A 72,089-nucleotide genomic window follows, 5' to 3' on the forward strand; every position below is an offset into this window, starting at 1 on the left:
GTAGTACAAACAATCTACATTCATTTGCCCAAACTGCGGTTGATGATGATGATGATGATGAAGATGAAGGTGACTGTTAGTGTTGTATTATGTACCATAATAATTAATTGCATTTATTAGGCCAATCTATTCGGCAACTGGAATCAACTGGAAATGATTCGTTTTTAATACGATATGATTCATTAAACTGCATGGACTGTAATCTGAATTGAGATCAGGGATGAGTGTGTTATCCATGTGTCCACGATCCTTAAGAAAAGTTAACAAACATGCCTCCCATGCGTAAAATAATGATCCACTTGAGAATCTTACATAAAATTTGTCCCAGCTTCACCATACAGCCCCTGACAGCGCTATGTTACAATCCTGCTGCACCAGGCGCATAGCATTTTCAACAGCAAGTTGAAATAGTCTGCATGAAAGAAAAGAAAAGAAAAAAAAGGTGCAGGTGTAAATGAGCTTTTTATATTTTGCAACCCAATGACTCAGACTGGAACGTCTGAGAGAGGAAAGACCAAGTGTGTGGCTAGATTTAATGTGAGGTATAGCTTATTAACGCTGCCACACTGCAGATGCAAGTGTTTATATCGTGTATTAAATAAAAATAATTGTATTGAAATCCCATCTATATATGATAGAAACAACAAGCGCTATTTTAGAAAGTGAGTAGTGAGATAAAAAAAGAAATATAGAAGCAAACAAATCAAAGGGAAAGCTATGAAAATGTAAAAGTTATAATTGCCAACAGTTGTGTTGCTAACAGCGATTGAAGCTTGTGATCTCAGAGATATTTTTTCCTGGTTACATAAATAACTATTATATTTTCTTGCGCTTTTTAAAAAACTATTTTAGAGCTTTTTTTTAACCATGAAGGTTATGCCGCTTTCTGAAAGGAAAGGAAAGGAAAGGAAAGGCTTAGTGCTGTTTCTTTGCCACTTTGCATATTTCCTAATGGAAAACCCCCACATACACACACAACCCTTTCTCACTCCCGACGAGTCAAATACTGAATCACTGGCAGAAGCCTTTAGCGTCACTGCGCGCACACAGAGGGGCGTCTTTGGCTTCACTTTTACTGAAACGCTCACTAATCCTGTGGTCATCAGTGAAAGCACATTGGCTTCACCTCTCCAGTGCAAAAAGTAAGCGTATTTACTGGCTTTGTAGATTAACATTGTGCTTCAGGGTTCTGACACAAAAAGATGTGACTAAATGGACACAGAAGAGCACAGTCCAAAATAAAGTTTAATACATTCAGTGTTGTCCCCGTTTTTTAGTGCTATCTGTATATGTTTATAGCATATTAATTACGATATTTATCAGTGGGGAATGACTGAAGTCATGTTTGTTGACGTACCTTCATTAACATTTCCTTCTAATATCTTATTTTTAAACTTATATATTTTATTCTGCGGTGTTATACTGCGATGTTATAATATAGTGTTAACTACAGCATTTTCCCACCAAACCAACGATTGTACCAGAAGTAGCTGAAGTTTTTCAGGCAATTTTTGTTATCGAGTTTTGCTACCCGAGCCAATAACCGTTAACAGAAAAAATACTTTTAGCAATAAATTTGTATTTTTCTCATAAAGATGCATATTTTCATGTTCCGGATTCATATTTTTATTTGCATGGCTGCAGTTATAAGAATTTCAAATTATATACATTTAACTTGTACATAAATATGCTTGTATGTTATATGCTATATGAATACGATAGCTAATTTATCTAAAAAGACAAGAGGAGGAAAGAAAAGGCATCCAGAGGCTTATTTTTTTAGCATGAATATTTTTCTTACACGTCACATATGCAATGTATCTTTGCTTATATGAAATAATAATGTGTACACTTGATGACATAAGGCAGTAACTTAATGACATTGAGAGTGAATAGTTTTAATTAAATGTAAGATATATAAGTATATAAATAAATCTCAGGGCTAAAACAGGTTTGGGAGCTGCGAGACTACTGACTGGTCATTTTCTTTAGTAGCTGATGGCTATATGATATAATTATAAAACTTAGAAAGTAGAACCTAATCATCACTGCAGTTAAAAAAAAAACATTACAAGCCATTTTCTATTTTATGTTAAGGCGTGGTTTGAACAACTAAAAAAAACCCATTTTTGCCTAACGAGGTTTGGCTTATCAAGTAATAAAGCTGCAAATTTTTAAGCTACAGAAACAGAGAATCTCCATGTTTTAAAAGATACCATTAAGTAACGGGTTGTCTGTGTTTACCCGATCCGTATTCCCTGTCTGAAGACCAAAGCACAAAGCTGGAAATGATATCCCATATAAGGGCTTTAGGAAAATTCTTATTATCACTTAATCTTAAGTAAGAAAACTTCCACAATGGAAGCAAAATGCTCTATTCATATTAACAATTTTTTTAATTATTCCTTTTTATTTTATGATAAAATTCGTATTGGAGGGTTTGCGTGCCAAATGTCAATCGAGCCTCAACGGCTAACGCATGCGTAGTACAAATCGCCCTGCGTCTTCTCAACTTGACCGCGCATGCGTTGCACAAATCGGGTACGGGACAATTCAGGTAAATGTACCGCTTTTATACACGATTTGCATGACCGACTGTGTGTGCAGAGTAGAGGACAGATTTGAGCCCCCGAGACCAACAGATATCGACTGAAAACGGGTAATTGTAATACCGCCCCTACTCACTACTTTGGTGGAAAAAGAGTATTTTTAAGGATATAGATTTTTATTTAGATTTAGATTTTTATTTAACTACAGGAGACAGTTAAACTGTAGACAGAGTTAATGTCCCTATAACTAAGGTAAATGTTTTGATCGGCCATAAAAGCGCACCAAAAATAACTTTAATGAACAGACTTCCACAGATATGTAATAAGCCGTTGCCTACTATTAAATATCAGATTTTTTTTTACATCAGATATCAGAATATATCAATTAATCAAAATAATAGAAAACTATGACCCTATACAGATAGGTTTAGCACTAAAAAGCAACCCAACAAGAAAATAACGAAAGCCTTTATGTATTAAGGACTTTGCTTTGTTTATTCATTCACCTTATTGCCTCAGATCATTGAAACAAAAGGTTTAAACACAAATCCAGTAAATGCGTTTACCGAGCGCAACAGTGACCACATTCACACATTAGCATGCGTCCTTGGTGATCGAATCACAAGTGGACAACTTGGAATAGGAGCGAACGTTATCAACGCATGTACAGCAAAACCAAAGGCACTCTACTGCGTGCCTGCAGTGACACTACAGGTTTCTCCTCGTGCTTCAGTACTTCATGCGCTGGGAGTGAGAATGAGTTGTTGCACAGCATACATCATAATAGAGACTGAGTTCCCCTATAGAACTATTGAAAGTTCTATAAAGCTAAATGTCAGTTTTGATAGAGCACCACTTGCCCACACTGAACTTTCATATTTTTCCATTGCTACTTTCTGTCACTAAATCGTGTGCCTTTTTTTCTGGTAACTCTTGTAACACAGTTATAACAACGCAAGTATATTTGTAAACGAAGTAACCATGGTCACATGGGTCTGTGCATGCATAGCGTAACATTCTTAAATTGAAAAGGTATCTGTCCAGAATAAAATGTATTATAACAAATAACCTTTTTTTGCAGTTCAGAAACGTGAACGTGCATGAATTGTTTTTTCCCGATGTTCCTTTGGTATTCTAATGAATATCAGGCTTTTAGCAAAGATAAAATATCAGATAAATAAATAAAATAATTTGGCACTTAGAGCATATATAACTTAGAAAATATTAAAGCAGGGTATGATTGTGTAATGGGTGAAAGGCATGGGGCTACTGTAACAAGTGTTTTAGGGTCAGTTGCAACAAAGCTTGTAACTGTTTCTACAAATCAAACCCAAAAACATGCAAGAACCAAAGTACATTTTCAGGTTAATGGTTTTGTACTGGTATTATGAATTATTCAGAACATATATATCACCTGAGACTCTAACTAAGAGACAACCTACTCAGATACAGTTAATGTATGAATGTTTAAATGTGTAAATACAAATGACCACGATCATATAAATGTACCTTGTATTAGGATAAACAGGTTTAAAAACTATACAATAAGGTCAATTGTGTTAAAAATTGAACTAAATATCTGCAAATAAGTGCTCAGTACTTCTATTACAAAACATTTTTTCACGTCTGGCAAAAAAAAAAATCATTTACCAAATAAGTTGTTTGCAAGGTTTTCTTGTATGGTTTCCTCATTTAATGTTTTACATGTTGGGTTATGTGCCATTCTGCTTTTTCCCTTTAATTCTATATTCCAAGAGCTGTTATGAAATATTGTTTTATTGTTGGATTCTAATTAAGGAATAAAATGTCACTTGCATTTTTTTTACTGAGTGTGTTGAACCAGCCCTTCCCTGTATATATTTATTTTGTATCTCAGATCCACACGGTATCTTAAATAAACGGTAAAATCCGTGAGCAGCATTCAGATGTACAGTCTGTAAAACGTACAAGCCTTACACCTAATATATTAAATATAAGCAAACGTGCACTATTTGACCTATGGCCTATATAACGAGATGGAGATCAGTGTGTTTATATTTTCTAGTCGAAACTGTGTCTTATTTTCATTTTATTTTTTGTTTTGTGTGTTGTTGTTTTTTTCATTTTTGCAAACAATTTTACTGTAGATTAGATACACTTAAGATTCAGTTACAGATTCAGATTGTTTCTGCATTATTATTAAATAAATAAATAAATAAATAAATAATTATTGAACCACAGTTTGACCATCAGATGCTGAAATATAATCAATGTTTTTTTTCCATGTTCCAATATTTTTAAATTCCACCCTTGGGCATAGTACAACTTTTAGTTTTATTTATTTATTTATTTATTTATTTATTTATTTATTTATTTATTTATTTATCTATCTATCTTCCTCAAACTGGCTAACTGGATATTTACATCAAGCTGGCTAAGGGTACAGTAGTGTAAATTTCCTGTTTGAGAACAATTTTTGAATCAAATTTTGGGTGCTACGTAAGCCTATGTCTATGTATATTTGCTAATAGTCTTTTTTACAATACAAAATGGAAACCCGGTTATAGTGTACGAGTTATACATACGCAATAGATGATTTATTGAGTGCTACATTTGAAAATTTCTTCGTAATATTTTTTATCCAGCGACTTCAAATTACTCAATCAACAACCATATAAATTATTCTCAAACATTTAATATCTCGCTCATGCAAGTGGCTTTACAACCGTTGGATGAGTTAATTATGCAAGTGAAACAGCATTAATTAAGCGACTATATGCTCTTTTGATAAAGGCCGAATTTAAAATTATGGCTCTGTAATTCTGCATAAGTATATTCAGTATAACATCTGGTACTTGATGAACTAATACAGAATTTGTGTTGGTCATCGTCATTTAACCTATGTTGAATCTGTTTATTTAAAAAAAATTAACTATATTTCACGTTTGATTCGCATGTATTTAGCCTTTATAGGACTGGTTGAGAAATAACTTCAAGTTTTATTGTTAGTGTTTAATTAAAGCATTAAAAAGAATTTAGCTTTTGAGTTTCAGGCATGCAGGTGGTCCGTACCTGCAGAAAGTAATGCATTAATGTTCTATTGGTGTATGATTACAACATACAACATAAAAACAATAATATTTCTAACGAACAAACTTTATATAGCTATAACACAAACACACACACACAATTAATTATACTAACATGATTTCATTTTTATACGCATTGAGATTTGTCGGAAATTAAGCAAAGGCGACATGTATCCGAAGCCTTTTTGTATTAGATTTTGTTCTTATTCACTCCATTTATAGATGAGAAACTTTAGAACTCTGAATTGAAGCCTCTGTTTTAAGCCAGTGCATGGACACTGAAATCCGATATAAAGTGCAGATATTCACACACATTACTGTGATTTTTTAACAGTTCTGCAAGGGGAACCTATTCGCTGTAAACTAGTAAGTGGGGAACACTTGCGCACATATTCATGTAAATGATGACATAAAACGAAAAATTTTAGAATTAAGGTGAATAAACTGATAATATATTTCACATTAATTGTTTAAAAATGCTAGAATGGAGCGCATATTGATGTGCGCAAAAACGAGGATACCCCTTTTAAATGCAGCTCACATTTTTCTGAATCAAGGATCTGGCCTTTTGTTTATATAGGAACAACACAGAAAGACTAGTTCATAACATTCAGAGCCCGGTCTAACTAATATTTGCTCTGCTAATTCAAATCTAGTGAAAAAGATCTTATTTACATGACAGATTTGAGTTGATCTTAAAGCGTTGAAATGTTCTGGTTGTGATTTATTTTCTAGGCTCAGGGGTTAAAGGTGTCTCTAGCGTCTGCACTCTGCTTGTCTGTCGGAAAGGACTTTGAACTTGAACTCCAGCTTTCGTCTGTGTCTAGACGACACCACTCATATCATTCGTTTTAATGAAACGAACTTTTGCTTCCTTTGCATCCATTAATAAGCAATTATTGAATTCATAGCTTAAATCGGCTGGTCAACTGATTTTATTTTTTTTAAACTCTCCTCTTCGTATATAGCGTGCTTGTAATGTGAAGCTGGGTTAATTATACAAAAGTTAGTAAATACAATAGTTATTAAAATATTTAAGAATACTTAAATCAAAATGTAATATTGATTAAATAATGCACAAATTGTCACCCAGTATATTAAAATTAGACCTTTCTCATAACGAACCTTATAATTCAATGTTTTCTGCGCGCAAATGTTACAGACACCTGCCTTTCAGGTTTGTGCGGAGTTCTGATTTGCACGGGGAAGCTGAAAGAGTATGGCAAATGAAGGTGTTCAGAACAATTCGCAGCTCTTCTTTTGCCTCTGGATCTACATTTAACGCTATAAATGAAATTTATGATTGCGATGGGTTAATATAGGTAGTAGAACACTGAAATTAGGAAACGTGACTTCTTTAAATATAAAGGCAAAACATGGTATGGCATGGTCCTTTACCTTAAACATTAAAAGAATGATCATGATATTATTTTGAAGGTATTCTGTTGCATTATACCAATCTAAACACTACACATTCAAATATTGTTTAGAAAACACTTATTTTACAGATATACAGCATAAATTTATTTTGTATACAGTTTTGTGGGAAGATTTGTGCGAAATTATTGTTGTTACCTGTATTGTGCTTATTATCTGTATAATAAACTGTAAAAAAAAAAAAATCCAAATCTTGATTGCTCTATTGTTACTAGCTTTCCGCTTCAAATCTAAAATATAAATACTCATTCTTACTTTGTAAGTTATTGTTGTTTATAAAAAAAAAACGTTGACATTCCAACTAAATCCAATAACAACCGTCAAAACTGAAGCCAGTAGCTACCCTAAATAGGCCGGCGTAAGACCTTGACCTTGACCAAAAGTCATTGCCCTTAAAGAGCCAACTACACACAATAGAGAAATATGCCTATTTTTCTTTCTTTTTTTCTCTTTAATTTCTGGTCTTACCAGTCAAGAAAAATTAAAAGTCGTGATCGCTATTTCCGTTTTACTAAAATTGTTTTTGTAATAATGAATCAATACCATTACTTATTTTTGTATATGGATTTTCCCTAATGTTAGAAACATACAACAAATAATATTGTTATAAGAAACAAATAGATATTGTAATGTTAAAAAGTCGTTCAATCGTTTTTACCGTCTGGTTGATTCTGATCTTTAGATCTTTAGAACACAGCAACAATCTTCACCAACGAAACGACCAAAATCACAATAGTGTTATAAGGATGAACTTGGATTCTGTAACAGTAACATTTTTGAAAGGCACAATTTTTAATTAGTTTAGTGCGAGTGAGTGTAGACCACCAACCACCACCACCAACAAAAACATAGCACTGTATAATATCGATAGGTATGTGGTTAAAAGCAACATGTAAAAAGCCCTGAATTGTGCGTTCACGACAACAACACATAAAGCTTTTGCTGATATTGCTGGATGTGTAAGATGATGTATTATTAGGAGTAAGATAAATTTAATTAAACATAGTAGCCCATATAACAAAGAAAATCATTCTCATCCCAGGATGAATGAAAATCCTAAACCCTGATTGTAGAATTGTGTCAGAGGATATATCTCTCTTTACTATTGCGAGGAAAAGAAGAGAAATAAGAAATGTAATGTAATAATACTCCGTTCACAGTTGTAGCCAGGTATAGGGTGCTATGCTGTACAAGGAATAAATAAAAAGTTCTTTTCCAAAATTCAAATGCAATGTAATGCCATATCTATTATAGATGTCGTAAATGTGCATTCCAACAATCACACTATCGTTTTAGGACCGTATTAGCACACAAGACTTTTAGTTTTTAATGTTTGTGTTTTTCTAGGCTAATTCTGAGTTATCCTCATTTTAAACGCAAAAACAATCTGCAAATGGCCCCTTTTTAAAAAAAACTTACTCTCATAATGTTTTTATATATTAATAATGGCATATACTAAATTCCTTGAGAGACCTGCCACGAAGCAAGATTTTCGGGATACTTAATCTTACTTAATCGCACATACAGAGCATACAGAGTCGCATGTATAGATCGCACATATAAAGGATACATAGCATTTTACTTAGAGCTCTGGTGCACTGTATTTTCGGCTTTTTGCATTCACTTTTTACACATTAATTCTCTATAACCACAGAATATGTTTTGTTTTTCAGATTTTGGATTTTTTTTAATCAAATATCATATATAACACAGCAGTATAAATAGAAAGGCTTCATTACGGATAGTAGAGTCAGGACGAAGTGCAGTCTACAATAGAAGCCTGCCGTCGCAATCAACATGTCTGGGCAAATAATTGACAGCCTCTTTTAACTTGAACTTGGACTTCCGACTAGACGCGTCGGCATGTGAGACAGACAATTCGTCTGCGTCTTGAAACATTTGTGCACGCGTAGTCAGAACAATAATTATAATTCACTCAAAGAACAAGAGGATTATCAAAAAGAAAAATATTTATTTTTAAAAAATTCTTTGGAAATCATGAAAATATACAAACGTATTGGTATTATTAAATTGTTTAGAAAAAATGGGTTATTATTATAATGAACAAGGCCTGCCATAATAAATTGTTTAATAGCTAAAATAGCTAAAATTCGTAGAAAGTAACTGTGCAAACAAAAAAATATATACAAAAGAAAAAATCGATAGTCGATGGGCTCCGTGTTGTATCTGAAGGGGATGGGGGTTGTGCTCTTGTGTCGAACCTCTTCATCTGAGTTCTTCCTACAAACTACAGGCTGGGCTTCATGTTAGGTTTCAGTCTGCTACAGTGTTTACCAAAGCCAAATGAGCTATTTTCCTTTTTTAAAAGTAAGAAAAAACCCAGAAGTTCCCAGGGGGAGAAAAAGGTTTTTATTTATTTATTTTTTTTTATCTCTGCACACGTGTATATTCACCGAATCACTCAGTTGATTTGCAAGCTTCATTAACAGGTCCATGGTATGGAAGCACTGCGGTGCTCAGTATTGGTCATATTTTCTGAGAATTATTGGCAGACTAGATGGAAGAGGGTAATTAGAATTCATATGAGTTACATATAAGAGACCATTCCTCTGCACCACACACCTCCCCCTCCCTCTGCAGGACTGTGCGTGCAGAGCCAAAGGTGTGGTCGCTGTTCGCCCAGAGCGCATTACGCAGGTCTGTTTAATCGTCCACGGTAGTGCCAGTAGGTATAGCATGTCGATAGACTCCAGTCATGTGTATTGAAAATAAGATATGCCAGTGTTTCCAGCAATGGAAACCGTATTTCTGCTTTCACTGAAACTTTTGACTGACTGTTATATTTATTATTAAAGTTATATACTATATATTGTTATTCTTTATTTAATATATGTAACAGACTGATGGGGAACTGCACACTAAATATCTTTGTATATGTACAAAACAGAATACATATAAAGATATTCATATATTCATAAATAATATGCAGGATGTATAATGATGTGCTCTGTATATAAAAAGAAAATAATATAAATATAATATTATATTCATAATGCGTCAATGGCACATTATAAGGCGTGCATTATCATTTCGATCCTGATACTCTAAACACTGAGGAAAATTATCGAAGGTAGGTCCAATAACTGGAAATTTTTTAGTCATGGTTTAGGGCAAGCCTCCAACTATCTCTTTGCCAAATGAAACCATATCGAGATGCTGAGTGTCAGATGCTGATTATTTAACTATTGTCTGTTGAAGAATAGCAAATTCATGTTTATTTTCAAATGATAACCGAAATTATCTTAATAAACGTAAACTTTATATACATATACAAAACAAAGAGCATTATGTAATCGCTGACATGGGCCTAAACTAATAATTAAATGGCGAGTAACGTAGGCAGATAGGGAGGTAGATAAAATAATGGAGGACTTTTGTAATATATCTTTTTTCCAGTTTATTTGTTTATCATCGAAATGCTTGCTGTTGGGATCAAGTAGAGCTGCACAAAAACATACAGAAGAAGATAAGGAGGGAGAAAATACAATACACACACACACACACACACACACACACACACACAATATGCATAATAACAGTCATACTGGCTAAGTATGCATAATAAGCGCAGATCCTAACTGAAGACCCGGGAATATGTGTAATTACATTAAATAGGAGTTGTGTGCAATGTATAGTGCCTGAGAAGTCATCTATAGATAAGAGTACAGTAACTAGATGAGCAGCACTACTAATCTGTCTACTACTAGCTATTAGCTGAACGTGCTCTCTCTCTCTCTCTCTCTCTCTCTCTCTCTCACACACACACACACACACACACACACACACACACACATACACACACAGTCTGCCAACACACAGTCTGCGGAAGAAACGTACCGGCTTTAAAACGTCTGCATCGTAGCTTTAACTGATACGGCAATCGATTTTTTAGTTCTCCGTGACAATCATGCAATCGGCAATGTGGAGCTCACAAGTGTCTTGGAGTCTGGCGGTCGGACCACGTCGCACAGGAACGAAGGAACACCTTAAAATCATATGGGTTTATATCTTATTGCATGTTGGGTTGGCTCTTTTACTGTTCTTTGATTGCATACAGTTGAAAGATCAAATCTTACTACTCTTAAGATTTGTTCTTCGGCCTTCCATAAGAACCCTCTAGATGCTGCATGTAGAACCTTACAACACTGTTTCTCTATCATAAAAGGTTCCAAACTTGAATTATTTTAGGAGCCTAAGAAGGTTTAAAATAAAAATAATATTTAAAAATCACTAAAACGTTCTTAAAACAAACAAACAAACAAACAAACAAAAAAAAAACTAAACTGTAGAAATGATCTCGTAACAAATACGTCAGCTGAGTATAGCATATCCCATATCCTGTGCGGTTTGCGTGCAAATAGTTGACACTGATGATGTGAGTGCCTAATCTATGTTCAATAAACTATTTTGAGTATTATTATTTTACTTTCTTATCTCCTTGCCCAATAATTAGCAAAATATGACCAAAATACAAAGCTACAATAAAGGTATGCTTTACCTTAGGAAGAAATAGTGCCAATGCTTTTCCAAACCTTACGTTTTATTCTGCGATGTGTTACGTGGTTCTAGAATGAAATAGTTTTTGTAAGATTTTATTATGTACTTCTTTAATTTTTTGCACTTGTTTATTTTGCAGAATTGAGTTACTCCCGATAAAGAGCAAACAAGCAGACAGGCAGACAAACATACAAGCATACATACATACACATACATGCACACATACATGCAAACATATATACATGCATAAATCCAGACAGACAGACAAACAAACAACAGTAAAGCAACAATGCTCGGTTTTACTGTGTCAACATTTGAACAGAATGTAAATCATAAGCTAAATTACATGTTTAAATTACTGTATACACAGCAACTAACTAGATTTCACATTAGCCCATCAAAGCATTTCAAATAATGATAATAATAATCTATCTACTCAGATAAAATATTATCAGATAAGAAATGGTTTAAGGTTATTTACATCCTACAAACTGAATCTTCAACGATCAAAATACGCTTTTCATCTTTGAATTAAACTGCTTCTTTTACTTTCGAGAGAGAGAGAGAGAGAGAGAGAGACAGACAGACAGACAGACAGACAGACAGAAATTTCTTTCATTTATCTCTTGGTAGTTAGAGTTGAGAAACAAATACAGCATATCACAGAGACTTTTATTCAGAATATGAGATAACCTAAACATTATTTTCTTTTGAACTCTAGGAATAGTAATAGCAGACTATATGTTATAGTGTAAAAAAATTCGACTTAATTCCATAATGACAACAATTATAGGAAAACATTTATTATTAGAAACAACCTTTTGTTCTAACTAATCTCAAATATTAACGCAAATACCGTTGGGTAGTGTTTTTAAACATTTGTGCATTTATAGATTGTGATTATTATGAGAATGAGCTATTCTTATTTTCCAGCATATCACTCATGCAACACTTACGACAATGTGTGTTCAAAGCTCAAATTTCACAGAAACCATACACACAATAACACAAAAATAGCCCTCTTTAAGCAAATAAAATGCAATGGTGTTGGTTAATACAGTAACATTTATTATTTAATCCCTTTCAACATGATATTTATCTTTAACATTTAAACCCGTGTAACATAGCCTATACAGCGTGGCAGTTTTAGTTTTATTTAAACGTTGCAAGGCTTTGTATGTTTCCCTGTACAGCCGTCGTTTAAAGTGCATTGTAATAGCGGAAATTTGTTATTAGGGACTAATTCTTTGTATCGTTTCTTTGGCAACTATCTATTTCGTTAAGTTTTTCAAGTACTACAAGAAGTTTTCATGAGCCGAATGTGTAGCTCATTCTTGTCTGTCTAGACACTGACCCTGTTTGTCTGCGGTTTTTACCTTGACCTTGGACTTCCTTGCAGCTGCCATTTGGAAGAGCCGTTCATATTCATCAATCCGGCAAAGGGAGAGAGAGAGAGAGAGAGAGAGAGGTAGAGATAGAGATAGAGACAGACAGACAGAAATTTCTTTCATCTCTCCCTTGGTAATATCAGCTGATTATCTGTATACATATTGTAACTGTATACATACCTATAGTCTATATATATATATATATATATATATATATATATATATATATATATATATATATATATACATGCATACAGTTAAAATATTTAACTGATATATGCATACAGTTATATATATGCATACAGTTAAATATGTATATCGTATAGTTCTACTTTACGAATCTCTTCATCATATCATCAGTCCTATAAGCGTCCGAAGTAAAAATTTGCCTGTGTATAACGAGCGATAAACAAATATTCTGCATATATATAACACATTTAGATTGCATTCAGTGAATATTTTAGAAGGACAAAATAGTAATGCAACAATGTAACTTTCGTTACAAAGCATTTCTGGAATATCTCAAGTTTATCGGACTTCCTCGCAAAAACTGAAATTTGCCTATGTATTCTTTTTTTAACGGTTATGTATTCGCTTAGATATAATTTACTTTAACATGAAATGCATATGAACTGATACAACATGAAGCGCAATGCGTAAACTTGTTCGAAAGCGTTTGCTATAGCCTCCTATAATTATTATATTACGGTCATTAATTTACATTTCAACGAAGATGCAAATTCTTGTTTGATTTTAAAATATGAGAAAATCTGCCATGGAAATAAAATTTAATTTTGTTTAGAAAATGCATGGTATTTATTAATCAGTTTTTCAGACTGCGAAAGTGAAAAAGACAGTGTCATTAATTGTAAAATATAGTCTCTGTATTATATATGGCAACATAGATGCTGTGCTGCAGCGCAGGGAATCCAATTTGAAAATCAGGGCTTACTTCTGAATACCCTTGTCGGCCAAAACGTGAGTTCTGTTTTGGTCTTCTTTAAATCGAGATCGCTAACTTCCCCTTTAAGAATCGTTTTCATGGGCTCACTCAGCCAATGTGCGGCCACTGAAAACCCCAGGACCAGCCAGTGAAACGTGAGCCAGCGCATCTTTAAAGGGATTATTATACCCGCCCACCGCAGCCAGTCTCTTCGGAGTCGTTATCGGAGTCACGTGCCTGCACATTAATGAACCGGACGCGCAGAGCTCGCCGTGCGCATGCGCGTGCGTAAAATGTAGTTGGAAATGAGGTATCGCAGTGGAGTAGTCGACTTTTAAAAAGCATCTGCAGCCCATGATATGACGACTTCGCTGGTCTTGCATCCACGTTGGGCGGACACCTTCATGTACGTTTATGAAAAAAGCCCGAATGAAAGTGGTCAGAATAAAAATCAAACTATGGAGGGACTGAGCGGGAATTGCCCTGCGACCCACTGCAGGGATCTAATCTCGCACCCAGCTTTGGGGCGACATTCGGGCACCATCACAACTCACCAGGGCACAGTGTACTCGGATATATCTTCACCTGACGCAGGACGGCAGTGTCCCGCGCCTCAGACGTCGTCAAGCGCCTCTCTGGGTTATAGTTACCCGTTTGGAAACCCGTACTACGGTTGCAGGCTGTCTCATTCGCACAACGTGAACTTGCAACAGAAGCCGTGCTCGTACCATCCCGCAGACAAATACACCGAGCCCAGTACGGCACTACCTACGGAAGACCTCTCCAGTAGGGCAAAGGAATTTGCTTTCTACCCCAGCTTCGCCGGTTCATATCAGGCGGTTCCAGGCTATCTCGATGTGTCGGTGGTCCCGAGCATTAGCGCACATCCTGAGCCACGACACGACGCGCTGATTCCAATGGAGGGCTATCAGCATTGGGCTCTGTCAAACGGCTGGGATGGGCAGGTGTACTGTTCAAAGGAACAAACACAGTCGTCTCATCTTTGGAAATCTCCTTTTCCAGGTATTTGATATTAGCTTCTTAGATTTATTCTCATCAGATTTAATAATAATAATAATAATAATAATAATAATAATAATAATAATAATAATAATAATAATAATAATATTCCTGAAATATTTAAATCATGCATTTTGCTTATTTTAAATTTCACATAATGTAATTCTAGGATTTAATTAAAATATTAACGGTATGTAATAAACAACCCCAAAAGCTTTTCGTTTTGAGCTTGGAGGAAAGGTCAATCAAGCAGGACAACCATGCAGGTTAGAGCAAGGTATGACAATATAAGCTACCTTTGCTCCTCCTATATAATAATATGCTGAGTCTTGTTTGTACTGGGTCTGTAAATCCCTGTAGTGGCCTGTGGTATGTTATGGACTATTTGCAGATTTGCACATGAAAGTGTCATGCTAGTACTTGGCATTTGTTTTACTTTTGCATGAAAGAACCTCTTTTTAGATATGAGGAAACAATCTAACTAAGTTTCCAATTAGGTCCAGTGTAATTAATTGGCGGGACAGCTATATGTAAACAAGCAAGGTGTTCATTGGATTGTCCAAACAACGCACGGCCAGCTGGGTAGTTTGGGCAGCCTATAATGGTTGTTGTTCAATTTAAGACACAGCAGTGCAAAACAAAAGACTTGTCACACGGTATGACTTCTCCTGCTAGTCAAAACTGGGGCAAAGAAAGAGAGAGGAACGGGGGAGCAGAAAGTCAGACATACTGGCATACACGCGTGCACACGCTTCACGCGCGCGCACGCGCGTGCTTAGTTCTTACTTTAAAGCGCTTTTTATCCATACACGGACTGTTTACCAAAAGAACAATACATAAAATAAGATACAAATAAGAATTATATAAAAATTTTTCTTACAAATTTTCTGACCATCTATCATTGAGCACAGCTTTAATATCTAGGAAGTAATAAATTATGCCAAAAGTCCATAATCGTCTATTTTAAGGTGGCTTTTCAGAGTTAACAAGAAATATTTTGTCAGTGGCAAGAAGTGAAAAAGAGATGAACTCGCTGCTATTTACTTGACTAAAAATGAGCAGTAGGATGATTTAAAGGCTGATTCTCAAACTACTGAATGTAACATTATTAAAACGAGCTATCCTAGCTTGTTATATAATATATAACATATTCGGAAATTCTCTCTGACAGGTAGGCCTATGTAGTCTTATATTATTATTGTAAGACGTTATATTATTTAAAGGTATGTAGTAAATATTATATAATATACAATAAGAAATTGCATTTGTCTTGAATTTTTTTTCTTAAATCCGTGAAGGAAGGAAATATTTTGGTACGTATTTGGCCAATGGACCTGGAAAAAAACCTTTGAGCCGTATTCTTTAAGAATGCTGTTTGACTTGATGTTACTGAAATTATATATATATATATATATATATATATATATATATATATATATATGAGACAAACGTATTTACACAAACTCACGTTTCTCAGAAGAACTTGTCTCAGCAAATTTCTAATGGATCAAATGCTTAGAATAAGCATGCCTATTTGTGAAAACATTTTTCAGACCTTGGTTTTTAGCAGATTATTATTATTTTTTAGCAGAAATGTGTTTATGAATTACTTTGTTTATGCATATTTTTTTTCAGATGTTGTCCCTTTGCAACCTGAGGTTAGCAGTTACCGGCGAGGTCGCAAAAAGCGTGTTCCCTACACCAAGATCCAACTGAAGGAACTGGAAAAAGAATACGCAGCCAGCAAATTCATCACTAAAGACAAAAGAAGACGCATCTCTGCCACCACCAATCTGTCTGAACGTCAAGTTACTATTTGGTTTCAAAACCGCAGAGTGAAAGAGAAGAAATTTATCAGCAAATCTAAGGCGAACAGTCACATGCACACTTAATGGATGTCCCATGAATTGCTTCTCGGCTCATCTCGTTATGTTTTGAAAGTCTGATATTTACTTCTTCTCAAAAACCATGAAAGAAGAAAATCAGAGACCGTGTCACATCACCCAAGTCTGGCTTTACTTTATTTAATAATAAAAAAAATGCACACGATTTAATAATCGCTCATCCGTAAGCTTTAAGGGACAAAGGCCATGCCCTAAAAACTGTGAACATATTCAAAATCATTTCGACTTTGCTCTTTTCTACGAATGTACATATATATAAATATATAATATTTAAAATATTTGGGTTTCCAAGAGACAGTTTGGTCATGTGCTTTCTTTCAGTGATAAAAGGAGACACGAACATTTGTTTATGTGTAAAAACCAGTGCAAAAATCAGCAGAAACACACAAGGACTTTTAACTCGCATGAAGTATTATTAGTAAATTTTTATTTGAAAATTATGGTTGAATGAGAACTAACTGGAGAGACAAAAGAAAACATTGAACACTGAATCTGTGATGTCTCAAACAAAGCATTGTTTTGGGATGGCAGGAGTAAACAGGTTTATATCCAAAAAACAAGCCTTCGAGATTTCAAAAGCTAAATGTTTCACTGTGGGATACATTACTTTTTAATGCCGATGGTAAAGCAGGCTGCTAATGTTAACTGTACAGTGCAATGTCTTTATTATTTAATTCATGTTCTGGCAAATGACAGGGCTGTAAAATAGAATGTGTCAAGATCATCTTAGTGTCCTTTTTTAAGCAGTGAAGTATATGTCTGCCCTGCAACTGGAATGATTGTAACCGATTGCAACATTTAGTATTACACGTTAATGCACAATCTTTCTTGTTATATGTATAGAAAAAAATATCGTAAAGCATTTGGAGCTGTTCACACACGCTGTCAGTCTGTACCTCTTTCTGTGAAGTACGTGAACTGTATTCTGGTGTTTAATTCCTAAAGTAATGAATGGAGACATGTTTCTTAAATAAATAATGGCAATGCAAATCATTGGATTAAATCCACTACCTTGGTATAAGTGGATGCCATTTGTGTTATAAATCGTGTGCTATCACGCAACAAATACATAATTCCGACATAGAACGCCAGCAGCCAACTACCAAGTTGAGCACAGTGACGTAGAATAATATATAACATGCTCGAGTGTGGAACTATATCGTCGAATTCTCACGATCAATTATATGATAATACACACGGTTTGTACTATGAGAAAGCAATGGACTATTTAAAAGTAATATATATATATATATATATATATATATATATATATATATATATATATATATATATAAATATAGGTTTTTCAATATGCCTAAACCGGTTCATGTTCATTTATTTAAAATGGTAAAAAAATAAAATAAAACTGCTTTTGGTGTTGGTGTGTGTGAAATCAAACTAAGGCTACGAATCTGAAAAACATTTGGCTAAAGTAATTTAATCCGTTAATTTTGGGGGGGTTCTGAGGGATTTTTATTTATTTATTTATTTTTTGCATTTTTTGTAGTTGGAACGTTAGCTCTAATTTTTCTATAATGTTTTATATGTTTTATTCCAATAGGTTTTTATCAGTAATGTTCTAGAAACATTATGAAACGGTAAACCAGATGTTTTAACACATGACAGTAACCAGTTGAAGAGTTACTGCATGTTCTATCACTCCCTGTTAAATTATGGTTATTTTTAATTAAATTGTATTTTTTCATAAATCTGTGAATCTATGAAAAAACAATCTTCAGTTCTTTGCGTAAAACTGGACAATGGCACCAATTAGCACACTGGACCCAGGATCATACCCATATTCTTTTAGTCTATTTAAAAACTTTCCGGTGAATAATATTTCGGGTTTTTGTGTATTTAGACAGAAAAAGCTCACACGAGGTTATTTTGTATTACTTACAGCCAATGGTATTTCATCGTCTTTTATTGGCGATGAGCCAGTTGAAAACATTCATTACTAAAACAACAGCTTGATGGGTTAAATTGTCCACTGAATTCTTCTATCAAATATCATGGATATTGCTAAAATAGTTTAAACTATAGTATTTTAGAGTTTAATGTAGTAAAATAGTGTTAAACTAATGCTATATTGAATAGCTGGTCTGTCCATCAGAGAACCCGGGTGTAAATGCTAAATAGTTTTAGTGTATTCTCATTAAAAAGTAGCGGTTCCACTTACATGTTTTAGTCATAGATAACCTATAGAGGTAGTTCGAATAAGAAACATTGCACAAATAGAATAAAAATATGGACCCCAACAAAGACTGGAATTTCTCGGAATCAGGTATGTCTAGAAAATATGCATGCTGGCTAAAGCAATAAAGAGACTTCTCAGATTACACGACTTATAAAAATTAACTGAAAAAATATTGTCTTTTACGTTTTTACTTGCATTTGTGTACACACACTAGTGCCGACCTCGGAGTGCACTGTATATGTAACAACAATCTATATTTACTTCACGGATAGCACGGCAACAAATCCAATTATTTTACAATTCTCTTATTTCATGTACAAAGGAACGTTATTCTGTTTTCTTTTTATGCGTCACTGCAAAGCAGATTTTTCTCTCATAATGATTTTGCTAATGATTTTCTACTTGCATTAATGGGCGTTTGGAATGTATGTAAGTTCTCGGCCGATTTCTTGTCACGTGGTCCTTACCCTTGACCTTGACTATGCAGTAAATTTGACCTTGACATCACAGAGACTTGTGAATAATAAATAGGGGCTGGACACGAATGCCCCGGTTCGTTTGCAGGCAAACAAGGTGTTATTTCCCTGTCTAGACGACTCAAGTTAATGGCATGCCATAAATACATAAAAAGGAAAATCCCATGTCTTTGCCATTTCTGACTATGCAAAGCATTGCAGAAGTTTGAAATTTGCTGTTCTTTCCTCTGCGCGACTTCAGTGCTTCTTTAGTATGATTCTTAAACCAGCAGCGGTATTTTCTCTCATCTTGAATTTTGCGTTAGATTCACCACGACGACAGGCAGAATTTTGATGTCACAAAAGCTTTGCAGAGGCCACGGGCCTTTATTTTACCGGCATCGGTCCGCGCAGTGAAATGACCGCACGCCATTTGCAAAATCGAGAAACATATTTTCCACAAGGTCGTGATAAAAGGTATGGCTGTTATCTTTGTTTCACATAGTAGACAGTAATACGTAAAGTGAAATTTTTTTCGAGTTGATATCAGAATTCCAGTGCCTGACTTCATATTGTGAATTAGACTACACTGTTTTTTTTTCTCCAATGTGAAGTTGCTAGTTTGAGGGCCAGTTTTCAACACCGACCTATACATATAAAAAAAACAACATTTTATAATTATATAGTATTATAATTTACAAAACAATAAAATGAATATAATATTAATTTTAAAAATAAAAAAACGAATCTTATGCACACCTTACCCACCGAGATAGATAGATAGATAGATAGATAGATAGATAGATAGATAGATAGATAGATAGATAGATAGATAGATAGATAGATAGATTTGTGTGTGTAAGGTTCCAAATACAGATGGAGCAGAAGGCTGAACAGAAAGGAGGCTGATATCCTCTGGTGGTGGTATGGTGCAAATGTCAGGAAGTGCAGGAAGTAACATACAGCCTCCTTGTGTTCAGCAAGCTATAGCACTCTTGTTTTTAGACCTGTTAACAATTCGTAGAAATTTTGGATACAATAAAAACACCAATTTTAAATATGATGTCTGTGGCGCAACAAAACTAGAAATTGAATAGCATTATTATTATATTATGTTGTTGCTGTTAGGTAAAACAATACACAACAATGTAGAAGTAATAGCAAGCACATACCACGTTGTTGTTAAAATGCAGTACTACTGGCACTTAACCAAAAAACATTCATCTACACTTTTAAACAATTATCTACTGGGTTTAAATTGTCATTTTATTTCGATATTATGGCCAATTCTGATTAAATTGAATCTTTCGATTTTTAAGTGATGAGATATCACTACATACACTAAAAGAGTAAACCAGGTCTTATTTATCTGTAGCATGTATTTAAATAATTAATAACAACTGTAAAAAAACAAACAACCAAAAAAAAATCTAACTGCGAAAAGAAACTTTTCTAGTTGCGTTAAACAAATATTATCTACTACTAGATGCAGACGAAACATTAAACATTCTAACTAATGCATTCTTAGTACGACAGTATAACTACCAGCAATAAATTAAAATACAAAACACTACCATATATATATATATATATATATATATATATATATATATATATATATATATATATATATATATATATATATATATACATATATATATGGTGCTGGTAGTTATAATGTCGTACTAAGAATGCATTAGTTAGAATGTTTAATGTTTCGTCTGCATCTAGTAGTAGATTGTATATATATATATATGATTGTATGTATATATATGTACAATGACACGTGGCGATGGTATTTTTCTTTCTGCTTCAGCCACAAAATATTTTCTATAATAAAACTGTCCCGTGATCAGTTAAATGAATTTTGTTTTTATTTTAAAAGATCTTTGGAAAATAGTAGTTAAAAAATACAATTATAATATAAATAATATACAATGAAATATTATGAAAAGACAATTACATTTCTGGTTTCTGTACAATACAAAAAACTCCTACATACACAAGGCAATAGTAAATAGTGTAGATGAACTAATAATACTAATACTAATAATAATCATCATCATCATCATCATCATCATCATCATCATCATCATCATGATAATGAAACAATCATTTGTGTTATTATTTGGCATTAATGTATGATGTTGGATGCTTTAAAAAAAATAGAGATACAACTATTTAAATACTATTATATATAATAGTATTTAAATAGATATAACTATTTAAATAACTATTCGAACACTTATATGTAGTTGCTCTAGTTAATATTAAAACTTAATAGGAAGATATTCGTGATAAGACTAAAACTGGGACAAATTCCTTTGTTAGTGCTATTGCCCTGTCTGGACGGTAAGCACATTCGAATGCTGTTTTTCAATACAAGGCAGGCAGTGCACTAGACACTGACCTTGAACTGAAAACCTACATGGCTGGTTTCAGCGACTTTCATAAGAATTCGGACACTTTACATTTTCCACTGGATGCGGTAAGATAATTAATTTACAGTGAATGACAGAGATGTGTGTTGTTATTTTGGAGACCTTATGTTAATAACCTTATGTTCGGCATTTCACTAAAAAGGACAGTGCTCTCTCTCTCTCTCTCTCTCTCTCTCTCTCTCTCTGTATCTTTCTATCTATCTATGCATTTTTGAAAACAGAATCTATCGACAAATTTATTTATGATGTCTGTCTTAACCTGAAAATGTCGTTGTTATAGTTTGCTTCAGTTTAATTCACATTTACACTTAATAAAAAGGAATGTAGCGAGCACTGATTTTTTTCCAACTTTATGCTGTCGGTCTAACGGCCAGTTTCCTATATTAGTACTACTGGTTGTATATATTAAAACTAATCAGTTCTAAACACTTGGCTGTTCTACTGAATATGGATAGATGTAGCTATCGGACAAAGCAAATTAAATGTAGAGTATGATGTCGAGACAAACAATAGCTGCAAATTAGCACGCTTTTATTTTATTCTGATGGTTACATAGTACCTATATTTTAGGTATGTGGCGCAGTTGCTTTAAGATTATTTCTGGTTCTTTACAAAAGAATTGTGAAAGCGCAACATGCAGAAATTTACCGTCTAATGTTTTAGTAAAATTATTTTCCTTGTCACGTATTCTATCGCTGCTTGCAAAAAATAGCAAGCGACAATGAAGTTGCCCTAGGCATCATGTTATGTGTAACTGCGTTACGTGCAAGCGACAATTAAATGTGGTTCTCATTTTAAAATAAAATGTATAACTTCAGCAAATTAACAACAAAAAGCTGCCCCAAATACGCACCCGATTCCATATGCAGCTCAGACATAAACACACAAAAGGTATATTTTTATTAAAAAAAAGAGGTTATACTCCCGGCCTAATAATACATTACATAGATAACACATTTGCAACCTGCAAAACCTTTTAGCATTTTACATTTTAAGTTAGTTAAATAATTGATCTAATCGGCTGTAATTATTAATGAAATCATTTAAACACTAAATACGAATATTATGCGTGATAATACCACACACACACACACATACACACATACTATATATAAATATATAAATATATATATATATATATATATATAATACTATGTAATACTAAATAGGGCCGCATATATGTACATATATATATATATATATATATATATATATAGATATATATATATATATACATATATATATATATATATATATATATATACATATATGCGGCCCTATTTAGTATTGTTATTCAACAATTAAGAAATGTTTGCTGGATTTGGAACTGCTGAATCGTTTAAATAGCCTCTACTAGCTTGTAAAGTTCATATAAAAGAATTGCGAGATGTGTAATAATCTTCCCACAGTTTGGCTGCGAGTATTTATAGAGAGAATCTGTTAAAGTTGCTCATGTTCATATGAGGTGTGCGAGGGCATATTATTTGAAATATAGGTTACGTTCTTGAAAAAACCTTATAGAATATCATCCTACTTTACTGAGCCAACGGTTTCAACCTGCTGACCCTGTTACAGTAAATACGAGTGTTAGTGAAGCGCTGAGCATCAGTCTTTCTCTAAAACAAGCCTGTAAAAGTGGATCATCAAAGCTTTATATGACACTGAATTCAGTCGTAATTTTTCCATGAAAACAAAATGTCATCAGCACCCACACCGTCCCCAAAACCAACCGTTTCGAATGAAAAAAGTTTTAAATAAATTTGTTGGCTAATAAATATATTAAACGAGGCTAAGAACGGTACTATATTTGTTCCTCGAGAGAACGAAAAGAGAACCCGTTGGAACGTGCATAAATAGCAAAAAAGTGGAAAACAAGAGTCTACATTTTAATGCGAAATTTTATAGTATTTTTAAAAAGCATATAAAGACCCGTAACACAGAAGTTTATGTTTTGTTTTGTCTAAAATAGACCAAGTGGGTGGTACCTTCTGGAGTTCGAGTAAGCTCCGCCACGTGACGTGGAGATGACCAATCAGGTGCATCTCCAGGTTTAACTACGTTAAATGTCAGATTGCAATAAACTAGAAGCTGTTGGTCAGGCCCGCGGAAATGGGCGAGCATAATCTCCTTAATCCTGGGTTTGTGGGACCTTTGGTAAACATCCACACTGGAGATACGTTTTACTTCCCGAATTTTAGAGCCTCAGGAGGACAACTGGCGGGGCTACCGTCTCTCTCATACCCAAGAAGGGACAACGTGTGCTCCCTCCCGTGGAATTCATCGGAGTCCTGCAATGGATATCCCCAGTCCTACTTTGGCAGCCCTCTGTCCATTAATCCATCTTTCAACCGATCTTGTGCTGAAACAGCCCGACCGGAGGAGAAATGTTATTATGGCGGCAGCGGCGTCAACAGAGAGGCTTGTTCGGACGGCACAGTCAGCCTGAAACGAGAAGAGAGAACAAGGGAGACATCAGTATCATCAGATCACGGGGTGCACAATGGGATGGGCAACAGTACCTTCACCAAGTATGACTATGGCACCGACCATCTGACCCCAAACCCGCCATCCTGTCAGTCTCTCGAATCCGATTCCAGCTCCTCGGTGCTAAACGACGGAGGGAAAAGCTCGGCAGGCGATACACAGACCTTGATATCGCCCGCAACTCACACGACCAATATCTCAACAGGAGGAGGTGGGTGGTTACATGCAACTGCAGTTTAAAAAGTACAAAAGGAAATCATCCGCAAAGATTGTACACCAACCAAGATTTTGCTTTAACAAACTTTTGTACTGGAGTGTACTTGAGGATAAGCTGTCAAATGCACTGATTTTTTTAAACATACATGCGTGGTACATAAACGCCGCTAGGGGCTGCCCTAAAATACTTCAAGTTCACCAGCATAATAGTTTTCACTTATTTACATGTACATTAAATGCCACATCATAAAATCTCCATGCAGTTATTATTATTATTATTATTGTTGTTATTATTATTATTATTATTAATAATAATAATAATAATAATAATAATAATAATAATAATATTACTCAACAGAATTCAACAGAATTGTCTGACATTTAATGGTGGTTTCAGAAATATGTTGGCTAAGGGGTGAGAACCTTCTGTTTTAATAAATTGTACAGTAGGTAATGATTTAACGTATTAATGCTAAAATACTAAATATGCATTATTCGCAGGGAAGACCCAACTGTCGTTGCATTATTGAACTAAATCGATAGTTAAGCTCTATAGAGAAAAATCATATTGTTTACCCATTGTCACTGGAGTCTTTAGCTGACAGCTACATCGTTTTTATATGTTGAGAGCGCAAACATATTAACCTGTGAGATTGCTACTTTGTATGATACTGTCATGCTTATATACAGCATTTTGGGGGGATGTATTGCGTTCTCAAAATCTGTGTTCTGCCCCCTCTAGGTGCCCCGTGGTATCCGATGCACACCCGGACTCGCAAGAAACGAAAGCCCTATTCTAAACTGCAGCTGGCCGAGTTGGAGGGCGAGTTCATGCTAAACGAATTCATCACTCGGCAACGGCGGAGGGAGTTGTCAGACCGGCTCAACCTTAGTGACCAACAGGTTAAGATCTGGTTTCAGAATCGGAGAATGAAGAAGAAGAGACTGTTGCTGAGGGAACAGGCCTTAACCTTCTTTTAAACAGTCGCTTATTATTAGCACCACACCAATCATTCACTGTGGGAAATATTGAAACAGTTCAGTATTATTCTCAATATTTTTTTTTTGAAGTTTAATATTCATGCATTTTGCGTAATAGGAAAATGCATAAGAGAGCAGAAATTATTTCAGGGAAGGCGACCAAAACTTAGGAAAAATTATGTTGATTTCACACTTTGTATTGTAATATATGTATTAAAGTGAATGCAGTGTTTCTGGTGGTGTCTAGAGAAAATGTATGTTACACGCGTCATTTGAAAGAGACGTGTCCTTGGCCACTTTCCCTCTCCACTTCGAACTGCAATATAATGCAAGCTATTTAGGATATTTAATCAAAGTTAAGCTGTGAGATATTCAATCAAAGCGAAAGTATATGCCTGTATTTAACTGGCAATTAAAATGCTTTGTGAGATGTACTGTCAATAGTATCAGCTATTTATTACTTCTAAATTTACAAAAAATTCAGCAGTATCTATTTTCTTCATGGAAACTTAATTAGCGAGGTCTAAATGAAGAATGCTAACGATTGTTGCTCTTGATAGCAATCGCACTGCATAAAGATATTTAATATTTTCACGAACCTTACTATTTCAATGGGCTTATACATAAATGCTGGTCTTCGCAATTAGAAAAAGGAAGAAGTCTAAAAACAGCGTGGAGAAGAAAATCATGAAAACCATATCTGTCGCCACGTGTTCTCAGGCACGTTCACGGTCATGGGCACAAAGTCAGTCATCTAGCTGTTCAGCAGACCTGACAGACTTCAAAACCATACCACAGCTGGAATAAATTCTGTCAGGTTATCGATGCTATGCTGACTCTCTCAACCTCATTGCTTTTAGACAAGACCTAAAATCAGATTTTGGCAAGACTGGTATAAGACTGTGCTGGTATAAGACTGGTAGTACTGTGTTGGTATGCCTGTGTATTTGGTAACACCGTGTTGTTACCTCTGCATTACTCCTGTTGATACCGTTATTTATAATCCTTGTTACAAGTAAAGGCCGTGCCACTACATTGGCACGGAGAATAATTTCTTTCATAATTGCATGTCCCTTGATTCAAGTTTAGAAATAAGTAGGCCAACTTAATTAAGTCTCTAAAATGCTTTTGGGAGGGAAATGCATGTTTCAATTTCGGTTACTGTAGTCTACCTTGGTGAAAGGTAAAGGGAAAGTACCTGATCTCTTAGGAACATGTCACGATGCTAAAACATATCTCCAACTACCCAATAAACGAAGGGATACTTTTATTAAAAGACAATGCTTAATATCAAGCTTTCTTGATATTACGCAATGTATGTATTGCATGTTATTTATGGATCTAGTTAGCGCCTCTTACGTTTCAGTGTTGAGCATGCATTATTTTTAAAGACACTTTATCAAAAGAGCAAAGGAATGTCTTAATCTTGTGAAAAAAGAAGTGGTTTAGAATATTACCGCTTTAAAACAAATTATTATTATTATTATTATTATTATTATTATTATTATTATTATTATTATTATTATTATTATTATTATTATTATTATTATTACTACTACTACTACTACTACAACTATTGTTATATTTTCACAACAGAAAACACCAGAAACACCACCACCGCCAGCACTAATAATAATAATAATAATAATAATAATAATAATAATAATAATAATAATAATAATAAATTAAACCACTTCTCCATCGGTGCTACCTTTCCCTTTTTACAGTTGTTCTGCAACTCAGTTTTTTGTAGATCATTTCTGCATCGAAACCTTCTTTTGTGAATCTGTGAAAGTCGTGTTATCACATATTTAATGCTACTTTACATTCTCCCTTTTTTTATTTGTATGTCGCATTCCTCTTGAGATCTAAAACTGTCCTGTATATAACGCTGCGAAATATTGAATGTATTGTATGTATGTGTAGCCCAAGGTTTCTGTAAAATAAAGTCTATAAATTTCTCTGTAACTACAGGTCCTGTTCAACGTCTTACTGATATATAATGTGGCTCGCGTCAAAGTGAATAACAACATTACGCACGAGTTCTGTGGTTTAAGTTGATATCCGTGCACCAAGTAGAGCTTATATTAATATCAACATAACTGGCCTGGATCTCATTCGTAAACCAAAAGTGTCTTTTGTTTTCTTGGACGATCTTATCAACGCTTTAAATACGAGATTTGACTCCTGCTCGCCTTACTCAAGTGTGTTTACTCGCGCTGTACAGTTTATTAAATAACGGGTGTTATTTAAAACGGATATTTGAATAACATATTATACGTTATTACGCACAAACAACCTAGGCCTGAAGTTTCGGTAGTCTGCCACACCAAGTAAATATATCCACCTAGTGGATACTCGATCCTTGAACTTTAGGGCCTGCTACGGAAACGGCCAGTTTTTGTACTTGGTTTGTTTACATTTCTGGAACCGAATTTCCTCATTGGCACGTAGAGTACCGCTACTCAGAATCTACTCAGGAACTAAAATATACACACTTCTCTCTTTTTATTTTCTTAAAATCGCTTTTATAAGCGTGGAAACTCAATACATTATTTGTGGATGGCGCAGTGAAGTGTTGTGGTAAGTTACACATCATTTTCTTCAAAATCATTTTCATTCAGGAAAATGGCCTACCCCGGTTAACATTCGTTTCATTAGATTACCGATTTGTTCTTCAACAAGAGTAAAACCAAGGTGGTCTTTTGATAAGTTTGATGTATTACTATAAACGTCGAGGTCCAGTAGACACATGGCTCCTTTCTTTAAAAATCAAGGGCTTCAGCACAATGACTGAACTGCACAGTGTGCTGAAGCTCTCTCTCTACTCTCGACTCGCCGCGGCGTTTTTGACTTTGAGCCTGGTTCAGTTTGTTTATTGGGGTTTTTTTCTCAGCGGCTCAGACCGTGCCCTTCACACAGAACTTGTGTTGTCATGTGGTGTAAGAAAGCGCCGGGTCGCCCTCTCACCCTACTGCATCAAACTCTATAGTTGCGACAGAAAGCCGAAGCAGAAGAAAATTTCTAGACGACTTTCTTATGTTCCGGGGAGCCGTGTTTATGTTTTTAGCCACTGCGAGAAATTAGCCATTTAAAGAAAGGCTGGCACACTTGAAACTATTTTTAAGAAGTGCAATTAAATCTAGATTTGAGGTCATTAAATTTCCTGTTAGTATAGAATTGTATAATATGGACCCGAGTGCATTTTTGGGATGTATTATTATTATTATTATTATTATTATTATTATTATTATTATTATTATTATTATTATTATTATTATTATTATTATCGCTGTGATTGGTGTTCTCTAATTGTCCAATTTTTGGCATGAGCAATATTTTCTTAAATTTCACTGTTAACTTCTATATTATCACTGTTCCTAATATATTATCGAACATCATTAGTGTGTGAAAAATTTTAGGCCTTAAACAATGTCAACGAATGCAAAGCTACTTTTGCTTAAAGGGTGGGGCATGTCATGAACCTTATAAGAAGCCCTATATAAGAAGCCCTATATACAAGGCAATACATTTGTAGAAACAACATTTTCCATTAGGAGACGTTACGGCTGTAAACTAGTTTATTTTCCGAAGGCTCTTCTACACCATATCACGACCATTTGGTTTAATTTTGGCAGAATATCCATTGCTTTGTAAGTCATTTTGGCAGAATATCCATTGCTTTGTAAGTCACTTGCTGCGTGCTTGATCTGCTGCTTCAGGAGCTTATCACAACGCTGTTCATTTATCCGCTTTATCCGCTTATCTTTTCAGTTAACCCGGTATTGCAAAACCACTTTCATGTGGGTTGTTGAATGAGTGTATTATTCGAGAGTAGAATCACAATAATGTTAACACTGAAAATATTCTTTAAATGCTCATTCGCTTATTCAGTAGCTTAAATAACTGTTGCTGGCATTTAAAAAACGTGTTATATTGTAACTTGTAGCCAGTTTTCTTTAATGTCAGTGCAAAACGAAAGGGCCAGCATTAGAATTCAGGAAGAAGATGAGCCTTGAGCCCACCCTCTCTGCCTTAGGCCTGTTGTGGAGGGCGGGAGCAAAGCACAAATTGAAGGTCAAGTTAGTGTGCACCTTACATAGATTGCAAATATCTAGTAGGTTACAGACTTGAAGTTTGACACATGCACAAAAATACACGAAAAATGTAACCGTAGCATTTAAATATGAATAGTTACACACACACACACACACACATTTTCTATCGACTCATGCTTATTTTTTCTGTCTCACTCTCTTGTTACTGACAACCTGTACTGGTCCTGCATTCGCATATTATTTAATAATACTAACTAGAATGTGCATGGCACTATTTTAGTTAACATATTTCCCTTAGAACAGCGCACATTAGCCAATAACTGTCTCTTTTCATTTCAAAACAAGACTACTTTCGCTTAGCTTAACGTTTCAGCTTAATATTTATGGGTGACTTTAGGAATCACAATTAAACAAACACCCAGATTACACGAGAAACGCATCTATATCTGATACGTTTTTTAAGAACTACTTCTACTACTACTACTACTACTACTACTACTAATAATAATAATAATAATAATTACAACAACAACAACAACAACAATAATAATAATAATAATAATAATAATAATAATAATAATAATAATAATAATAATAAAAGAAGAAGATCGTCCGTTATATATCAAAACATTATATTTAATATATAATGTAAAAATAAATGGATAAAAAGTATTTTTACAGGCTCTTTAATGGGTTCCCTGCGTCCCCAAAAAGTTTTAAAGGACATTTCTGTTAACGAAATCTTCTGTTGAAGAGTTCAAGGTTTATATAGACAGCCACCACCCCACCCCCACCCCTGCCAAAAACATTAAGGTTTTAAAGTTCTAAACATTAAGGTCATAAAGTTCTAAGATATTCTAAGAACCTAGAAAATGGAAAACATGCAATAAGAGAGCGTCGTGAAAATTTTTTAATTATCTTACGCGCTATGCGCTATGAGCGCGCGCACCCATGTCATAATGTCATAAATATAAAATACAATTTTAAAAATAGCCTTTTTACTTTGAAAGCTATGAAACTTTTAGAAAACCATTCAAGACTGCGAAACATTGGCACTCTTTCTGTTTTATTTGTCAAATGTCAAAATGTCAACGCATTTTTGAACATGGCCTTTACGGTTACAATAAAACACATTCTTCTACAATTTACAGTGTTTCAACCCAAAATCCAGTGTCCCATGCCCATGCAAAGTAATCTCAGGAGGAGCATACCCATTATTACGCACAGATACAGGTATTATGTGTTTAGAGCATAATAACTGGATACTAGTTAACCGAATATTAGTGTTTGTCGATGTGTGTGTGTGTGTGTGTTTTCTATGGGTCCGTGCACTCACCGGTACTTTAGCTAAAAAAAACCCACCAAAGGATAAAAAATAAAAAGGACAATTTTCTAGTTCCTTAAAAGTGTTCACAGCTCACGCAATGGGATTTAACAGCCCGCCTTACATCCAATTAAATTTATCTAGGCCATGAGGGGACAGTAATATGTGCTTCTGATTTTAGCTCTGTTTTCGAACTTAAGCTCTCTCAGGCAGTGCAACATTTTTTGGAGTTGACATAGGACGGTGTTTTTTAATATTTAATGCTGGTATACATGTGTCTGTATACATTTCTTGCACTTTTCTTGTATACATTTCTTGCACTATTCATCTTCGTCTTCTGCTACTACTACTACTACTACTACTACTACTACTACTACTATTGTTGTTGTTGTAACAGTTTAAGAAAATGAAAATATTTTTAGATTCGCGTTTAATTTTAACGTTGTAATAATAGAATGAGCGTGACATTGTTTAGAATCCACAGACAGCTGTAAAACCTGTGGTGCTTAATAGCAATGGTTTTAAGCAGAGGATGACAAACCTTTACAACACCTCTGTCCTCGGTAGCTCTGAAGACTTTAAAGGACCTTTTCATAGACATGCAGTTTGTTCAATTCAAATAGTACACAGTGTCCACAATTGCCAAATCTCCAGCAGGGGCTGACCATTTGCGAGGAAATGGTGACTGTTTAGAGGGGAAACAGCTGAGTCTTTGTTTGAACTTCTGAGTCCTACTGCGAGAGGGAAACAATATGAGACAATATAAAGCATACGTATATTTGAAACATATACATAATTGGTTCTTGTTATGCAAGCCATATGTTGCAAGTTGCGCAAACAAGTGATGCTCGTCAAAATATTCTCGTGGCTTATTCAATTGTTTTTTTTTTTTGGTGAAAACATAACGAAACGTATATTATTATGGTATAGAATTCCATGGTTTCAAATTCAATAATAAGTTAATCAAATAGAGAAGCCAGGTACAATCGCTGCTTTAAAAAAAATAAAATTAGTGTTGTTACTTGTTGCTTTGCTTTTTGCCATTACAAGCTTTTTACTAGCCATGTTATATGAGGATTTTGTTGTTATATTTCTAGTACTAAAAAAGCAAAAAAAGAAGCTAAATCCTACATAAACCTAAACGGCTGTACGGAGAATCTCTCTGAAAAACAATCCAGTGTTTTCTTCCATTAATTAGTGTGTTTTCGTTTTGCTGTTTATTTCAAGATATCAACAATTTTCTCTAACAATGTTGTCCATATTTTTTGTTTTGTGTCATTACCACTTAGGTAAAAGAAACGGGGGAGAAAAATAATAGTAGTACACTAAAAGTAAATTAAAGTTAAAATGCATTGCAAAGAAGCCTTTCATTCATATTTGCATAACATGAAAAAAATCCAATAAGTTTCAATGCGATTAAAAAAATACTTTTTAGTTATTCTACACTTTATTAACTTTTTTATTGAAACATAATTCTTGTTTGTTTTTTTTCTCCCTTTGCGCTTTTATGATGGTAGCATCAAGAATTGTAGTGGTCAAATTCAAGTGCTACGTCTGGGTAGCTGTCTGACTTCTTTGTACTTGGATGCGGCTATCTTGCTCGACCACCCTTTGTCTTTGTAAAAGAGTCACTAAACGTATATTCATTACCTCCTTTTTCAACAGCAAAAAGTCTAAGCAGTTTAAATTCTATTTTACTTAAACGTTTTGATTATACCTTTGATTTGTCTTTTAATTCTGCTTCATATGAGAAGAGTTATACATTTAAAGTATACTGTTTTGTTTAATAGAAACAGCAAACACCGACGTTTTAAGAAAATAAAACGACAATATAGTATAGCCATTATATATATTAGACTAAGGTATAAGGTATTGCTGCGTCGTTAGTTCCTACATATCAGCTGTTTGTCACGAAAAAGACAAATAAAAAATGGTATGCTTATATTTAACCAAAAAACATTTTTAGGGAGAATTCGACCTTATACATTATACAAGACCTTATACAAGATTTAACTATACTTCTTGCTTCCCTGCTGTTTGGAAAATTTAAAATTTGGAAAGTCATAAATATGTTATGCATAAACATGCATGTCCCTGAATATATGTGCAATGTCATACATCAAGATATTTAGAGTATAAGAGTATAAAAAGCATTACGTTTAAAAATTGTGTTTACGTTGCACTTTAATGGGAACCAATATATCATCGCTCAATATATTATAATAACAGAATCCCAGGTAGAACCATAATGCTATTTTTGCTTTCAAACTTTTAGCCGATTAGCTTACCTGGCTATATTTATAATTCATTTAATAAGGACGAAGCGATAATTCATTTATAGGCGATTATTATTATTATTATTTTTATTATTATTATTATTATTATTATTACTGTTTTGTTGTTTTGTTTTAAATTTCCCTTTGGGATGAATAAAGTATCTATCTATCTATCTATCTATCTATCTATCTATCTATCTATCTATCTATCTATCTATCTATCTATCTATCTCTCTACACATGGACATTTTTTTTCATTTAGAAATTCCTACTAATATGATTGATATATCAGTCAAGAACACAAATATGACACTCGTCTACTACCAAAAACACTGACTATTATTTTATTGTTTAAATAAGGCATCGAAACATACACTCATATCACACAGTGATATAACTTGTGTAAGGTCTGGTTTGGGACTCTTATTTTAACTGAAATGTGGAGTGTAGGAGAAAGAGAGCAAAACACATTTATGTTTCATTGTCGTTTTATTATCTGTTTCGTTTTGATTTAGAAATGTATCTCATACATAGAAACCAATCTAAAACAAAACTGTAAAACATAAAAATGATTACATTCAACAGCCACAAATAGGCTCTGTATGTAAACAGTGATAAAATAATTACATTTTCTAGAAACTTCAGAATGTGATTTAATAATTACTCAGAAGAAAGCGTCATTCCACACTGTTCAAACCGTTTTAGACTTTCAAACTGTGTCAATTTTAAATTGATAGATCTTTTTACATTCAGGATTATATTACAAGATACGTGTTGACCCAAAACTAGCATTGTTCTGTTACCAATAGAATGCAGATACACATATTTAAGTATTTCCGACAAAAAAAAACTTTGCAAAGACAGGGTGGAGCTAACATTTAACATCCATCCATGCACTATTTATCAAAACTAGCTGACTGTGCTAACTGTTCGACAGAAACTAGACATAGCTGATCACTGTTAGCATGGGTTAAAATATTCAAATGAAATAGAGGGACTTAACTAAGGTTTAAAAGTTTAGGTTTTAGACTACGTCAAAATAATACAAATATGAGAAAATATTAAAACGTCTTACCTCATTAAATCCTATACCCACTCCTACTTAGCATACAAGCTCTCCTACTTTCCTATAAATAGAAAATAAATGCTTCCTATCATTCTCATAAACTGTTTAAAGACAACAAAACAGGAATTTGGTAGTCATATTCCTCGTGTTTCTGTGCTATTTTAAAATGTATTTGTTTCAATCTTTAAGAGCTCACCTAAGCGAACCACTCCTACGCATCCAAGTGCTCCAAATTGATATATGACAATATCTACTTTCGATCACGTGTTACAGGGCGACTTAGACGGATTGCGCGTCATCTCGCCTTCCCAAATTTTCTCCTTTTGCAGCTCGAATCCAAAACATCTATCTATAGTAGGCAAAGGAGTACAGGGGGAAAGATGTTTAACTCGGTAAATCTGAGCAACTTCTGCTCCCAGACACGTAAAGACCGGACATCTGAGTTCGGGGACAGGACGGGCTGTGCCTCCAATATCTACCTCCCCAGCTGCACCTACTACGTCCCAGAATTTTCCACCGTTTCTTCGTTTCTTCCGCAGGGGCCTTCGAGGCAAATTACATACCCATACACTGCAAATTTATCTCAAGTGCAACCGGTACGAGATGTTTCCTACGGCCTGGATCCTTCCAGCAAGTGGCACCACAGAACAAACTACGCGACGTGCTACTCCGGAGAGGATCTGGTGCACAGGGACTGTCTTCCGCCATCCACCATGACAGAAATGCTCATGAAAAACGAGAGCGTGTACAGCCACCACCACCATCACCACCATCCTAACTCTAACCACCCATCTACTGGTTTCTATTCCAGCGTCGGGAAAAACAACGTGCTCCCTCAAGGTTTTGATCGCTTTTTTGAAACGGCGTATTGTGCCACTGACAATCAGTCAGACCTTTGTTTACAAAAGAGCGAAACGGCTAAACTCGAGAGCACGTCCCAGCAGCCCAGCGGAGTTTCGGGGGTGGAAGAGCCAGAAAAGGACGCCGAGGACGAAGAAGAACGAACAAATTCTGGCTCGTGTAGCTCCTCAGGCACAAAGGAAGGCAACGCAAGCAAAATCAACCATTCTAGTAGGTACCCAGAGCTGTAAATAGGGAAAGGTTAAGGGATTAGCTCGGTGTTTTGTCGGTCAGATTTTATGTGGAGTTTTATAAGCATTCAAAGGATTTTATTATAACCTACAAAGCTCTTTCCTTCAACGAAAAGAATTTTTACGATGGGAACACGCTTTGAAAAAGGGGGATGTTATACACAGACGCTGCTATCCTAGAGTCTGTGAAATTTTAAGAGCGCGCTATTGTGACAAATGCTAACTTTGATCATGAACTTGCGTTGGGCATTTTAGGAGGTTTTCTTGTTGGGCTCTCTTGAGTAAAAATCAATTGGGCAGAACACAACTTTTGGCGTCCTGTGATTTTTTTTTCTTTTAGCAGTTTACCTACATATTAGCCATGTCTTAGTCCAAGTCTTGATATTTTATGCATTTGACACAAAAGTGACAAGTTATGTGCTAAGAACGCGTCTATCTATCTATCTATCTATCTATCTATCTATCTATCTATCTATCTATCTATCTATCTATCTATCTATCTATCTATCTATCTATCTATCTATCTATCTATCTATCGTTTTCAGTGGGTTATTGATGGGAACAAAGAAGCGACCGCTTAGATTAAAACCCGTGGTGCTTGTGCTGCAGGCCGGATGTTAATAATAAACAAAATGTGCCTAAAAAACAAACAAAAAAAACAACAACAACAAAAACCTTTTAAATATACAAGATCTGAGATTTAGAAACATAATTTTGAGTATTGATGTTTTGTCTCATAACGTCAGCAAACATCACTCTATGTCTTGTAAAAGGCTAATAATTATATGCTCTTTTACATCTAGCAATAACAGGAATATTGTTTGTTGTTAAATTATTTTGTATTAATTTAAAGTCAGCTCACTGTTGGCTTAACAAATTCAAAGCAAGAAGCAAGTGCCTATTTACTGTATTTTCCCTTGGATAGTTCTCTCCAAAATATTACACTAATTACGCGTAGATTGAAGCGTCCACTTTTCATTTTATCTAGGATCCATTAACACCCAAACATAATTTTATTTAAAGCTTAAACTGCTTTTGCATTCTTCTTTTCTACCTACGTTCTATTTCTAGTTCATTTTTAATTAACTTTATGCGGTCGTTTGGTAAATGCACGGCACACATGTATTTTGTCCAGTTTTAGGGGTATACTATTTTTCATTAATGTGTTGCAAGATAATGACCTTATTCTGTCCTTTTGATATTTCCAAGGTGCCCCTCGCACGAGGAAGAAGAGATGTCCATACTCCAAGTTTCAGATCCGCGAACTGGAACGAGAGTTTTTCTTTAATGTTTACATCAACAAGGAGAAAAGGCTGCAGCTCTCCAGAATGCTTAACCTTACTGACAGACAAGTGAAAATATGGTTTCAAAATCGCAGAATGAAAGAAAAGAAATTAAGTAGAGACCGCTTGCAGTATTTCTCTGGGAACCCATTGTTGTAAACTATGGACATACAGTATTTCAGTAGGCCAAGACTGATTTTACTTGATATTTCCGAAAACCTCGGATGTTCCATCATTCTGTGATCTAGTCATCATTGATCTCGAAGAAGCCGACATTTCTGACTAAATTCGCATGGATGTTTTTTTTGTTGTTGTTGTTATAACAGAGAAAATGCGTCTTGGGACGATATGGAGCTTTGAATTCAAGTCTTCGTAGTTAACAATTCAAGTTCAGATTCACGTTTCGCAAGGTTTTAAGGAAAATCACAGGCTACACTGAAATCTTTGTAGGTATCTTCTTCACAATGCACATTTAATGACTAGTTGCTGTAAATATGTAACAAAGTCGTCGTTCAAGATCTTGTATTTTCCTTTTTTCCTTTTTTTTTTTTTTTACATTTTCGTCATTTTAAACTGTGACTTGTACAATATGTAATAATGTATTCCTTGTACAGAAACTATGCCTCGTGCATTTGTGATTGTAAATATAGCAAATATTAAGTTCACTTTCCTAACATTGCTGCTATTTTCTTCATATTGCCCGAGCAGTTCTCGCGCGCTTTAGGCTAGGATCCATGTTCCATTCTTTAACTTATTTGCTTTATGTTATGCCCAGTGTTCTTTTGTCTTTAGTCAGAGAACGCAAAGGATACATTTGAATTGTGTATGATATATGGTATACCACATATGAAATAAATATATACAATGTAAAGGCATTGATAAGTGAATCCTGACTCAATTTCAATCCTGACTCAATTTCAGACAGAAACTTCAGCTTGTACAATTAAACGTTTCAGTAATTTAACTGTTTAGCAGTGCTGAAGACATCACCTGAAAGAACCATTTACAGTCGCATAATAAACTCCTCACAAGGAAACGTTTGGGACAAAACATTTATTTTACTCTCTGGGGTGAGTATGACAAATAACGAAGTCTTAGAGCCGCGTTTAGGGAAAAAACAAAAACAAAAACCTTGAACTAACAAACATAGCTGCAAAGACATTGAAATTGTAGTTCGTAGTCCGAGAGAACGACAGAGGGAAAAGATAACCCCTTTTAGTACCCAGTAAATGGAATCGCCACTCTTGTGGTCTAGACAGTGTCATAAAGACAGAGGCCCTAAATGGCTATTTTTTTCCTCTTAATTGCACCGTCTGTTTGCGGGGAATGGCGTCCACTTCCGCAGTAAACAGTAAACAAGAGAGTCTGAATCTTCGAACAAAGAAACTTGAAAGAACTTAGAGACACTAATAGTCTCCTTGTTCAATCAACCACGTCCAATGCCACTAACTTGGGGTTGCATATTAATTAAGTAACTAAAATTCACAAAAGTCGAAGTAGAAACAGCTGTGTTAAATCTCAGATCATTGTGGAGGGAAAATCTATCGTTGATAAATATTTGAGATTGCATGCTCTCTCAAGATTTGAGAGAGAGAGAGAGAGAGAGAGAGAGAGATAGTGTGCAGACTGGATTTAGGCTCACAAAAGCCAATTTAGGTCATTATTCTCAAGATATTGCTTGTGGGGTCTGTACGTGTGCATAAGAGGGTAAGATAATTAAATGTTGTCTTTGTGTCTGAATAATGTGATAATCTGAATGCCTTCCTCTTTAACCTGTTGCAATAAAGTGGAATCAAGGACAACTATTTAGCCAATAAACGTATGGAGCAGAATAGCGAACCAATGAGAAAAAGCATGACTGCAACAAGAAATCTGTAAAAAGTCAGACTTTAACCTTGAAGTACACCAGGTAACTTGCCACGCCCAGTAAATACACCTTATTATCCCAATAAAATGGTTTCTCTACATGCAAGATAATGTTTTTCATATTTATTTTTGATTTTGGCATATTAGCTATGTACAAGCAGTACACGTAATACAAGTCTTAGTGCACCACACCTGTAAAACACATACAATGTATAATTAATAAAGAAGTTACTCCAGGTGACTAAGTTACCTTAGTCTCTTTATATCAGCATACTAGATATTCCATTATCTCTTTCAATGTATTTATGCAGGAATAGAAACTCATGTCTGCATGACTGAAAGAGAAAGGATGTCGCTAGCTGATGGCGTTCATTCTTTCCTTGGCAGTGAGTTTGCCTGCAGAATTGTGGGGGAGACAGATAGCAAGTGAGAAGGAAGGGGGGCATAGCCAAGGATCAAGGCTAAAACCTACTATTGTCACGCCCACCAACCTTGGCCCTGGTTTAATGACGTAGATCATTTGTCGAATTCCTACGGCTTGCGTCATCATACCGTAGAAGAGACTCCTTGAGAGTGCGCCTAACAAACGAGAGACACTGGGTCGTCTGCATCGCCTGGAAAGAGTTCTGTGTACACTGCAATTGACCATTTTTTGGTACATCGTGAAAGTGATTAAAAAAGACTCTTTAAGCAAAGCCAAAGTCTGCATAGTTTTTGCCCGGGTACTGAATTTTATTTTTGCAAAGTTACGGGCTAAAGTGGTAGCTGGAATAAGGAGTGATTGGGCGCAGTGGATGTCATCTGAATGCACTATTGGAGAAAAAGAAGGAAATGGCTTAGACTTCACAGACATCAATACTCTCAGTCTGGAGCCAACTCACTATAAAAATTAAATGGAGACTGGATTTCGATTTTATGTCAGTGTAATATGCCGATGAGGAGAAAAACACAAAACACAAGCTCAAAGAAAAACTAAAATATAAATTTTGTCTTTAACTGTAGCTTCCATTACCTATTGTTTTAGAGCAATATAGCTTACTACCTCTGCTGTGGATTCATGAAATTTTGTAAATATACACTCTGCTGGTGATCAGCAGTTATTTGTGTGGTCTTTCGTTATATTAAAAAATTAATAAAATGCTGATGTAATTTCCGATTACCCCTCTGTGATTTATAATTCTCTTTAAGATGTTGCATGCACCAAACATAAATTTCCATTAAGCACACTGGATAGTTGCCAGTTTGGTGAAAGAACAGCTAAAATGTAGCCACATCAAAATAAAAAGAATTGTTCGTCGTATAGTTCAAAAAAGCGACCAATGCCGCCACTTCACCTCTAGCGGGTGAAAAGATTTACTTTTACAGCTACCAATTGTGATGTGATTTCCATTTTTTTATTTGTTGCTTTAATATGAAATAGCTCTATCAAGTATTTTATGGGTAGTATAGTATGTATACACATATACAACATCTTACTTACCAATTCTATATAAATTGCATAATAATATTCTTCAGATTAATTTCATAGAATAAAACATACAAAAACCATGCTTTTAAATTTTTTTTATTGAACAAATCAAAGATTTGAAATAGTTAACACTAAAACCTTTTTTAAACAAACAATGAAAATTTAAATTATTAACAATTAAAACATGATATTAACATTTTCATTTGTTTTATGATGATTCTAGGTATTACATATACATAATGTCCACACACACACACTCACACACGCACACACATACACACACACTTCGAAGTTTACAAGTAAAAATACACATAAAAAAAACACGCACACAATGTTTATGAAAAAGAACAAAAGTACATTAATAATACTTGACGTCGGTTTACATCGAATGCATTACACTTTAAAAATGCACTAATAATTCCTAGAAGAAAACTATACCATATATTATGTTTTAAATATATTGTGCCGCGCTACACAAAAGTAATGTGAAGTGTACATATGCATAAAAGATCAGCAAACATTTCCTAAATAGAAAAACGATGAAATCAAGAAACTTTTTTGTCCCTGACCAATATGTAATTTAATTCTAAGAAAAATCAAGTGCACAAAGTCATTTTAGATCATATTAAATAACAATGGAACTTTGACTCGAATGTAAGCTTTTAATTATAACATAGGTTGTTTGCCTTACGAAAAACATGTTAAAAGTTGCAATTTTAAAATATATAAGTATAAATGCAAAACCGGCACAAAGTTTTGAAACACATGTATGTATTTTTTCTAATTTACTAATATTTAAACTTATTACAAAGGGACATATTAAATAAAACATTCATACATTTAATTCATATAATACATACATAAGCATACATAATTACAACTATTGCACAATTATTTGCAAACTCTAACTGAAGCACATTTTTCCTTGCATTGTTGTTACCAAATACACTAAAATATTGTATTACAATTAAGATTCCAAAATAATTTAATTAAATTTTGAGAATTAGATTAATTAATCTTGACTTGATAAATTAAGATGTCCTAGACCGATTCAAATAATAGTTTAAAAACTAAAATCAGGATCAGGATTTTAGTAAAATTACATTCGTGAATACGAAAACCATAATGGAATGTATTGTACCCCAAGAAGATTCATTAATGCATTTATTCATTCATTCATTCATTTACGCGCGCGCGCGCGCACACACACACACACACACACACACACACACACACGCACGCGTCCTTGTGTTATGCCAAGCCAGGGAAAGGTGTTTTCAATTATGACTCTTCAAGAATTAAGTAGGTATTGTGTAAAAATATTTAAAATAACAATTTTCCATTTAAAAAGTGTATTCTTTTGTGTATTGTCATTGCGTATTGTGGAATGTCACCAAACGAGATTGAAATCCTACCTTTTCATCAAAGTGCGTGAAAGAGCACTCATTTCTCGCCAGAAAAAGAAAAAAATATTCTGTACTAACTCCGCTCTAACCGAGTTAGCTATTTGGGATGTCGCTCTGGATAGGGTTTTGTAACTGTTAAAATTTTGTAAAATGTTGTATTCCTGTATTCCTGCCTTGCACCCACGCAAATACTGAACGAGATGAATTAATCAAAAGTACTATTATTAGTAAGACTAATATAAGACGAAGGTTTCCGTCGCTACAAACACAGAAACAAATCTACTCCATAAATATAGTAAACAAACATACCTATGCACTGTGTAAAAATGACAACGAGTATCCTTTGTCCAAATACACATAATTATTTGAGCGTACACTCGGTTAGAGGCTAGTAGGATAGTATTGTGTTATTTTTAATAATAATAATAATAATAATAATAATAATAATAATAATAATAATAATAATAATAATAATGTGTATACATTATTTAGTGCATCATTTCTGTACTACGTTGCTTTTTGCCGTCTCATAAGCCACTGGGTGTCTTACGTTTGGCTGGTCTTTGTTCTCTTTAATGGAAGTGTTCTTTCAACAAAGTTTCGACTAGATGGCGCCATTGCTCTACACTGAGCTCCACTCCCTCACCAACTTGACCCTCTTGACGTCAGAGCAGTCTGGAGCATCAAGGCCACTTCCAAAACCCCATTGGTCTGAAAATCACATGACGGGGCGCCTTGAATCCATAATTATGTTGCCGATATTTTTCGCTCCCCCCCCACCTCCCAAAAGATGTCAGCGTCCTACTGTCCTTATCCATTCCGACATAAACGAGCTTGCTTTAAAACATAAGATCAACACGCCCAAGTCAGCAAAATGTCATGTCCGAACAACGTGGCAGCCGGCTCTTTTCTGATGGATTCGCTGGTCGGAGAAACGTCTCCATACAGAGGTGAAGGATATTCTGCTAACTCTGGGATGTACATCTCAACGTCCGCAGAATATGGCTGTCAGATGATGAGAAATTTGGGCGTCGCTGGTATGCCCCACTCCAAACGGGATGAGCTGCCACCGAGCACCGTGCTAATCAGCGGCTATGAGCACGCGCATTACCTGTCGCAGCGGGACGCCTGGACGACCGCCTCCAAAACTTACAGAGGTGCCCAACCTGTTGCCCAGCCTTTGCACCCATGTTCTTTTACAAGTAGTGGCGTCAAGGAAGAGGCTATACCTTGCCTTTATCAGTCTGATATCAATAGTCCCAAGGAGTCTACGGACTCCTCCACCTATATCCGCCTGGGAGACAATAGCAACCACACTAATCAAAGCGGCGTTTCCTCCGCCGGCTTTTTCCGAGGAAACCATGTGTATACAACTGAAAGGGTGCATGAAGAAGATGGGTTCGACTCGGACTTTAGCCGTATTTCAAGAATAACAGCTCCCACAGAGACACGAGCCGTCGATTCGTTTGTCAAGAGCAGCAAGTCGCAACAGGACGCAACGGGCGAGGAAACGAATGCGGAGGAGCATCGTGCGGATAAGAGACAGCAACTTAGGAAAAAAGACGGCGAGTCGAAGAACGACAGCTGTACAGATGATTCTGAGAGCGAATTGAAAGGTGATTAAATTAACGACGTTGCTGTCCATTTTATTTCTGTGTGTCTCTGTGTAATGTGTGCGCGCGCCAACGTGCGCGTTTTTGTACTCTCTCTCTCTCTCTCTCTCTCTCTCTCTCTCTCTCTCACACACACACACACACACAGGCGCGCACACACACACATACACACAAATAAAAACAACAGGTTGTTCTATAGTCAATATTTGATTCACAAGCATAAGTAAAACAATAAAAGAATAAAATAAAATAAAAATAAAAAAAGAATTTAAAAAAATAAAAAGAATAAAAGCTACGCTTTTTTGTCTTCTAATCATCAATACAGACTTAGAACAGATGGACTGGTATGAACTTGTGTTTGCAATGGAAGCCGCATTAAAGATACATAACCGAAGAAGACCTTTTGAATTTAAATGAACAAACTTAAAAACACCGGACATGCACAAACATACATGGACCACACATAGGTACACAAGCTCACACAGCCGAAATAAACACCAAAAAAAAACTTTATTTTGTGCACAGCGGTAAGAAGCTCATGCAGTCACACTTTTACGCGCACAACGTTTTGTAATGGCATATAATAAACCATAATAGATATTACGAGAAAAATTGTTAAAATCGTGGTGAGATATTAAATAGATGTTTCAAATAGCTACTTTTTTTGTATACCATTCTTAATTAATCTTGTTCAACGTTAACAAAAATAAAAACGTTAAACATACAGGTCCAGTACGCGACTACTGCTAGTGAATATTGCAAGAAGCATTATATTTCTGATGAATAAAATATATTTAGACCAAAATATAAATATGAATACAAATGTCTGAAATATTGAATTAGATGTCAACTAAAGAACGTAGCTTTAATATTTTAGGTTTTTCTGCTCGTAGGAATTTCCGGTATGAGGTGATTAAAATTAAAATCCTTTTTGTAATAATATTAACTGTAGTTATTTCTGCTGCTTTACTTCCTGTAGTGAAATGTAAAGGGATACATTTTGTTTTATTTCCCACGGCACAGACGCAGTGCAAATCATTTTTTATTTTAACTATTATTTCATATTATTTTAGCATTTTATGTTATTTTCTATACAATTTCCTGAACGGTTAAGAGTATTGAACAAATATTTTGAAAAATATTAGGAGTATACAATATGTGCGGGTATTTTTTCGCTTATATGTGTTTTAAAAAATCAAGTTTGCAAATTGAGTTGTCGTTAATTAAATTTAAATTAAATTCTCTCTCTCTCTAACTATATATATATATATATATATATATATATATATATATATATATATACATATATATATATGTATATATTTAGATAGATAGATAGATAGATAGATAGATAGATAGATAGATAGATAGATAGATAGATAGAATTCACTAGATATCACTAGAAATTGAAATTGTACTTCCAGTACACACACACACACACACACACACACACATATATATATATATATATATATATATATATAATAAAAATGTATTATTATTTTATTATATTATATTATCGATTAAGTTTATATATATATATATATATATACATATATATATAATTATTATTTTATTACTATATTATATATCGTTTACGTTTGGTTGTCTCAGTATGACTATATACCTTTTGCTTTATTACTGCAGAAGAAGCAAAGTTGGAAAACACAACGGGGAACTGGCTAAAGGCTAAAAGTGGGCGAAAGAAGAGGTGTCCTTACACAAAGCATCAGACACTTGAGCTTGAGAAGGAGTTCTTGTTCAACATGTACTTGACTCGAGAGCGCCGCCTGGAGATCAGCAAGAGTATCAACCTCACAGACAGACAGGTCAAGATTTGGTTTCAGAACAGAAGGATGAAACTGAAGAAGCTAAACAGGGAAAGTCGGGTCCGGGAGCTAACGGGCTACAACTTTAACTGAAGACAGGACAAACAAGCAAAAAGCAACACAATTACTTTCAGTCATTTTTATCAATACCTCGGACTTTCTGTCACACACACACACATACACACACAAAACACGCACACACACACACAGACATCGTTTGCATCTCGGCATAGGCCTAACATTGTCGTTCAGACTCAGTTCAGACTGCCGTACTTGTGAAAATTAGACCAAACACAAAGGGATTTTTTTTTATTATGTTTGGGATCCTCGACTCGTTCAATCATCAGGGCATGTCTTGCTATACATGAGCTCTCTACCTGATATGTTTAGATTAGCTTGTTTGTCCTTAGTGCGCGTATGTCTTAAACAGTGCGTACTGTGTACTTTGCATGTCTACTGTTAATTTGTCAATTTCATTTTTAATTCGACAGAATGTTAAATAAAAAGGGGGTTGGGAAATATTATGTCCTTGCATCTCCTTCCCCTTGTATATCCTCTTTAGCTCTCTGTTGAGAGAAATGACGGTAGGGGCAAAAGAGAGAGAGAGAGAGAGAGAGAGAGAGAGAGAGAGAGAGAGAGAGAGAGAGAGAGAGAGAGAGAAGATTGTAGCACTTCCAATAAGAGTGGGAGTCCCCATAACGTTGATTTAAATATTATCCAGGTGACCACAGTAAGTCAAGGTCATAAAATTGTAATGTCATGACGGTCCTGCAAAGCGCTGGGGGTGGATTTTATGATCTGCAAATATAATGTGCTGGTGCAGTAAAGATGCATTAAAAAGCGGAGTGGAGGAAGGCTAATCCACATACCCGGGCTTGCAATGTGCTGGCCTCACTGGCGCGTTCAGGAAGCCTCTTTAATGGCTATGGAAAAACACAATGCTCACACAGCAGCCAGTCGACATGGATGTACGATAAGCATCATCATTATCATCATCATCATCATCATCAACAACAACAAAAGCAACAACAAAAGCAACAATCAATCAATCAGTCAATCAATCCGTGGATCATATAATGCACAGATAAGAAGATTGCAAGAAAGGCTGAAAAGGTAAGATTGTTTTTTTATTATTATTATGTTTGATGAATCTCTAATAAATTGTTTGGCCAATCTATGTGCAACGTAAAAAAATAGCTGCTTAGTTTAACATAGTATCTGCGTTTGTTTAACACACTATTAAATAATGCATTTATAAGACATTATAGATATTTTGGTGCACCTCTTCTATAATCTATAATTGGTATACTAATAAATGGTTATGATTGTTGAGGTAACTTTTAAAATGTCCATTTGCATAATGTTGAACATTTTTGAACAGTCTATCATAATTACGAGGCCAAACTTCATAATGATTGCACTTTCCTTGGAATTTTAAAGGCTAAAATTGAATAGCTTTATCCCTCACACATTTTTTGTAAACTTCTTTACATGTCATATGTCATATTTTATCTATGTATTGCAAAAATCAGTGTGGTGGCCTATTAAAGGTTTAAACGATTGGTAAAACAAGGTGGCGGAGTCTAATTATGCAGAGATCAAACAATCACTGGTTACATGCCATCCGAACCGACGTGAAGTAGAACAAAATTCTTACTTGTTTTGCGAAATGTTATTTTGTCTTCTCCGGCGAATAACGTCGTCACGCGCAGCTGGTGCGTGGTTTAGGTAGTTTCATGTTGTTGGGATTGAGCTTCCTGGCTCGACAACAAGAAACTGCCTTGATTACGTCAGTTCGGCTTCATCAAGGGCGACAATTGCCGTTAAATTACACCCTGTGCAGTGAAGTCTTCGCAAATGGCATTGTAAATGAACTAAACGGTTATAGCCACGGTGGGCTTCTTTTCTCTTTGCTCGCGTTTTAAGTGCTGGGCTGTAAAAGGTTTTAGGCTCTCGGAGGGGGAAAAAGGTTGTAAACGTTACATGGGGTAAACCTCCACCGCACCGAAACGCGAAGTCTCTGATTACAAGTTGTGCGTTTGGATTGCCTTCGCTGCGAAGTGTTAATAACGGCGTTCAAGTTGGTATATTCAGAGAAAATAATTATACAGAGAATAAAGTAAGAAAAAACAGTTGGCAGCTAGAGATAGATCTAAAAATGCATATATTTAAATATAGATAGATAGATAGATAGATAGATAGATAGATAGATAGATAGATAGATAGATAGATAGATAGATAGATAGATAGATAGATAGACTGGCTGGTTGTTTGATTGATTGAATATTTGAGTATGAGTGTTTATTGGCTTGTCTGTATATTTTAAAAATAAGACTACTTGTTCTATAGGTTTGGTGTCTGTTGCAACCTACACTACAGAGACTGATGAGAGACTGTGTGTGTGTGTGTGTGTGTGTGAGAGAGAGAGAGAGAGAGAGAGAGAGAGTGAGAGAGAGAACCTGCAATTCTACAAATGTCCAAATGTGCTTTATTTGCGAAACCTAATATTCCATATTTTACTTTAGCCTGCTTAATACATTATTTTAACTAGGATAAAAAAAAACAGTGTATGCTGTCAAAACAGGTTAATTTGAACCTTTACAATAGCCAGACGGTTCATTTGTATTCATTCTAGTAATCGTTTAATACATACACTTTAATCCTTCACTTTTTATATATATTAGAACTTTACATATATGATATGAAAATGTGTCCTTAAACGAGAAATTTTCAGAATATATCGAACCAGGAACATAAACAGGCTGGATATTTAGAGTTGAATTATAAAAATATTACATCAATTATAATGAATTAAAAATATTTTTACCACAATATTTTTATTTTATTTCTATGTTTTATGGCTTGTAAATCCGTTTCAGCTTTCTGTTGAACATGCTCATTTGGCTAATATAACATAGCTGATAATTTTATGTTATACCTAAGCCATATATTGCCTGAAGACTTATTAAAAATAAAATGTTTTACGTTGCTATTTCAGTTGCACACAACTATGAAACCACGCCAAAAGACTTAAACTAAAGAAAAATATTAAATAATAGCAATGTGAGAACGGCTTGTTAATATATGTAAGTTATTGTGGATATTTTCTATTAAACTTACCCCGTCAAACTTACACATACACACAATTATCACATAAAAACATATACACAATTATCCCCTTCTCCTTACTCTCTGTCTATAGATTGGATTTCAGTCGTTAAGTGAAAATCGCAGTATAGTAAATAACAGTATGAAATTCAATCCAAAAGAAAACATTGCAGATTTGTTAAGATTTCATTGTGTATTAGAATATGAACGTTTTTAAACTACGATAGGGTCGATATAGATTTAGCCATCTTTGCTTGTTTTGTTAACCCCCCTCCTCTGCCTTCAGCTGTTTTGTGACGGGAGGAGACAGTCTGGAATCCAAAGTCATTTTCATTCAGTTGAGTGAATGGGGAACTCCTCTGGAATGCGTCACCAACAAAGAGTTTACAGCATACGAAATTACCCCCACAGGACATTACCGCCTATAGTACATAGATGTAGAGGCAATTTCCTTCCAATATCTTACAGCCAATCATATAAGTGCTAATTTAAAAAAATCATTTCATAACTACATACATACCTCGAAGTTGAGCTAAAATCCATTAGCATATTATATCATCGGTTTAGTGGACAGACTGAATAAATAAATTATGAAAAAGTAGCATAGTGAAGCAGATATGAAATATGAAATATGAATAACCCAGTCAATGAACACCTGGTTTGTATATATATATATATATATATATATATATATATATATATATATATATATATATATATATATATATATATATATATATATATATAATGTTTGCTATAAAATGTTATTTAGAAGAACATGCTTTAATAATTTCACAAAATAATTTAAATTACATATAGGTATATCGCACAGTAGTGTATGAGATACAGTACTGTAACTACAAGTTACATATATGGCAGAAGAAAATAGATCGTTGGCTTCATTAGGCCTATTTCTCAAATAAAGTGTTACGATTGAGAAATACTGTTATTTGTGTGAAAAATGTTAGCCTTAGCATGTTTAGCACCATACATGGGAAGTTGCGTTTTGTTTAATGGGCTCTCAGATTGCGAACAGATGGTACCTACCATATATGGTTGTAGAGCGAGGATGAGCAGACTATCCTACTTAATTGAAATTATGTCCTTTCATATAATTAAGCTTATATGGCAAGCTTACAAAGATAGTACTCTGTATGTGGTGAGGGGTGGGGACCTTTTTTTTTTACGTTCTCTTTTCATCTGTTTAATGCATATTATACATACATACATACAAACAAACACACACACACACACACACACACACACACAGTGATCAATCACGGTAAATATGCTAAATATTGAAAGCATTAGTTAACATGTTATCCTAAAATGAATACGTAGCCATTGACAACAAATAATATTTGCATGTATAATATATATATATATATATATATATATATATATATATATATATATATATATATATAGAGAGAGAGAGAGAGAGAGAGAGAGAGAGAGAGAAATAGATAGATAGATAGATAGATAGATAGATAGATAGATAGATAGATAGATAGATAGATAGATAGATAGATAGATAGATAGATAGATTTGGAGCAGAAAAAACAAAACAAACCCAAAAAAATGTCAAGACACAAGTCATTGTTTGTCCGGATAAAAAGGTGTAAACATATTGGTCTCTGGAAGGGTTAAAAATGTCACTGAAGTATTTTGTACAACAATCCAGGTGATTATTCGACAAATTTAACAAAATATTTTAAACAAACAAACTTAAACTGCTACAATTTGCACTGAACGTTGCAAACTTTAAAGAATATGGACAAACAGATAAATGTAGACACTTAGAAATAACGTCGTGAGTTTATAGGATATTTTTACAGTTCCAGAGGTATTATGGTTCACCTTTCCATTACTATAAAATTATAATAAAATAAAATACAAAAGTTAAAATGTAGTTGAAACAGTCTGTACATCCTGACAACACTAGTTTTAAAAAAGATTAACACGTATAAAATTCTTCCAGATTCCCATTTATTTGAAATGTCCAAAAATGCAATCGTTATAATTTGGATCGTCTGAAAACTTTTATAAAAGAAAATTGACATCAGAATCATCAGTGAAAAAACACGCTTAAAGATACGTTTTCAATTTTAAATCGCATTCAAATTGATGGCAGGCACACATACAAACACAATAAAAAGAAAACAAACGTGGTAGATAACTAATCAGAAAACAAAACAAGGAAGGACAGCTCGTAAAAATAATATATTTTCTTATCCAATCTAAGATATTTTTTTGCTTTCTCGAATGCTGTTCCAAAAAGTACTGAAAAAATGTCAAGACAACCTGTGCACAATGCTGGCGAGGGCGAATGCAAACAAATACACTGATTAAGTACTTGCGTGTTTCAGTAAAGTTTACAATACAAAGGCATTAGTTTTATAGCGACTCCACTGGTTCCAAATGTGCTTCTCAGACAGATGTCGTGTTTCAGTGAATATACTTTTTGAACTGCTCTGGTGTTAGAGTGAACTGACATCTGCTCTGCAATGAAAAAATAAAATAAAATATTGGTGAGGCCAGAGACCTCTCAGCATATTATAATTTAATGACATTTGATAGAAAATTTTTAACTAGGCTAAGAAAATGTAACAACAGTGAAATACGTGCGTTATTTTCTCATCTAGATGCACACACACTCGAAAAAATGCTGGATCTACTGTAGTTTCTCGCTCAGTGCAGATTATCTAGCAATAGCTTTGAAGCAATATTTTAAAATTTCTATATTTTTAAAAAATAATTAATTTAAAAATGGTCTCTGACAAATATTATCGAAGTCTTAAGCTTGTAAAGTACTGTAACACAAAAATAATCCAGTTTATTATTAACGCGTACATTTGTATCTAGCAACGCAATTCTAGCTAAAATAGGGAAAGACCTATTTGCCTATTTGACAGGGCCAATTTGGGGCACACCCACCTCCTCAAAGTGTTGGCATAAACAGGATGGCTAAATTAGTTTTAAAATAAGCCTACTGCTCGTCTAAATTTCTTTTTACAAAGTATATAAAGTAATTTTTTATATAAATTTATTGGAAATAACTAAGCAATGCCCTGCTGTTTTAACAATACAATTAATTGTACCCTTTCCTTTATTATTTTTCAGTAGTTTCCGTTGAATATAAATATCAGTTCCATTTCCAAATTCATTTGAAGTTTAATATAATACCTAAATTAATGAGCACGCAGTGCGTGAGCACTCAAACGTTTTAGTGTACAAGACCTACAACTCTTATACACCTCGAGCCTCCATTTTGGCTTGGTGAGTGCTGCTTTTATGCTGTAGCTACAGGATACTCTAATGCAGTTTTATTAACGACATGTTTATGAACAATCAGGTTTTTTTCCTCATAAAAATTTATTGAGGGACATGAAAGCATGCAGCACCACTTGCCGAAAATAATCGCTGTTGTGGCCATGTGTTCAAGCTCCGTTTCCCACCTCCTCAATTTTGTAAAAGTCCGTTTTATTAGGGATGCCCCAATCGGGTTTTTTAAAACTGGTGGTTACCAAAGTTTCAGTATGAAACGTCATGCTAAACCCTACTGAACCACAAAAAATAATTTTTTATTTGTATTTCAACAAAGACGGTCTTTTACAGTAATTAGTTACAAAATATAATGTAATAAAACCATCAGCGACTTACATAGATAATGGACTGTTAATTATAATAATGGGGAAAGGATGCTCAAAACCTAGATAGAGCAAATCGAGACGGCTACATGCTCGACAAAGATGAATTACAGAGAGAAATAGTCCCCCAGAAAATAAAAATCCTTTCTCTTCCAAGCTAAATGTCTTTTCTCATCAGAAATTTACATGTTAGGGCAATATAGTATCTATCTCTAGTAGAGTGTGTAAGGTTACCTAATGAAACATCTGAATTAAGCAGCCTACTGGAATCCAGAAGCGAATAAGTATTGCAAGACAACCCGCGCATTGATCTGCTGTGCGCTTTTTTTCCAGGGGGTAAATGTAGTCACGTGTTTCATAGTCATCCAATCGCAGCCGGGGAAGCTTTCAGAAATAATTACCTGGCTTGATTGTTCTATGGGCAGATAAAAAAAAGTACACATGCACTCCATATAATAATCGGATGCATGTAAAAGAGACGGAAACAGCGCCATGTCGACTACGGGTCCCATAAGTAATTATTATGTGGATTCCTTGATCAACCATGAGAGCGAGGATGTTCTGGCGTCTCGTTTCCCGACTACTGCTCCGATATCCTCCGGCTCACGCCCGACGCCTCTCGTGCCGGAGTGCGTGGATTATCCGTCGTGCAGCTTTGCCCCGAAACCACCAGTTTTCACTACCTCTTGGGCCCCTGGTCATTCACAGTCGTCGGTGGTTTACCACCCGTACACACACCAACCTCATTTAGGAACAGACTCGAGGTATGTCCGCTCGTGGCTAGAGCCTATTCCTGGTACTGTGTCCTTTCCAGGCTATGCAGCTAACAGCAGGCACTATGGGCTAAAGCCTGATGCCTTTCAGGATCCCCGAACTACAGACTGTTTAGCTTCAAACGGACGCACCTATTCGGATTATGTCTACTGTTCTGCGGTCGACATCAGGGATAAGCAGCAGAATGCATCTTCCCCCGAGTCTGAGATCGTTTCTTCCGGAAAGCACAAAGACGAGAAGGCTGAACTGGACCCAAGTAAGTTAAAAGCCATTCTTGTTTACAGCTGCATTTGAGACGCCTCGGGTTTATTGCGTTCGCTTGGTGGTTGGCTGTGTCGTCCGTTGTAAAACCAAGTTCTAAAGCCTTTCATCTGGCCCCTGCCGTTCTCGGCTGGCTCAAGTCTGCTTTTGGGGCTGTCTATAGAAGACAAACGCCGTAAGACAGGGCTGTAAAACGGGTAGCGGGTTATAAAACGGTCTCCTCGAAGGACAGGTCTAGAGAGGCAATGAATTCTGAGCGTACACTGAATCTTAGTTAAAATTACAGGGTATAATTAGGCAACTGCGGATTTTATATGCGTTCTTTTAAGTGCTAGATGTGTGGCCAGAATGGATTATAGTAAACAATGAAAAGAAATGGTTTTAACCGCCCTTGAAATAATAGTTTACAACGGTGTGTGCTACTACTACCTTTAAAGCTGGACTACATTCGAATAGAATCACGCTTAATATAACTTTCTTTGAAAAAAAGAAACGTGTGCAGAATATAGACCAGATTTTATACGGTTATGAAAGCATAGAATAATTTCCACAGAAATAAACCCATAAGAACTTGACGAGACAACAAATGGAATGTAAAAGAGTCCATTAAGTGCAAAGCGAACGTTTTCACTACAGACTTGAGCCACAAGGGGTATTAGGCATTTTATGGTCCTATAAAGCGAATAGATCTATTCAAAACTTTACGACGCCAATTCTCACAGCTAGTAAGCAGATTCAAAGCTAAAGAAAGACTTCTGATGCTTTAGAATGTAAATATTAATAGATAAAGTGCTTTATTTTTTAACTTCGGTAAAACTGTAGTTTATAGTGATATTTTCAAACACTGTCTGGAGGATTTATAAACATTTTAAACCACAGTAGGTTCGACATGTTTGTTTATAACGTTTTCTAAATGTTTGCTTATAACGTTGTCTAAATAAAATTTTGCCATTGTTTTACAGATAATCCAGTGGCCAACTGGATCCACGCGCGCTCCACTAGAAAGAAGCGATGCCCTTATACAAAATATCAAACACTTGAACTCGAAAAGGAATTTTTATTCAATATGTATCTAACAAGAGACCGGCGATACGAGGTGGCCAGAGTGCTGAACCTGACGGAACGACAGGTCAAAATCTGGTTCCAGAACCGACGAATGAAGATGAAGAAAATGAACAAGGAAAAGAGCGACAGCAAAGAATAAATCGTCAATACTTTTACTCAATACAGACTGAAGGAAAGTTTAGAAATTTGTCTTAAGTCTTAACAATTATCACCTTCCTTGCAACAGGAACAGGAAACACAAAGACACAATGATAGTGTTCTTGATACGGTGTAATTATTATTTCGTGTGACTGCAATTTTACCAACCTATGTTGTATTAACACTATAAGTAATTGCACAACTCAGCCTATTAGGATTTAGATTACGTTTCTCCATTTTACATTCTTTAAGAACTGCCCCCGGCGTAGAAGCAAGACAATACTTGAACTCCTCAACTTATAAACTTCCTAATTTATAATTTTTACCTGAATGTTTCTCCGATGTGTGTTTTGATTTTTTTTTGTAAAAGATGTAGAACTTCGATATTTTGTAACGAGTAACATAGTTTAAAACATTTACGTCAAAATGTTTTTGATGTTTTTAATGTAATTGTTTGTGCATTTTCATTCTTTATTTTTCATAAAATTGTAAAAAAAAACCCAAAAAAACAGTATGTATTGTAGATGCTTAAATATACTCTACTGCCATCTTATTAGCGTAACTGACTGTTATATTTTCTGACTATCAGTGTTATAAAAACGAACACATTTGAAGATAGCTGAAGCTGAATGCAGTGTTGCTTGAAGTCAGATTTTGGCCTCCACGTAGCAATGTCCTCATCTGGAAAGAATCGAGGTTGGGCTTACTGGGAAAATTATGCACGATGACATGGGTACACTGTAAAACGTTAGCAATGTTTATGTCAGAAGTTGTCCTTAAACATGGGCCTACAAATATACCAAACACACCGGCATGTGGTGTACATACATACATACATACATACATACACACACACACACACACACACACACACACAGTGATCAATCACGGTAAATATGCTAAATATTGTAAGCATTAGTTAACATGTTATCCTAAAATGAATACGTAGCCATTGACAACAAATAATATTTGTATGTATAATAATATTTATATTATTAATTATATTATAATTACATAATATATATATATATATATATATATATATATATATATATATATAAACTACAAGCTGGGCATGTAGTTGAGTATGTTGAATGGACCAGAACCGCTGTGGTTTTTGAAGCTGCACTGTCGTTTAAAATGTAAACGATGAGATGAATACAAAAAAACAAGCCAACAACAATAGTCACATAACCACAATCAACAAGAATAAGAATAAAAATATTTCTTCTATTGTTCATAATATTTGGTCAAAGAAAAATCTAACCAAGCGATTTTCGATTAAATCGTATACAAATTGCAGCAAAACAAATAAAGGTGGTAAATTATTAAAATGTTAAAAGAAAAAGATTAACTGATTTTTGCAGCACATTTATTTAACACTCTCATTACCAGTTATCTACTATTGTCTATCTATATCAGATTACTACGGTTTTGGGTAACTTGCCATTTCTTTAACATACACACCTTATAGATATAGACTTAATCTACATCAAACTGTAGTGAGTTGTGATTGGGGCCCATTTAATAAAGTTTATTAACGTTCAGTTTTATAATTGTAATTGTTTATTTAATTAAACTTTGACGCTTAGATAGCGGTACCTTGCATTATCTTTCTGTATGCATAGACATTTATAGGTTTAGACGTGAATTTAGGTAAAATAATTTGATATGTCTGTCTTTGGTTTCCTGTGCTCAGCCGAAACTGGCTTTTTGTGGCTCTTAACAATGCGAACAGGATGCCGAGATTTCAAAGCACAGTCAGCCGCATTTCCGCACAGGACGAAAATGCTAGTTTTACAGCCCTTTTGGAGTTTACGTTGTTTGTCGCAGATGCAGATGAACAAAGAAAACCTGGCTAACTGGCTAGACGTCTGGGCTAAATTACTTTATGGCTTAGTAAGCTGGTGGAGGTGCCGTTCACAAAAACGGGTTCACTCACTGATGGGCTAAGACAACTGAATTTCGCCAACTGCAGACAACTGAAACAACCCAACATTTATTATTACTTTAAGGTACGTGTGAACTGTTCGGTGCACAGACTCATGAATTTTCCAGTGTAAACATAATATAACTTATAATATAACAGTTACTTAAGGCAACAGATTCGCTGCCCTTTTTTTCTTATTCTCGATTGCAATTTAAGATAGGTTTATTGTATGTAGCACTGAGCGAGTAAGAGAATCAGATAGATTAAATCTATCATATTTTATGATAGTGTTTGGCATTTGCCTCACATTGAATTGACCGATTATTTAAAAAATTGTAAACCTAACGCTAGATGGCGATGTTGCCTCACAGTTTGGAGGATTGACGCACGACCTGCGCTGGGAAAACAGCTAAAAAGAATGGAAGTTTCCGCTATTAATCAAGCGTTTGTCTCAAACAGCGGTAAATTGCCAACAATTCGATGTGTTAAACAGTCATAGATTTAATCACTGTGTTTGAATGATATTTTCATTTTTTCGAGAATTCTTCGTGTCATATTATTTTATGATTTTTCATGCCCTTATCTGCTTTCCATAGCTGTATGTGTTTTCAAAATACCAATGTGAACATTTTGTACTTGTTGTAATAAATATTCTGTAATAATATAATATAATATAATATAATATAATATAATATAATATAATATAATATAATATAATATAATATAATATAATATAATATAACTAGTATTATTCGATTTAGTGTTTACACGTTCATATTTTGTAATACAAATATATATGGTTGTGTAAATGTTTCGGTATTCTAAACAGTAACAGTTAATGCACCACTGGGCCTGCAGCAGTTAAACCATGTCACAGATACAAAGACACACATGAGCCAATAATCTGCATCTTTATACACTGAAAGAAGTCTATAAATTTAGAATGTGGGCCTCTCATATTTAACGACTAAGTGTAAAAATCGTCAGAAACGCTACAAAACCACATGCTCATATGGCCCTAGAAACAGCAAAACGAAACAACGGAAAAATACTAAAATAACTCAAAGTAGTTAATACAGCTTCTACTGATACTTTTGATACCTTTAGTAAGGTTTACGAGTATACGAATAGCCTTGTGTCAATACTAATTTTGTGTGTGTCAGTGCTAATAGTAAAAATAGTAATAGCAACAGCAGAACCAAGCAATAGCATTTCCTTAAAAATTATTACATCTCCAGCAATTAATTTCCATCCGTCACTACAATTAGCATCACTACCAATAATGTAACATTAATAATAATAATAATAATAATAATAATAATAATAATAATAATAATAATAATAATAATAATAATAATAATCTGCAACAACAACAATAATAATGATAATAATAACAATAACAATAACAATACTACTACTACTACTACTACTACTACTACTACTAATAATAATAATAATAATAATAATAATAATTATAATTATAATAATTAAATATATTATTATTATTATTATTATTATTATTATTATTATTATTATTATTACCATTATTATTGTTGTTGTTGTTATCATCATCATCATCATCATCATTAGTGATTCTACCTATATGTGTAGTGACGGATAGAATGGCTAAGAAATTACTTGCTTTTTCTCTTAAAAGCCTAGAAGGCTTATGTCTGTTTACTATGTACTATGTAGGCCTACTGAGAGCTTTATACGTACTACTGTGCAGCCATTGCGCTATGAGATTTTTGACATAGGCCTATATTGTGACTGAAGAATTATTATTATTTTTTATTTATTTATTTTTAAATGGCGTGATTACTAAATTAATAGAATTTACTACTCTATGGCTACACTCATCATAAAACTTTTCATTTTGTATATTTTATCTCATTCCACATGTAGCCATTTGGTTATTTAAATACTGAATTATGTAATGAACCATGTGTAGTTGGCGACAGCGAGTGAAATGCAACGATAAACTGGCTTTTCGAATATATATAATAAATCATATTTATCTGCAGGTCATTTTGTTCTAATATTCAGGCAACGCAATGTTAAAACACAAGAGATAGTGTATTCGCATTTGGGACAAAAAATCTCAAACATTTAAATACAGTTTTAGTTTTTAAATCGGTTAAAGATTTCTCCTCCCTTTAAGGTCTGTAGACCCTTTGGAAATACGAAGCTGTAAACGGTGGGGTGGTGCGGGAAAGAGTAAGAGGGGGGCTCATTGTAGTGGGGGTGGCTGAGTAGGAAGCTAAAAAAAAAAGTAAGCGCTTGTGACTGACCCGGCGGAGCTAGCCAGCTTTAACCTTAACACACATCCACCCTACACGCCAGGATTTGAGTCTGCAAAAGGGAAAAGGTTGGCGATAGGAAGAGAGAGAGAGAGTGAGAGAGAGAGAGAAAGAGTCGAATAGAGGGGAACTGGAAGTGGAGGCTGCCTCAAATTGTCCGAAGGGGCAGCATTTCTCCATCTAGTTCCGGTTGCTCTGTCTACTACACTGCATGCTGTTTTGGAACAGCAACAATAGGTTACCAACATTTAAACCGGAGGAATATACTTCCACCAGACTGACTGATCTCATTTAATGCGAGATAAACATGAGTTCCTATTTTGTTAATCCTCTTTTCTCCAAGTACAAAGGCGGTGAGACGTTAGAGCCGACTTATTACGACTGTCGGTTCCCACAGAGCGTTGCACGAAGCCACACGCTTGTGTACGGACATGGAGCAGCTGCACCGAGCTTTCAGCACCCGTCACATCACGTACAGGACTTTTTCCATCACGGCACCACAGGTATCTCTAATCCCGGGTATCAGCAGAACCCCTGCGCTCTGGCGTGTCATGGAGACGCGACGAAATTTTATGGATACGAAGCTCTTCCGAGGCAATCGCTTTATGGTGCCCAGCAAGAGGCGAGTCTAGCGCAATACCCAGACTGTAAATCGTCCAATAGCTCTAACCCTGGAGAAGGACAAGGCCACTTAAATCAAAATACCTCTCCTAGCCTCATGTTTCCATGGATGCGACCTCACGGTTAGAACACATTATTATTATTATTATTATTATTATTATTATTATTATTATTATTATTATTATTATTGTTATTAACGATCATTTTCCTCAATCAGCCATGTTTGCTTGTCTGTATGTAATGGTTTGTGGCATGGTTTGTTTCTGTGCTAAAGCTCTACTCCGTTATGCATGCTATATGATTTGGCAGCGTCAAGAGCAAGTACACCCATATTTCCTGTTCTCAACACAATTTCTAAACAAGACACGGTGTGCAATACCGGTGTTAAATACAAAGAATTTTAACCGACAATAAAACGAAGGGACGATTAATAACAAAGACAATCACAGTCCAGACAAAGACATGTTAAAGAGGTCTATATTCACGCCGGTTCATATTATGTCGTTAAATTATGACAGGTACGCATTAATCACGTGAAGAAAGTTAACTATTTTATAATTTGTCTAAGCCCATCGGGAGACACTTCTTATTAGTTGTTGAATACGAAATAACGTGTGACATTTGTAGCAATGGCGTAAAAAAATCGTGACGATGTCTGATCGACTTGAATGTTTTCTCTCAGCACCGTATTATCTTTAAAGAGCTGTAAAAGCCCTAAGTTGCAAATCTCTCTCTCTCTCTCTCTCTCTCTCTCTCTTGGTCTCTCTCTCTCTCTCTCTCTCTCTCTCTCTTTCTCTGTCTCTCTGTGTGTGTGTGTGTGTGTGTGTATGTGTGTGATACCTAGCTAAACGTTCTGTCTAGGGTCAAGGTTTAGTTTACAAGTTTTGCATTTCAGTCGTTGAAATTTAATAACGACCGTAATTCCAGCATTGGTAAGATTTAAAAACTCAGTCTAACACAATCACAATTGATTTTATCTTAAGAACTGATCGTACTGATGCACTGATCGTAGCACATAAGTCTCTTTCTGTGTTGGGAAACATCTCTACGCTGCCTAATACACTGTACACTGGTATTCATCCAAAACATTTGATGCTGTTCCATAGGCCTTCTCACAGGTGAATCGTGTGTGTGTGTGTGTGTAAGAGAGAGTGAGAGAGATACGTCTATTAATATAAACTTAGTTTATATATAAAAGAAGTTTATATTAATTGTGATGCCCACCGTTTATACCAGCACAATTGCATCAGTGAATAGTTTAACTTTACGTTCATTTATGCCATCAAATGATACATTTTCCCATTTCACCCAAAGCTCCTGGGAGACGCAATGGGAGGCAGACATATAGTCGCTACCAGACTTTGGAGCTGGAGAAGGAGTTCCTCTTCAATCCGTACCTGACACGCAAGCGGCGGATTGAAGTGTCCCACGCGTTGAGCTTGACTGAACGGCAGGTGAAGATCTGGTTCCAAAACCGCCGAATGAAGTGGAAAAAGGAGAACAACAAAGACAAGTTTCCGGGTCAGAGAGGGGAGGCCGACGCCGAAGCCGACGAAGAGGGCAATGAGAACGGCGAGGCGGAAGAAACTGAAGACAAGGAAACGGAAGAGAAAGAAGAAAGCAAGGACTGATTTTATGGTCTTTTTATGGTTATATTGCGGACAGGAAGAGAAGACATTTCGGGGATAGTTAATGAAAGAGAAGATGCGCCAAACAGTTTGGTCAAAAGTGAGAAAAAAAATCCACAGACGTCCGTCTCCACATAAAAGCACTAAAATAGCTCCTTAAATTTATAATTAGAGACAAAGATAAAAAATGATTGCCTATCTGCACCGCTGTGAAATAGGTTACATAAGAAGGTTACCAAAATGCGTCAACCCATATTTAAATTTTGTGACCATAAAAGCATTATACCCGAATAACGGAGTCGCTTATATTTCATGTTTCAAGTTTCAAGTTTCGAAAAATACAGAAATATTAAAAACGTCACATGTAACAAGAAAATTAATATTAAGGCTTGGCGAAATACTGGCATTCGGGTGTTTACAGAGATGGAAAACTCTTGTGTTGGTGTTGTAAATAGAACGTCACAATATTCTGGGATCATTTTATGAATTTGACGGAAATATCCATTATAATTCCTACTCCAATATGCCAAAAAACAAAAAACAAAACAAAACAAAAAAAATATTTTTAAGAATCCTCAGAATATGACAATATTGCAGTAGCACCGTTGTAATGAAAATGACATTGACGTGTCGTACTGTGTATTCTGAATTTTACATGAATTAGTACTTGTAGTTTATAATCAAGCTTTGTGATTACGAATGGGTAAGACTGCATTTTGTAAAGTTTTAGTTATTTTATGGGGATCACTAGAGATTGCAATCGTTTGAAAAATCTCGATAAAAGCTACCTAATCAAGGGGAATTTGCAATAGATTTGTACCTAAAGACTAAGTAAAATGTTGCTTTGTAGTATGTTGAAACCTAAGTTATATTATTTACAAATTGAACACTTATGTTGTTCGAGCATTTAAGTCTTCAGAAGACTTAAAGAGCTCAGAGCCAAGCTAACAATTTCAAGAAATTGTACTACGCCACTACCTAATTAGACAAAGCTTTGCCTATATAAAGTTGTTTTGTTTCTCAATATCAGAGAGCAGCTTTGTTTAATAAAATAGTAATAACAGTTTTCCCCCAACAACTTAAACTGCCTATATAGAACGCATATTTGTGCGTAAATGACCATACTTGCTACAATTACTACACTACTTTGTTAAAGAAAATGTTGTTATTTTATCGTGCTGGTGTTATAGCGTAGATTTGAAATTGCACTGAGTGTAACCTCCATGTACGTCTTGTAATATCTTACTGTTACAATATGCTCGTTTTAACTGTTCCTCATGTGAATATAGACAGAAATATGTGTGTAAATGCCACTGTTATTGACATCATCAGAAGAATAAACATGATGGCACATTCTCTTGCTTTTTTTTTTTTAATGTTTCACTTTCAGTTTTGTTATCATGATTTAACGTTTAGGTTCGCATCTTCTTTCGATTAGTGATCATGGAATAGTAGAAATCCTTAAGATAATTTTTAAGATATGTTGGTATTTTATATTCATATATCCACAACCACATTAGGCTGAAGGAGAAATGAGCTACGCTAATGTCTAATGTATATGATAACTATATATATATATATATATATATATATATATATATATATATATATATATATATATATATATATATATATATAAACCCATATCAATATATATATCCATATATATTGATATGGGTTTTACGGTTTTCCATAATTGTAATAACAACGTAGTTATGAAAATAGCCTTCTCGAATTAAAAAAAAAAGGTCAAAGATGTGCTTTCAGTATTCTGGCCGACTTATCCATAGTTTTAAAGGTTGGACAATGAATATTGACAGAGGTAGTAAAGAACGGCTCAAATAGGGGTGCTATGCATTTAAATGTGGAAGTTCTATATTTTCTATCAGCAAGCAATAGAATGAGGGTCTAGCGGATTTTGCATTTCTGTGAAGTGCTATTTGAAATTTAGCAATGCTGTTATAATGTAATGTAGACTAATGTATTACTTTACACTAATGAAGAAATTTTCAAAATTATCTTACAACGTATAATAGTTCACGTTTTCGCACTAAACCTGTTTTAAACAATACATGCAATACAAGCATTATTTTAACAGAGCACAATAATATACATGATCATTGAAATGCTTCAGTTTTTCCACATAAATGTTTTCCCCCCGATGTAATAGTATAGATAGTTTCTGTGTGCACCACCAGTGGCTGTGTATGAACATATGTATAAATACATATGCACATACATGTAAAGATATATATTTAAAAGTCCTGAGTCGACTACGTTCATGCGTACATTGATCGTGTTCATACGAGTACGAGTGCAATACACATTGCTTATTTAGAATATTGATGGTAGTGGACCGAGCACTTTTTTAATGTTTACGAGTTAATGTTCTGCATAGTTTGAAACTGAAATATCTAGCCTCTTGCACAACCTGTTTTATTTATGCCAAACGTTATCCCAATAAACCAGACCACATTCTTAATCCTCCAACATCAATTACATTTCGTAATGAGTTAAAAAAAATTGCAACAAGTGTTGACTTGCGCCCTGGAGGTTATTTAGATACATCTGACAACAACGAATAAAACATTAAAAACTTTATTTTCATGATTATTTTTGTTATCAAGTCTAGAAAATTAGTAAGCAATTTAGATTAGCTTTTTACGTTTTTTATGATTAAAATGTAACAATAGGGCCAATATTTAAGGTAAATATTTTAAAAGTAATTAAATAAACCTACTTAAAATGCTTACCTATCCGAACAAGGGACTAAGAGTAAAAAATGTTACTTCACACTTTATCATCGTTTGATCTTTAAACATAAACTTTTAAGTAGGATACAGTTTTGAACACTATACTGGGAATACTTTGGGCTTCTATGTGTGGTTTATTAGCTCGTAAGTGTGGTAAGTGGCCCGTAAGCTCGTAAGATCTTTACGTCTAGTAACGACAGGTAATAAAAATAGTTCGTTGCTAATAAATTTTGCCCTAATTGCACTAAGCATACAACATTTATTTGGAAAACCTACAAACGTTTAGAGGAAGTTCTCGCTTATTTGAAATATCATATTCATTTAATGATTAGTGAATCGAAATTAATGTCGGAGTATTTTGGTCGTTGCTTTCCTACAAATGATTAGTCGTGATTAAGCCAAATAACAATTCCAACATATAAAAATAAAAATAATTCGAATGTATTAAAATCGATTTTTACCCACATAAAGAAAATGCGTCTTTAGACAAACTATGAAATTTTAGAGAATAAACTCTCATATAATATAAAATTACCTATAATATCGCCTCTCTGTTGTGTGAAGAAACTTTTCTTCATCGGTTATTGTCTTTTAAACCTCGTTCAGTAAAAATCCACTAGCAAGCTCAGAACTCAGAGTCCCCAGTGACGATTGTCCATCCGTCTGGCCATTGTAGTACATTCCAAATTAGGACTTTACTACACCTGCAGTAAACTTTATTGGTGGTGTAAACCCGACAGTTCGCATCCGGGCAGACGTTTTTCCCTTTTGATTTCTGTGTAGAAAGACGTGCTAGAACAAGAGACAAGGAACGAAACATGGACGTGGAACTGCTTGCTTTAACGTATGTATAAAATGTTTATGCACTTATACTAATTTGCTACTTAAAAAAGCGAGGGAATGTGCTCAAGTAATTCCTTGTGGAGTTCCTCAGTGAACCAAAAAGCTAATTAAATGATCCACGAAGGAAAATTATTATTTCAGAGTCTATATTTGTAATTTTGGCCTACTGAGAAATATGTTCTGTAACCTAGTGCTTCTTCCCTGTTATCCGTTTGCAGCTTTTTTAACAAGCTGCACAACAATTAGATATGTTTTATTTTTATTTAATTAATAAATAAATAATACACAAATATTTGATTTAACAACCAATAAACATACTTAACTGTAGAGTAGAAGAAATAAATAGAAAAAGAAAAGGAATACAATGTATGTAGTATTTATTTGTATTAACTGATAGCATTTGCCTGATAACGTTTTGGTTAAAAAAAAAATACATACGCACACACACACACACACACACACACACAGACACACAGACACACACACATGCATATATGTATATACTTACATACATACATACATATATATATACACACATACATACATACATACATACATACATATATATATATATACACACATACATACATACATACATACATACATAGACACATACATACATAGGCACATACAGGCTCGCGCATTTTGAGATAACTTTACCTCAGAATACATATTGTATATATTGTCTGTAACACTGTGTGTGGGTATGAGTGCATTTTAGATACATTTGACATTTTAGGCTTTTCGGCACAACACAGACTTATTTATTTTACAAATGGCCTTTTTTTTGAAGCCCATTTTTGATTAAATTGCTAAATATGTAAAGACACAACTATATGCTCTCCTCTAGTTTATATGAATTAAGACCAATTAACAATTAAAACCCTTCGTAGAAGGAGTTAAAATTATGTTTTGGGAGTTGAAGGGGGTTTATGTTTTTCTCTGTTTCAGATATCATTAGGACTATGTTAAAAGTCATGAGTCTATGGTGAAATTCTGCCATAATTACTCTGACAGCACGAAGTAATAATGTATTGAAAGAATACCGTTTAATTTTTTACTGATTGTAGACTTTGTTAGTCGTGAGCTTGATGCGTTTTAAAAAAAGAAAAGAATAGTGTGATTTATCAAAACAATTTTATGCATAGGGCTTAATGATTGTCATTGTTACATTTCTTGGCTTATATTAACTTCAATAGCTAGAGTATTAGACAGAAATGTACAGAGTATTTTATTATTATTATTATTATTATTATTATTATTATTATTATTATTATTATTATTATAAGAATAATGAAATAGTAAGAATAAGAATTATTGTTTTGAAAAACAACAGAGTAGCTGTTTTTTTCTTGTTGTTCAGGTTGGGTTGAGGTTGTTGTTTAAAGAATTATGTAATGTAATATATAAATTATATAATGTGTGGTCCTTAGTTCATTGCTGTTTATTCCTTTATTTCCCGATCCTGCTGTCTACATTAATCCCTACATTAACTACCCAATGAGAAAGCCAAGAAAGTTTTTATACAGAACGTGCAAGTATTTCACTGAGCACTTTTACTGAGCACTGTTATAATAAAACAAAGGGAGAGAGAAATACATAGAGAAAAAAAACAACACATTCCTAGTTGTTTAGAGGGGGATTTACAGCTAAGTAATAAAAGTTTACGACTGAATCCACCCGATCATTGGCTGCGAGGTACCACGTGGTCCTCACTCTATGAACATGAACTTTACGTTCTTGTCTCCTCTTCGGATCTCTCCATCTATCGGCTGAAGAGCCTGCGTTGCTGTTGAAATGATCTTAGCATCCGACTTTTTCTTTCATTTTTGGCCTTTTCTATGCGCGGCAGATGGATTTAAGGCACGGAATCTTCCGTCTCGTCTACCTCGTCGGCAGTAATGACTGTAGCCTACAAAAGTCGCCGCCTCCTCTAGCATTCTTTCTGCCTGCCTGTGTTATCCCCATGAGGGGAAGCGACAGCACGGGTGACTGAAGTGTGTGTACTCGTGTGTGTGGTTTGGGAATGGGGGTGTAAATACTGCCGTCTGTCCTTTACAAGATCTTTTCTCTCCTGCCTCGATCGGTTATATCGAGTCTGGCAGAGGAAAGATCACATCCGTGTCCTGCTGAGCCGCCGAGCGTCACGAGAACAGGAGGAAGTGCGGGTAAGTAAACCCTTCAACTATGCTTATGGGCTTCTAGAAAGGGTCTATGTCAATAACACGGTGATCGAATAGTGTACACGCGATTTTCCTTAGAGAAGCTGTGCTTGGATTTGATTAAAAATATCTAAGAAATCTAGTCTGGTGTATTGTTTGGTAGATTCTCGTATACCTTTGCTATCGAGATCGCGTGGTTTTGGCTGACAGAGTACCTAGATCCGCTACATTTATGAATCATCTAAGACTTACGGGTGTGGTTTAAGGAAATGGAGATGACATCTGAAATGCTCCATTGGCCTTTAGTTGGTCTGATTCATATGAAGAGGAGCGGTTTGAACATTTTGTTTGTTTAATTTAATTCTGTTTGTGTCAATATATATGCATCTAATGGGGGTCTTCTGAATACAGAAATCTGAAAAATTGCATCCATAACGTTTTCCATTTACACTATGAAACAAATAATTTTGAGAAAGTGTGTGTATGCTTGCGTGCGTTCGTCTGTGTGTGTGTGTGTGTGTGCACGCGCGCGCGTGTGTACATGTGTTTTGTTCCAGCCTATACCGACAAACACAAACAAACAACAAACAACTCTACACTCATATCACGTAACTACAGATTGTATCCGGCTTCCAAAGGGCATATTGGATATTATTTCACTTATACAGACTGTAATTAGTGCAATTATAGTGTAAAATGTGTGAATGATATAAAATGTCTCATGTGATATGTGACATGACCGTGTATAAATGGACGGAGCTACCTATCTGTCTTGGCTTCTCCAGATGATTATTTATTTAATAAAACCCTAAATCGAACATAGAATTTTTGGTGACAAATTGTTTAATTACCTTACTTTTTGGCTGTGGCATTTTGATTTTATTGCTGTTATTGCTGAGCGCGCGCGCGCACACACACACACACACACACAACACAGCACACACACACACACACACAGAGAGAGAGAGAGAGAGAGAGAGAGGAGATCTCCAAACATCGCCATTCCATGAGAATTAAATCAACCAATACTGCCACCTTGTGCCCAGTCTATATACAAGGCCATAGGGGGAGCAACAGATGTTCAGGATACACTTACGTATCAGTTATAAGTATAAACCTTCTCTTTGTGAACATGGAAATTCGTTTTGTAGTATGTTGGTGTATGTATATCGTTTGTAGATATGTAGAAAAAACGTCATAAAACCATGTACTGTTTTGTCAGTTTGTTTATTTCTTATTTAGCAGTAGAAGTCAAAGTCGCGTCTTTTATACAGAAGAGTACACAAGAGAAAATGATATACAGTTGAGAGGCAATTGCATTTAGTTACATTTGCAGTTTTCCGTAGCAAAATATTTACTGCATATTAACAGCTCAATGAATATATTTATATAGGTTTATTGTTGATTCCGTCAGTCCCACACATGACCAAAACATGCATTCATGTTTTTTATGGGTTTTTAAAGTTGCGGCACCCTCAAACAGACTCTCGTGTCTTCTGTAAAATTGCCTTGGGTTCCCATCTAAAAGTAAGACAAAAACAACAAAACAGTTACGAAGTAGATTTTGCTTAGTAGATTACAGCAGCTTTTTGATATAAAAGAAATTAAAGATCTGTTTAAATATTAAATTAAATTTTATTATACATACAAATATTATTTGTTGTCAATGGCTACGTATTCATTTTAGGATAACATGTTAACTAATGCTTACAATATTTAAGCATGTTTACCGTGATTGATCACTGTGTGTGTGTGTGTGTGTGTGTGGGCTTATTTGGAAGCTCCAAATGTACAGAAATCTAATGACAGAAATACATAGTTGTAGAATTAGGCTTAGGCTTAGCGTTATTTGGCAACACCAGTACCTTACAAATATAGCAAAACAAAAGTGTGTGCCACGACATAATGTCTGTTTCAAGAAAAATAATCTGTGTTGTTTTACCTTGTACCTTGTTTGTCTATAGACACAATAAGAAAACACCGTGACACTGTAAAATTGAACAGAATTAAAAGAGTCAATATGATGTCCAAAACGCACAAAGGTTGAACATATTTGTAGCTGTTAGTGTCCAGCAAATTTACTTAAATATCTTAGTAAATCACCAAGCGTGGCTATAAGCAGTTTAGAAAGCGTTTAGAAAGACTGTGGAAAGACGAGTTTTGACGGGATTTGAGTGTTTGAGATTTCTGCAGCAAAATCTAGTACTTGTTAAGAAGCCAATAAATATATTCATAAGTACATTTGCAGAGCTGGATGTCTGGAAGCGTTTCTATCTTTTCGTTGTTGCCGCTGAAAGCCTTTTGTTTATGTCACAGTTGTTCTTGCACGCACCAAGACAGAGTTTTGGTGAAGCATTCCAGCACTTCTCAATGACCAGGTTTTGTCAAGTCAATATAATACAGGCCAAACGGACTCTGCGTTTATTGCCGCTTGCAAAGGCGAAACACAACCATGTGATTTGTCTTAAGGGCCGCAATAAAACACTTAAGCTGTTTCTTTCCCCCGAGTCGCATACCAACAGCTTACTGAGTCCGCCGTGTTTTGCTCGTTATTTCTAAAATAGACAATATTAAATACATTGGTAATCAAACGGTCTCTCTTCAAGGCGATTGAGAGTCATGTTCGCGAACATCAAAGACCTACAACTTGCATAGACTCGTGAAACTACTTTGATCTTTTTTGTCCAGATGTGGTTATAAGAATCTGGCTTCTGTGGTTAAAAAAACAGTAATAATATAATAAGAAACGCGTACGTGTACCCGATCGTTTAGTCTTAAAATTCTGATTTATTGTAGAATACGTGATGGAATTTTCTTTTGTGTTTCTGTAATTGACGCGCTAAAGACCGCAAAAAATATTCCAAGTTATCCTATTTCCGATTCTCTTATAAACACGCATATTGTGCACATTATATAAAGTTTTTTAACATACTTTTTTTTAATTCAGGACCCAAAATTAAAATATGCATGTTCCAGCAATCTAAAGTTATTATTAATTATACATAAAATGCGTTTTCATAATACAAATTTAAATATAATAAATATTGATATACACTTAAAGTAATGTTCCAATTATTTTGAATTTATGATTTACATTTATAAAATAAATTATATTGCTAGGTATTAAGTTATATTATTAGGTATTAAAAAGAAATATTATTATTGCAATACAATGTAAGGAATGTAAAACTTATATAGAAATTATATACGAAAGAAATATTTGTTTAATACATTCCAATATTTGGTTCTATTCTTTAGCTGCAGATTAAATATGGTTAATATGGACTGTATGAGGTATTTGATAACCTCAGTATTGCGGCATCTTTTATTCTTGTCCTTCTTGAATGCTAAGAGCTATTCTATAAAATATTGTTTTTGTAATTTTTATGACTGCAATTTTAATCAGCGATTTCAATTTAAGACTAAACTCTACTGTTCTGTCAGTCTTATGTCGTGCGCACCTTTTGAGCCACTGTTTTTGGCTTCACACTTTTCGTCATGCGGACTGCATTAAGGTCATTTGCTCTCCACCACTCACTTATTTTAATACGTGCTTGTTCTAATATTGACTGAATGGGTTTTTACTGGTCATTCAAAATGTAAAACCGTATTAGCAAAACAGGTAAACTTGTTCTAAGTTGTTTTATTGCAGCCGGTTTGTTGTACGGTTACATGCGGTTGGGGGTTAGTTTTACTGGTAAAGCAAATGCCATGCTATGACTGGAAGACCGTTGTAATCATGCGTAGTCTGCTCTTCAAACTATACTATAAGCGAAAAAATCTATTCCGCATCATTTGTAAATAAATGCGTTGTACAAGCGGTGTTCTCCTCAGAGTGTTGAGACAGTAATTGCTTTAGAGCTGGAGGTCCTCAGTTGGTTTTTGACTTTTATGGCACCAAGGCGCGTTTGACGCATTCTTTTGTAACATGTCCCCTCCCCCGCCTTCCTCTTGTCCCTTCAGTAGCAAAAAATTCAATGCAATACAAATGGTGAAAGGAAATGCACAGACGTTTCCCTTTCATAACCAAGAAAGCTATAGAGGACACGAAAAGAAAACAAATATTTAATAGACATACAGACCACAATAAAACATTTCGTCTTTTTCATTTAAGATTGTAGATTAACAACCATAAAACGTGTAATAATATATTCTTTATTTTTGAACGCTTTAAAATATAATTCCCTATATTAGTAGACTGAAATACAAGGCACTACGACAGTCCAAATAATCACATCTGCCGCACATGTTCTGTTAAGCAATGTTCAGCATGATACATAATTGACTTTGTCACATGTATATCATTGAAGCAGGAGGGTTTTAAAAGTTACACGATTTATTTTTTAAATTAACTTATGTCACAATGACAAAACGAGAGAATTTACACTATATTTTAGCGTTTTGGTTAAACCAAACTTATTAAACCTATCAAGTGTCATGCCAGTGAAGCTATTTTCCTGTGGGTTATAAACACTGTTAATAGTGCAGGAAATTCGATATGACAGGTTCTGGTACAATTTGACAAAATGTAAATATTCACTGCACAGTTGTTTGTTTGTTTCCTTGACTTACACTATTCTTTGATGCATTGATTATTGCATATGTAGGCCATATCACTATTTTTTATCGAAGATTCGAAGATGGACGAAAGTGAGCAAGCGAGAAAGCGGCAAGCGAGCGAGCGAGAGAGAGAGAGAGAGAGAGAGAGAGAGAGAGAGAGAGAGAGACTGTTTTCCTTAAACATTATCAACTGAAACCACTGGGATATGAAGCTACAAGCTACATATTCCTCCGTATACAGCGCTCTCAATTGGTGGAAACTAGTCAGGTGACGTTGTCATATTGTCTTTCCTTGAGCCAAGCCTTGGCTATAACACTTGGGTTGCGCGTCTTAACCGGAGTCTAGAAATTAAAATTTTTGAAATCTTACTGAACTAAACAAAAGAGTTTACAAAGCAGGAAGGAGACACGAGCGTGAGTATATGGGAGAGGAACATAGACACTTAGGCGCACAGAAACGTGAGAGACTAAGCAAGGGGTATTAGGAAGGAAGGCAGAGTTGATGAGAGGGCGATAGGGGAAGGCATGAATTCGTATTTCGCGAACCCGTCACTCTCCTGTCATTTATCCGGTGGTCAAGAGGTTTTGCCTAACATGCCACTAAACACGACCACGTATGATCCTGTCAGACATTTCTCGTCTTACGGCTCCACTGTGACCCAGAACCGGATTTACGCGTCCCCTTTCTATTCGCCACAAGACAACGTTGTGTTCGGGTCAAGCCGGGGACCGTACGAGTACGGATCTAACGTGTTCCTCCAAGACAAGGAAGTGCTTCCCAGCTGCAGGCAAACTAGCATGGGAATCAATGCTCAGAGCCACGTAGCTCAGGAGTACAGCCTGGAGCACGGTCGAGGCGTTGCACAGGAGCAAAAAGGGAACCAGATCCAGATCTATCCGTGGATGCAGCGCATGAACTCGCACAGCGGTAAGTGTTACGCTCCGGCCAGCTATTTTACTCTGGTGGAGTGACTCAGTTTTACGATATGCCATAGTAACAGCGCGCCTACATTTTATGACCCCATAAAGCACAACTAAATCGTCAGATTATAAAAGAGCCCTTTTAAAAGAGGCAATTCCCATTTGGCCAAACTTTCCCTTGCATTAAGGAAAAACTTTGCACATCTCTTGTTATTGTACACATGATTTTGCCCGTTTAAAAAAAGTTGTATGTACATATATATATATATATATATATATATATATATATATATATATATATATATATATATATATATATATATATATAATGTATTACTGTGTTATATAGTTATAAAATTGTTGTGGCAAGTAAACTTCAATAAGTAACAAACGTGATGAGAATCAATTGTTTCTCATACAAAGCAATAGTACAATTATGTCAGTAGTTAATTTCTTAACATTTTTGTTCCACTTTTTCATATTTTATAAACAGG

The 72,089-nt window shown here is 34.8% G+C and overlaps 7 protein-coding genes across 7 annotated transcripts in view; all 7 read left to right on the forward strand.

Annotated features, from left to right (window-relative positions):
• The first annotated feature begins 14,146 nt into the window (after positions 1-14,146).
• On the forward strand, positions 14,147-17,991 carry hoxc13a (homeobox C13a). Its single transcript, XM_058410247.1, has 2 exons — positions 14,147-14,926; positions 16,559-17,991. The coding sequence occupies exons 1-2, from the start codon at positions 14,263-14,265 to the stop codon at positions 16,813-16,815; spliced, it is 921 nt and encodes a 306-aa protein (XP_058266230.1). The 5' UTR covers positions 14,147-14,262; the 3' UTR covers positions 16,816-17,991.
• A 5,250-nt stretch (positions 17,992-23,241) lies between these two features.
• hoxc12a (homeobox C12a) lies at positions 23,242-27,556 on the forward strand. Its single transcript, XM_058409337.1, has 2 exons — positions 23,242-24,615; positions 25,363-27,556. Exons 1-2 carry the CDS (start codon positions 24,030-24,032, stop codon positions 25,599-25,601), a joined length of 825 nt encoding a protein of 274 aa, XP_058265320.1. The 5' UTR covers positions 23,242-24,029; the 3' UTR covers positions 25,602-27,556.
• A 6,323-nt stretch (positions 27,557-33,879) lies between these two features.
• On the forward strand, positions 33,880-37,642 carry hoxc11a (homeobox C11a). The gene is made up of 2 exons (XM_058409267.1): positions 33,880-35,396; positions 36,626-37,642. Exons 1-2 carry the CDS (start codon positions 34,706-34,708, stop codon positions 36,856-36,858), a joined length of 924 nt encoding a protein of 307 aa, XP_058265250.1. The 5' UTR covers positions 33,880-34,705; the 3' UTR covers positions 36,859-37,642.
• A 2,641-nt stretch (positions 37,643-40,283) lies between these two features.
• Positions 40,284-44,974, forward strand: hoxc10a (homeobox C10a). Its single transcript, XM_058410496.1, has 2 exons — positions 40,284-43,055; positions 44,700-44,974. The coding sequence occupies exons 1-2, from the start codon at positions 42,314-42,316 to the stop codon at positions 44,972-44,974; spliced, it is 1,017 nt and encodes a 338-aa protein (XP_058266479.1). The 5' UTR covers positions 40,284-42,313.
• A 4,673-nt stretch (positions 44,975-49,647) lies between these two features.
• hoxc9a (homeobox C9a) lies at positions 49,648-54,472 on the forward strand. The gene is made up of 2 exons (XM_058410500.1): positions 49,648-52,669; positions 53,637-54,472. The coding sequence occupies exons 1-2, from the start codon at positions 52,132-52,134 to the stop codon at positions 53,876-53,878; spliced, it is 780 nt and encodes a 259-aa protein (XP_058266483.1). The 5' UTR covers positions 49,648-52,131; the 3' UTR covers positions 53,879-54,472.
• Positions 54,473-58,072: 3,600 nt separating this feature from the next.
• Positions 58,073-61,715, forward strand: hoxc8a (homeobox C8a). Its single transcript, XM_058410501.1, has 2 exons — positions 58,073-58,850; positions 60,043-61,715. The coding sequence occupies exons 1-2, from the start codon at positions 58,415-58,417 to the stop codon at positions 60,357-60,359; spliced, it is 753 nt and encodes a 250-aa protein (XP_058266484.1). The 5' UTR covers positions 58,073-58,414; the 3' UTR covers positions 60,360-61,715.
• A 7,535-nt stretch (positions 61,716-69,250) lies between these two features.
• The window catches only part of hoxc6a (homeobox C6a), a 3,795-nt gene continuing 956 nt past the window's right edge, over positions 69,251-72,089 (forward strand). The window contains exons 1-2 of the mRNA XM_058410502.1: positions 69,251-71,602; position 72,089. The exon at position 72,089 is cut by the window's right edge and continues 956 nt beyond it. Of these exons, the coding sequence (XP_058266485.1) occupies positions 71,200-71,602; position 72,089 (404 nt within the window). The 5' untranslated portion in view covers positions 69,251-71,199. The remainder of the gene's footprint in view (positions 71,603-72,088) is intronic.

Source organism: Hemibagrus wyckioides, linkage group LG15, assembly GCF_019097595.1.
Source record: "Hemibagrus wyckioides isolate EC202008001 linkage group LG15, SWU_Hwy_1.0, whole genome shotgun sequence".
Lineage (NCBI taxonomy): Eukaryota > Metazoa > Chordata > Actinopteri > Siluriformes > Bagridae > Hemibagrus > Hemibagrus wyckioides.

Excerpts from the sequence above, each read along its gene's own strand:
- hoxc12a (XM_058409337.1), top strand. The coding sequence starts at position 24,030 with ATGGGCGAGCATAATCTCCTTAATCCTGGGTTTGTGGGACCTTTGGTA. Across the intron at positions 24,616-25,362 it reads CAATATCTCAACAGGAGGAG|GTGCCCCGTGGTATCCGATG; the intron begins GTGGGTGGTTAC and ends TGCCCCCTCTAG.
- hoxc8a (XM_058410501.1), top strand. The coding sequence starts at position 58,415 with ATGAGTTCCTATTTTGTTAATCCTCTTTTCTCCAAGTACAAAGGCGGT. Across the intron at positions 58,851-60,042 it reads TCCATGGATGCGACCTCACG|CTCCTGGGAGACGCAATGGG; the intron begins GTTAGAACACAT and ends TTTCACCCAAAG.
- hoxc11a (XM_058409267.1), top strand. The coding sequence starts at position 34,706 with ATGTTTAACTCGGTAAATCTGAGCAACTTCTGCTCCCAGACACGTAAA. Across the intron at positions 35,397-36,625 it reads AAGCAAAATCAACCATTCTA|GTGCCCCTCGCACGAGGAAG; the intron begins GTAGGTACCCAG and ends GATATTTCCAAG.
- hoxc13a (XM_058410247.1), top strand. The coding sequence starts at position 14,263 with ATGACGACTTCGCTGGTCTTGCATCCACGTTGGGCGGACACCTTCATG. Across the intron at positions 14,927-16,558 it reads TTGGAAATCTCCTTTTCCAG|ATGTTGTCCCTTTGCAACCT; the intron begins GTATTTGATATT and ends ATTTTTTTTCAG.
- hoxc9a (XM_058410500.1), top strand. The coding sequence starts at position 52,132 with ATGTCGACTACGGGTCCCATAAGTAATTATTATGTGGATTCCTTGATC. Across the intron at positions 52,670-53,636 it reads GAAGGCTGAACTGGACCCAA|ATAATCCAGTGGCCAACTGG; the intron begins GTAAGTTAAAAG and ends ATTGTTTTACAG.
- hoxc10a (XM_058410496.1), top strand. The coding sequence starts at position 42,314 with ATGTCATGTCCGAACAACGTGGCAGCCGGCTCTTTTCTGATGGATTCG. Across the intron at positions 43,056-44,699 it reads TTCTGAGAGCGAATTGAAAG|AAGAAGCAAAGTTGGAAAAC; the intron begins GTGATTAAATTA and ends TTATTACTGCAG.